This window comes from Callospermophilus lateralis, chromosome 3 (genome assembly GCF_048772815.1).
Source record: "Callospermophilus lateralis isolate mCalLat2 chromosome 3, mCalLat2.hap1, whole genome shotgun sequence".
NCBI classification, from domain to species: domain Eukaryota; kingdom Metazoa; phylum Chordata; class Mammalia; order Rodentia; family Sciuridae; genus Callospermophilus; species Callospermophilus lateralis.
The window spans coordinates 174,090,259-174,148,558 of record NC_135307.1 but is presented as its reverse complement, the minus strand read 5'-3'; the positions used below and the strand labels follow the sequence as shown (position 1 = coordinate 174,148,558).

Sequence of the window (58,300 nt, the reverse complement as noted above, 5' to 3'; positions counted from 1 at the left end):
CATCCCAGCTCCCATCTTGGTCTCTTGCTCTCTATTATATCCCTTGTTGTAGGAGAAATCAGTGCCACATTGAGAGAAGTGCCATGGACAGGCCCATATTGAGGATAACAGAGGTCTCTGGCTAATCAGGTAGTTTGGAACCAAGACCTCCAGCCAACAGCCACTCAAATGTGTCATCTTAGAAGTAGATCCTCCTGCCCCAGTGAAGCCGTTAGATGACCCCTGTCCTGGATGACATTTTTACTATAAGCTCATGAAAGACTTGAGCCAGAGATGCCCAGAAAAGCTGATTCCAGATTCCTCACCCTCAAAAAACTGTATAATAAATATTTGGTGTCTTCGATGCTGAGTTTGGGGTTTATTTATTGGCAACAATAGATAAAAATAATTCACATAATTTAAAGAGATATAGCCAGTTGGGCATGATGGTTCACACCTATAATCCCAGTGACTTGGAAGGCTGAGGCAGGAGGAATGCAAGTTCAAGGCCAGCCTTGGCAATGTAGCAAGACCCTCAACAACTTAGCAAGACCCTATCTCAAAACAAAAAATTAAAAGGGCTGGGGATATTGCTGAGTGGTTAAGTGCCCCTGGGTTCAATCCCTGGTAAGAAAAAAGAAAAAAAGGATATCTAAAGCTCTCTGTCACTCCTACATCTAAACACCTGGTCTCCTATCCTCTCCCAGGTCTTTTACCTCATTATCAGTAAGCTCTGGGGAAATGTGATTATCCTGGGTAGAGAAGCTGACACCCATCCCAAGCCCTTCCCACAGCTCCATGAGAAGCTGTAGCAGTGTGCCACTCCCTTCTGCAAGCTGTCACATCAGGCCCTGATTCCTCATAGATGCCACCCACCTTTCCCTGCCGGGGCCTTAGACACCCACATGAATCCCTACATCCTGTCTCACATCTGCGGGAGGGACTTCCCCTCCTCATTCACTGGTGGAAAACATGATGTGACTTTTTTCTTCAACTCATAGAAATCAGAGATCAACACTCACCTCCCAGCATCTAGTCCCAGTCTCCAATCTCACTGGCTTGTCTCTTGTGGGCACTTGACCATCATCATGACTACCTGAGCCCAGTACCCTTTGCTGGACTTCCCCAAGGGCGAGTCAGATTTTCATCATCATAACAAAGACCTGAGATAAATCGGCTGATAAATAAAACAGGTTTATTTGAGCTCACAGTTTTGGAGTTCCAGCCCATAACTGGCTGAATCCATTGCTTTGGGGCCTGTGGCAAGGCAGTACCGACAGCAGGAGCATGAAGCAGAGCAAAATGTTCACCTCTTGGCCAGGAAATGAAAAAACAGAAAATGGTCTAATGTTCCACCATTCTCTTCAAGAGCACACCCCCCCAATAACTTAAAAGACTTTCCATTAGTCTCTATCTTCTAAAGTTGTGTCCCCCCAAAATTCATATGTGAAGTCCGAGCTCCCAGGTTGACAGTGTTGGAGTAGGCAGTGAGGTTTTGGGGAGATGATCAGACCACAAGGACAGATCCTGCATGAATTGGATTAGTGCTCTTATAAAATGAGATTCCAGAGAGGTACCTCATTCCTTCTACCAGTGTGAACACAATGAGAAGGTGCCATCTATGAATCTGAGAATAAGCCTTCACCAGACACTAAGTCGGTTGGTACTTACATCTTGGATGTCCCAGCCTCTAGAATTATAATAAATACATTTCTGTCATTTATAAACCAATCAGTCCACTGCACTTTGTTACAGCATCCTGAATAGTCTAAGCACACACTCTTCATAATTTCCCCAAACCAGTAGATCTATACAGTGAAACATAGTTTAGAACAAAAAGGAATGAGTCAGGCGTGGTGGCACACATCTATAATCCAAGCAGCTCTGGAGGCTGAGACAGGAGGATCACAAGTTCAAAGCCAGCCTCAGCAATGGCCAGGTGCTAAGCAACTCAGTGAAACCCTGTCTCCAAATAAAATACAAAACAGGGCTGGTGATGTGGCTCAGTGGTCGAGTGCCCTGAGTTCAATTCATGGTATCCCCCACCCCCCCCAAAAAAAAAAAAAAAAACAGGAAAAAGAAAAGGAATGAATTATTAATTCCTGCAGTAACTTAAATGAATCTCAAAGGATTATTGTAAGTGAAAGAGTCAGTTTCAAAAGGTTACATAGTGCTGAGTGTGATAGCACACACCTGTAATTTCAGCAACTTGGAATGAGGCAGGAGGATCACAAATTCAAGGCCAGCCTCAGAAATTTAGCAAGGCCCTAATCAATTTAGTGAGACTGTCTCAAAAAAAGAAAGCTGGAGAGACACCTGGATTCAATCCCTAGTACCAAAAAACACTATATGATTATTTGGGTGACATTCTCTGAAAGTCAAAACTAGAGAAGGATCTGTGGTTGCTCCAGGTTGAGGTGGGAGGAACGTGTCACTACAAAGGGAAATGCAAGGGCTTTTTGAGGGCTGATGGACGGTTCTGGGTCCTGTTTGTGGTGGTGTTATAGAGATGTATGTGTGAGAATTCATAGAACTACACACATGAAAAAAGTATCAGAGGAAGAAGGTAAGTTGTACTAAGTGCTATTTACACAAACAGAAACCTGGGGGTAGCCAGCTTCAAGGAGGGTCCACAATGCTCCTGGCCTTCTGCTAATAGTTTTGTCCTGTGTCCCTTCTCACTTTCAATAGGGCTAGCCTGAGTGACCTGTAAAAATGAAGGAAGTGATAGTTCATGACCTCCAAAGCTGGGTCAAAGACATTGCAGCTTCTGTATTGGCCACTTGAACCACTCATTCTGGGGAAGCCAGCCACGGTGTGGCAAGGACCCTTGAGCGACCCCAAGGAGGGGAGCTGAGGATATCCCACAGTGGCCAGTCCCAACTTGCTAGCCATAGGGGTGACCTACCTTGGAAATGGGGCCTCCAGCCCCAGCCAGGCCTTCAGCTGGCTGTAGACTTGGCCAAGGACTGATCACAACCTCTAAGAGACCCCTCTGCCCCCCACCACCCCGGAGCCAGAACTGCCCAACCAAGTTACCCAGGAGTTTCCCACAGAAACTGTGATATGATTATTGTTGTTTTAAGACACCACATGGAGGGGTTATTACTTATGCAGAAATAGACAGCTGACAGAAAAATTAAGCAAGGCATGGTAGCACACACCTGTAATCCCAGCTATTTGGGAGGTTGAGGCAGGAAGATCACAAGTTACGGGATAGCTTCAACAATGTAGCAAGGCCCTCAACAACTTAGTACCCACCCCCCCAAAAAAAGCCAAGTTAGATATACCATTCCTCTTCCAATGGCCTTAAGGTCACTCACATGAAACCAAAGGTGAGGTCTACCACAATCTAGCCTCTGTTTTTCCCAGGCCTCACCTCCAGTTCCTCCCTGTTCTCCAGATGGCCCCAGGGCTTGCTCACTCATCTTCAAGCCTGCCTAAATGTGACCTGGACACAGAGGCATTCCCTGACAGCCCCAGTCACTCTCTTTCACCTGACTTCACTCTCCTTACTCTTCATGACCACCTAACACATTAGTTTTTTTTGTCTCTCTCTTTTTTTTTTTTTTTTTTTAGTACCAGGGATTGAACTCAGGGACACTCAACCGCTGGGCCACATCCCCAGCCCTATTTTGCATTTTATTTAGAGACAGGGTCTCACTGAGTTGCTTAGCACCTCACTGGTGCTGAGGCTGGCTTTGAATTCCTGATCCTTCTGCCTCAGCCTCCATAGACACTGAGATTACTACGGACGTGCGCCACCACACCTGGCTCTTGTCTTTCTTCCTCACCAGAAAGCAAGCCATTAATTCATAATGGCTCCGTAATTCAATTTGTATTCTCATTTTACAGATGAGAACACCAAGTTCCACCAGTTACACACTGGATTAATGGTTAATGTAGGCCTTACACACAAGTCTTTGGACACCAAGCCTAGTCCCTTTTCAAAAGGTCACCCAGTCCAAAGCCCTCATGTTACAGATGAAGAGACAAGAGTTCAGAGTGGACCAGAATCTGCCACAAATAGGCAGTTCTCCGACTCTCAGAGTCCCCTCCCCTCTGCATTACTGGCCTGAGTTCTTGACTCCCTCTAAGTCCTTCTCCTAAGAAGTCTAATCCTCTGGAGACTGGAGGGGGGTCCATTTACCCAGCAGGCTAAGTGTTCAGGGTTCCTGTTTGCTCCCTGGCAACAGCTGGCAGAAGATGGCCTCACTTTGAGCAAACACAACAATGAAAAGCCAGGGGGAGGTACAAAGCAAGCTTGCAGCAAGCAGCGCCTTGCAGGGCTGCCAGAGCTCTAATAAAGCTTAATCCCCCTCCCTTAGGCCCTCCTTGGGTTTGCAGAGCATTTTCATACACTTTGCAAGCCTCTGGCAGCCCTGTGCCACCAACGTTCACACGGAAGAAACTGAGGCTCAGAAGGCTTTGCAAATTCACAGAGTTACTATGTATCAGAAGCCATGAGGGTATCAGTGCCTCAAATTCTCACAACAACCCTACAAAGAATACAGTCACATCATATGCAGGTTTAACAAATCCGGGCAGATGGTAATAAAAACAAAATTTTATGCTTTAATATGTCAGTTAAAAATAAACATAATTTCAGGTGGGGTGAGGTAGTACAGCCTGCAGTCCCAGCAAGTCAGGAGACTGAAGCAGGAGGATCTCAAGTTCAAGGCCAGCCTTGATAACTTAGTGAGGCTCTAAGCAATTTAGAGAGACCCTGTCTCAAACTAAAAAATAAAAGGGCTGGGGATGTTGCTTAGTGGTTAAGCACCCCCTGGGTTTATTCCTTAGCACCAAAAAGGGAAAAAAAAAAAAAAAAAAAAAAAAGAAAGAAAGAAAACAAACTGAGCAGAAAGAAAATACTTCAATACTTTAGGTCTTGACTTTAAGACATTATCTACCTCTTACAGACACAAAATGCAGAGGTTCAGACATGCTAATGACTTGAGTCACACATCAGCTAGTGGCTGAACTGGGATTTGATCCTCCCAAGCCTCCCAAGATATGGATGGCCAGCACATAGCAGCCCCAGGACAGAAGTCAGGTCAAGACCAGCACCTCCATTCTAAACCACTTGAAAAGCCAGTGAAACCAGATGACATAGGTAATGGGCACTATGCTGGGAAGGACGGAGTGCACAACCTCTCTGGGGAACAATATGGCCAAGTCTGGTCAAATTATAAACTTACACACCATTATGACTCCCCACTTCCAGAAACATATCCTTTGTTCATGGTGTCTAAAAACAGCAAACTTTAAGGCCTCATGGTAAATTAAAGGCATTATAGTTTAATCACATTGTGGAATATTATGTGGCAGATAAAAAGGGAATGGAAAACAATTATATGTGTGTGTATGTGTGTGTATATATATGTACATGTGTACATATGCACACATACACAGATATGTTTTATACACACACATGTATGCCTATGTATGGCAAGAGAAATTTCTGGAAGGCGTTCAGAAAATTGCTAGTACTATGTTTGCCTCCAGGGAGAAGGAATCTAGACATTTTTCAATCTACAGACATTTATAATTTATAAAACCAGGGCCCTGCCTTTTGGCACTGCCCTTGAGGGGTGCTTACAGGGACCTTTTCATTTATCCCTGGCTCAGGTGACCCCTTAGTGAGCCCTGAAAATCCCCTGCTCCCATCTTCACCCCGCTTTGCCCCAGCCCAGAGACAATCTCTGTCTGGCTCCCACTGGGGAGGGTCAGACTTTAGTTTGATGTTCTAGCCCTTTATGAGCTGCTCAAATCTCCTTGTGTCCCCTCCTCTTGGGGCTCCATCTCCCCAAGTCCATGCTCGGGGCCTCCATACCTCAGCTCTTTGCACCTTGATTCCGAGACTCTAATGCCTTTTCTCTTCCCCCAGGTGCAGCTGTTAAAATATGCCTATCATTCCATTCAACTCTACCTTCGCCAAGATGCCAGAAGTCAGATCACCTGCTCAGGTCACTTTCTGCATATTCATTCAACACATAAGTACAGGACCCTTATAAGCCAAGCACTGGTGAAGAGCTGATACAGGGAAACATGTCAGGCACCGTCCTGTTCTTGGGGAAAACCTTCGGTCAGCTGGGAAAACAAGCCTAGTCTTCTGATAAGTGACATAAGAAGCATCATAGTACAGAGGCTAAGGGCACTGACTATGTGTCATGCTTGCAGGTTTTGAGTCCTGGGTCTGTTACTCAAGCTGTGATTCTAGGCTAGTTGCTTTACCTCTCTGTGCCTCCATGCCCTTATCTGTAAAATGGAGATAATAAGAAAAGCAACATCTTAGGGTTGTTCTGTGAATCAGATGAGTTAGTTGATGCGGAGGGCTTAGGACACAGTTTGGCACATAATAAATGACAATAATTATAATATGTCAGTTATTATTACAATTTAAAGGTGCTGTGGAACTCCGAGGGGAAAATTTCATAGGATTACGTTTTTTCTTTTGTCCTTCGGATGGAACCCAGGGGTGATCTACTTTACTATTTTGAGACAGGGCCTCAGTAAGTTTCCTAGGCTGGCCTTAAACTTGGGATCCCCTGCCTCAGACTCCCAAGTTGCTGGGACTACAGGCATATGCCACTGCACCCGACTTGGCATTAGGAAACGTTAGAGGGGATGGTCTAGGCAATCGCAGGCAGTGTGCAGCCAGTGGAGTTTGAGTGGACGGCAGTCTCTCTCACTTCAATGTGCCTCTCCCATCTCTTACTGGGAGGTGTCTTTAGGGCACAAGGATGAGTTCCTGGTAGCACTCAATGGTACAGCGCTTGTCTAATATATGCAAGGCTCTGGGTTTTATCCCCAACACTATAAAATACAATACAATAAAACAAAAATGTGGCTGAGCGAGCTTCTCCCAATCTTACCTTCTTCATTCATTCCACACCTTTTTTTTTTTTTTTTTTGGGTGAAGACTGAACCCAGGGCCTCGTGCATGCTAAGTGGCCCACTGTCACCGAGCTACTCGCCCAAACCTCATAACCATGGTTTATGTAATATTTTTCTCAGAGCCCATTCTACTTTTTAAACTGAAATAAATTTCTTAAAAGCCAACTTTGAACCACATCTGTAAGTGGAAAAAAAAAAAAAAACAAAAAAAAACAGAAAAATCCCAAGTAGCAAAAATTAAATATAACAAAGACAACGTTAGTGACTTGTAGCTGGCTAAGGCCATCTGAGTCGGAGCTCTGCTCTCTCCACAGAACAAGTACTAGAGAGCACAGACAGGAGCTAATGACACTGGCACTGAACTGGGACTTTTTCTCTGGGAATGTTGGCAGGTTGGGAAAACACTGGAAAGCTAGTTCTCTCCTTCTTAGAGTACCCAGTACTTCTGGAACCATCTTGGACACCATCTGACTTGAAAACGCCCCCACACTCCAAGAGAATCAACGTCAATGGCTTGATGTGGTGCCGGTTTTATTTAGAGGCAGACTGTCTGAGGCTGAGGTCCACCCCAGGCTGCCACCCCAGGTGGGTATTGTTCCTCCACTCTGCTGAGTCACGCCCCTGGGAGGGAGGTTTCTGGGAAATGCCTTTTGTCGTCTTCCCCTCACTGTTTACTTGGCATCCTGGGCTGGTGATCAATAAAGGATTAGATGTAAAAACAAAGCAAACCTGCTTGCCAGTTAAATAGTGTCATTTCCAGGGAAAGGTCCCAACCCTGGAATAAACCAGGTTTCAAGTAAGAATCTGAATTAATTCTGACAACATAATCCAGCGTGGGATTTGCCTTCAGGCGAGGAGTTTTTTCCTGTCAACTCCACTAAGGATAGAAAGAGAGCTGGGGAGAGGAAGGAGCTTTATTTTCAAGCCAGTGAAACCTTATTATTATTGCTGTTACTATTATTATGACTAAGTGGGCTTTTTTTTTTTTTTTTTTTTTTTTTTTTTGGTGTTGGGACTTGAACTCAAGGGCACTTAGCCACTGAGCCACATGCCCAGTCCTTTTCTATATTTTCAAACAGGGTCTCGCTAAGCGCTTGGGGACTCACTGAGTTGCCGAGACTTGCCATGCTCTGGCCTCCAGAGCCACTGGGTTACGGTGTGCGCCCGCCAGGCTGCACCAAGCTTCTTTGAGGTGAACAGAAAATGGAAATGAGAGCTCCATTCTTCCTCCCTCCCTCCCTCTGCCCTCTCTCTCCTCTCCTACCCCCTAGAGCAGGACATTGTTTCCCAGCCTTCTCCATTACTGCCTTATCATAACCTATCTCTACTGGTACTTACTTATAAAAATTTTAATTGCCTTTCTTTACTTCTGTAAAGGTTTGGTCTAGTTGCATATTTCCACCCTCATGTATAGGAGAGACATTAGTGGATTCAGTTCCGGCAACTCTTAAGTCACCTCCTTAAGGTGCACTTGGTGGGACCTGGGGGGTGTGCTAGGGTTCTTCAGTACTGTCAGGTGGTTGAGGAGCTGAGATCCTCTACCCACCAATGTTGCTTCTGACCTGCCTCCTTGGAGACTACTTTAGCAGGTCTGGGATTTCATACGTCTTATTTTTCTTTCTTTTTATGGTTCTGGGAATCAAATTCAAAGCTTCATGAACACTGGGCAGAAGCTCTCTCACAGGGCTAACCTATAGCCCCACAGGATTCAGCATGTCTAACAAGTGCCCCCAAATGAGGCCACTTGTGGGTCCTATGACCACAATTTAAGAGGCCCTGAGCCATTGGCATTAAACCCACCTATAAGTGCTTGCCAAAAAAAAAAAAAAAAAAAAAAAAAAAATTGCAGATTCCTGGATACTACCCACCAGTCACTTGGATTCTTCAGGCAAGGGGTGGCTCTTGGAATTTGCCTTATCCAGCAGCACTCCAAGGAAGCTCTGGACACTGCAGTAGCACCTGTAATGTGGAAGTGAGGTCACTCTGCAAGTCAGGGAAGCTCCCTGTGGTTTGGGCCCTAAACTCTCCAGCAGCCAGGGATCCTCTACCTCCTCATCTGCCCTCAGTGTGAGCAAATCCTGCTGGCCTGCCCCTCAAAACACACAGGTCACTTTTAAAAGACTCCAGTAAACAAGCAGATTTGGGAATGGGAGAGTAATGGAACCAGACTGGTAAAATATTGATAATTATTAAAAATGTGAGTTCAGTTTATCACTCACAATGTTTGTGTATGTGAATTTTCCCACAATAAATATTTTTATTTATCTTTGTGTGGGGTACTGGGGATCAACCCCATGGGTTCCATACTACTGAGCTACACCTCCATTGATTTTTTAATTTCAAGACAGGGTCTGAGTTGCTCAAACTGGCCTAGAATTTGAGATCTTCCTGCCTCATCCTCCCAAGTCATAAGATTTTAGGTATATGCCACTATGCCCTGCACCTTAACACATATTTCAAATAAAGAAAAATCTTTATAAATAAAAATATTTTTCAAATTCCAATAGTGAGAAATTGGGAACATATTAAGGTCTCATAATAGGAAAATGGTGAACTTGGGCTGGGATTGTGGCTCAGCAGTAGAGCGCTCACTTAGCACGTGTGAAGCCCTGAGTTTGATCCTCAGGACCACATAAAAATAAACAAACAAAATAAAGATATTGTGTCCAACTACAACTAAAAAATAAAAAAAAAAAAAAAAAAAAAAAAAGGAAATGGTGAACTGTGGAGAACCTCTCAATGGAAGTTGATATAATTAATTTATTCAGGCTATGAACAGGGAAAATATGATATACTATTGAGTAAAAAAAAGACATTAAATTGTATATATTGCATGATTAGAACTATGCAGATTCATATCTTCAAAAACTGAATTATAAAAAAATAATTTTATACATTCAGAATCTGACCATTTCCTACCTCCTTCAATGCAATGGCCTTTGCCTCCTAGGAGAAGAGGGTGCTGGGGTTCCAGTTCAGGGGGGAACAGCCCCTCGCCTCTCCCCTGCACCCAGGACCCAGCCCCACACCAGTCTTTGCTTTCACCCTTCCCCTCCCCATGCCAGTTCCAAGGGTCCTTCAAGAGTGTAGATCAGATCGTATCCTCTTCTGTCTCCAAGCCTGCAGAGGCTCTTATCTCTCCAAATAAAGCCAAGTCCAGGCCAAGGTGCAGACCTCTGGCTATGGGAGAGGCACTGGATTGCTGCAGCCACTCAGCTACACCTGCTGACCTCCTCCTCGTGGCTCTTCAGGAGCCTGTGTCCCTACAGGGCCTTGATACATGCCATTTCCTCTGCTGGGAATATGCTGCCTCCAGGTATCTGGACACCTGTGTGCCTCCCTTCCTTTGTCAGCTATTCTTGTCTAAAACATCTTTCCCACTGCACCCCTAAATCCTTTATTTTTCTTCATAGCACTTACCAATATCTCCCAATATGCTCACTATGTCTTCTACTTTCTTGAATGCAAATTCTTTGAGAAAAAAAGAGTATGTTGGTTTCTTGCTACACCATTGTTCCTAGCACAGGGCCTGGAACATAGTGGGTGCTCAAAAACATATGATGAATGAGAATGTCAAACTAAATAACTATCAGAGGAACCTGTCGACTTCACATGGACTTTGTTTCTTGGGTGACCTGGCAAACCCGCAGCAAGTGCCCATTGGAAATCAAAGAGGCTGATCTTTTCCAGCAGAGGTCTCCACGGCACACACAGGGTAAAGTGCATTTGTGAACCGATGGCAGTGGAACATGGTGGTGGCTAACAGAACTGGCTCTAGGGGTCAAATTTTGGCTTAATGCCACCAGCTGTGCAGCATTGGAGAAATTATGAGAATTCTCTGAGCATTCATTTTTTTCCCTTATCCAGAAAGACAGGGATAGTACTAGTTCTTACTTCCCAGGGCTGGGATGGGAACTAAACAGGAGAATGCCCATAAAGCACTTGGCAAGCATGCTGCCTGGCACGGAGGAGGTGTGCACGAGAAGCAGTCCAAAGCTAATCCAAAGCTACGTGTGCCCCCGCATCTCTCAAGTTCAGTGTCTCTCATGCATATATGCTTTAACTGATCTGAGCCTCTCAACAACCCATTGATTTTACCATTTTTTCACAGGGTAGGAACCTGGGTCAAAGAATAAAGCAAGTGCCCAAAGGCCAGAGCTGAGACGGCCAAGGGCTCCAGCACCTTTGCCTCCAGAGCACCAGTTAGATTACTGCCGACGCCCATCTGCGGATCCGGATGGCCCACTCTAGCTGACTCTAGAGCTGTGCCTGGTGTGAGGCTGTGAACAGCAGATGAGAATGAACAGCAGAGTCAGAAATGGAACTGGCCAGCAAGCCATGGCATCTCAACAACCTGCTGGAGGCCGAGCGTGCACAGGCTCCCTTGTCTGCGCCCTTTCCTCTGGGTGAGGCTTGAGAGCAAGTCTGGAAAGATAAGCCATTTACCAGGGTTTAAAACACTTGACTGTTTTTCAGGAGGGAAAAACTACAAAAGCCTTCTGTAAAGTCAGGCAGCAATTCTACACAGCAAATGCTGACTTGGGTGTTAGAGATCCTCCTGTAATCTCTGACCCCTGACCCAGTGTGCCCAGGACAACAAAGCATTTCCTCCTAAAGGCAATCAGGGGAGAAGCCCCTGCATGGAGCTCTGGGCCACCTATCCAGGATCAGAGGCCACAGGTGTTGCTGTGGCATTTTAGAACTACCAGGTCAAAAAAATCACAGGCTCTCAGGAGTCATGTACTGTGGAAATCACAGCCTCTAGAGACAAAGAACCTCACGACCATAGCCCCTTGCATCTCATGGCTTGGGCAGAGATTACATTCAATGGGAAGGGGCAAAGGTTGCTTCTAAACTGGGAATTCCAATGGTTTCTGGATCCTGGGCACCTTCTATGTGCCAGATGCTCCTTTGTGAAGGCTTTGTGTGAGAGCTCCCAAGCCACAGGGTGGGGGTCAGGGGAAGAACAAGCTTTGGACATCAACCCAAATTCTACCCACAGGCCCTTTGAGAGGGCAACCTTCAGAGGATCCTGTTAGGCCCATGAGCCCTGACCCCAGTGATGCACTGAGGTCCCCATGGTGCCAGGTTTGCAGCAGCCATCAACCATCAATTATGAGAGAAATACCATGATCATCAGGGTTGCTGGTGTGCTCTGAGCCGGGAACATGCTGGGTGAGAGGCAGCAGCCCCCAGAGCACTGCAGAGTGCCTGACTGTTTACTCCCATTTGCAGTGTTTCTGATAGAGGAGCATACACACACCCCAATCCTGGACATGGCCTAGGAGGTAGGGATGACACTGGCTCTGGTTGGGCAGTGGGGATGGGTCTGAGGCCCACTTTGGGGGATACTTGGAAAAGTGGCCAAAAGACCCACCCCAGCCCTGGATCCATCTACTTGCTGTTAAGGTCACTTTAGGTATCTATGCTAATGGATTTCACTGACTTTTAAAAATAAAGGAGAGTCCTAGGGTGGCCATGACCTTGTATCAAAACTATAAAAATCCCCTTCTATAAAAAAATCTCTCAGCTTTCCAGGCTGCTCATCCCAGGGAGAACAAAGGAGAGAGGTTTGACTGCTCTACCTTTGTGAGAAATTCCCAGGAGAATGGGGAAGCACAGAGGTGGGAGTTGCCTCCCTGATACTGTTCTCCAGCTCTGGCAGGCAAGAAGAGGAGCTTGCAGTCCTGAGAGCACCTCTGGTTGCCAGGCCTGGCTGAAAGGATCAGCTGTGACTGGTGACGTTCTCCATCCAGGATCAGAATTCGTCCCGCAGCTGAGGGGGCCTGTCCATGCCGAAGAAGGACGACTGCTTTCCCTGGAGGTCTCGCTCCCGCTTCACAAAGGCAGTGAAGGAGGAGACACAGTTGCCAATAAAGTGGTCAGCTTTGCCGAGGATGTACAGGTCGATCTGGGCCACCTCGGGCTGCAGGCTCACCACCTTCACCTGCAGAAGGAAGGCACAGTGCATCAATTTGGTGGCTGCCAGCCACAGGCTCGACGGCCTTCCCTAGGACTGAGGTTGCAGAGTAAAGGAGGAATAGAGAGGATGAAGACCTGGGGTCGGTGTGAGAGGAGTGCAGCTCAGCTGCCTCCTAGGTGCCTGTGTCCTCCTCCAGGCCCTCCAGCCTTGGCTCGGAATGCCCCACTCCAGGTGCCTCTGCCCGGAACGCCCTTTTCCTCACCAGGGCCGGGAGCTCTGTGGAGTGTGTGCTTAGCATGCCCGAGGCCTGGGCTTCCATCTCCAGCATCAAAAGAGGGAAAAGAAAACCCTGAGCAAACTCTCAAGGCTCAGCTCATATTCTGCCTTCCTCATGAAGTCCTGGCCTGATGGGCTTCCCTCACCAAATCCTGGTTCCAAGAAGACAGTGCCCACCCATTCAGCTCTGCTACGTGGATGCCTCTCTCCACATACTCACTCCAAGTCCCAAGTCCTGTTCAATCTATGCCCAAGATTCTCCCCAAGATGGATCCTTCCTGTGAGGAGCTGCCCCACGCTCAGCCCAGCCATGACCATCCACTGCTTGATCCACTACAACAGCCTCCTCACTGCCCCTCACTGCCTCTCCTGACCTGCTCATCACAGAACAGCTGGAGGAAATTTTTTTTTTTTTTAGGATCATTTTATCTTTTTTATTTTTTTTTCTTTTTCTTTTTTTTTTCACATTTTATTTTATTTTATTTCTTTTTTATTGGTTATTCAAAACATTACAAAGATTGCAGAATCACATCGGTTACACATCCACATTTTTACATAATACCATAATAGTAACTGTTGTATTCTGCTACCTTTCCTATCCTCTACTATCCCCCCTCCCCTCCCCTCCCATCTTCTCTCTCTACCCCATCTACTGTAATTCATTTCTCTCCTTATTTTTTTCCCATTCCCCTCACAACCTCTTATATGTAATTTTGTATAACAATGAGGGTCTCCTTCCATTTCCATGCAATTTCCCTTTTCTCTCCCTTTCCCTCCCACTTCATGACTCTGTTTAATGTTAATCTTTTCCTCTTGCTCTTCCTCCCTGCTCTGTTCTTAGTTGCTCTCATTATATCAAAGAAGACATTTGGCATTTGTTTTTTAGGGATTGGCTAGCTTCACTTAGCATAATCTGCTCTAATGCCATCCATTTCCCTGCAAATTCCATGATTTTGTCATTTCTTAGTGCTGCGTAGTACTCCATTGTGTATAAATGCCACATTTTTTTTTATCCATTCATCTATTGAGGGGCATCAGGGTTGGTTCCACAGTCTAGCTATTGTGAATTGTGCTGCTATGAACATCGATGTGGCAGTATCCCTGTAGTACGCTCTTTTGAGGTCTTCAGGGAATAGTTCGAGAAGGGCAATAGCTGGGTCAAATGGTGGTTCCATTCAGCTGGAGGAAATTTTTAAGATGCCCCTGCCCCTGACCTTCCCCACATAATAGGTGCCCTATTGCCTTTCACAAAGGTGCCCCACATCACTGTACTCAGATCACCTTTCAGACTGTCCCTGACATCCCTTGAAATCTAGCAGCCAGCAGCCGGCCAGGCTCCCTCCCTCTCCTTCTAAGGACCTTTCTCTGTCTGGGGTATACCCTCTTTTTTTCTCTTCTAGTATTAGGAACTGAACTCAGGGATGCTTACCACTGAGTTACCTCCCTTGTCTTTTTTTTTTTTTTTTGGTGATGCTGGGGATTGAGCCCAGGGCCTTGTGCATGCGAGGTAAGCACTCTGCCAACGGAGCTATAGCCCCAGCATCCCCAGTCCTTTTTGAGTCAGGGTCTTGCCAAGTTGCCCAGGCTGGTCTTAATATTTTGATCCTCCTGTCTGAGACACAGCCTCCTGAGAAGCGGGGGTTATAGGCCACTGTGCAAGGTCAGGGTATTAGCTTCTACTTACCCTTTACTTCTCAGCTCAAGTGGCAGCTCCCTGGGGAAGCTCTCCCCATGGGCCAGGGCCATTTACTCTGGGCTCTTACAGAACTCCTTGGCTCTGCTTTGGAGCACACATCTTAGTTTGGGACTTTCATTCCTTAGTGATTCCCTGTCCTGCACCTGACTAGGGCCGGAGCTGTGTCAGCTGGCTTTCCACTGCTGTGCTGGCCAGGCCCAGCCACAGCCTACCTCAGTAAACATCTGTTGAATGGACAAATGATAGAAGGAAATGCCCACCCACCAGCACCCCCCACCCCACATACAGTTCTCTACCTGGGTCTAAATTGTGAGCCCTGGTGGGCAGGAGCACATCTTAACATCAGTATCCCTGCCTGAGCACTGGCCCAGCTTAATGGAGGGCAAAGGTTAAGTCAGAAGCAAGACAGGGATCTGAGCCCATGGAGAAGAGGGCTGAGGAGTGGGGAAGAAATGAGAAGACTGGCACAGGAACCAGAAATAGAAAACAGCAAAAGGCTCAAGGCGCAACAAACGCATCAACTCTGAAGCTCACAAAAAACTCCCTGGGACTCTCCAAATGCTTCAACTTAGTACAGAGGCGAGGGGGTGTGGGCTGAGATGGGCTGAAAGTGCTTTGCTGTTCCACTGAGATTTCTGATGTAACAAAAGCCATCATCTCACTATGTGGATTGTAGCAAAGAAATAATACCAGTTTAATCATGGCCAAAATCCCCCAAACAATTCCACCTACACCTGAAACTTACCCATTCTGTGTCATGGCTGCTATAATTAGCTCTGGGACCTCTTGGGTAAATTCTGTCCCTTCTCAGGACTTGGGTTTCCTCAGCCACAAAACGGAGGGGCAGGGTGAGAGGACGCCTAATGTCTCCCAGCTCTGATCTTCTGTTAAAAGGGGGCTAGGAGAACAAAATGTACTGACCCAGCACTTCCTCCACGCCTGGAACTTCCTGTCTGTGTCATGGTAAAAAAAAAGGAGCCTGCTGAAAGAAAGCCCGTGGATCCCAACATCTGCCTCTTAGGGTCTACCCAGCATTTACTGTTTTCGTTCATTTAACGTCTTTTTTTTTTTTTAATTTATTTTAAAAATACTTTTAATTGTAGATGGACACAATACCTTTATTTTGTTTATTAAATTTTTTTTTTATGTGGCTCTGGGGATCAAACCCAGTACCTCACGTGTGCTAGGCAAGCACTCTACCACTGAGCCGCAACCAGAGCCCCCCAGTTAACGTCTTGTTGAATGTTTACTATAATTCAGTTATTTTACCGATCCATACTTTCCCATGACCAGACTTTTCACTGCTACAGCAGGCTTTTACCAGACACATTGTGCTACTTATGCACATATTTCCTTAAATATACACAGCTTCTTCAACATTCACTAAGCACAAAAGAGCTTTCCTTTATTTATGAACCAACTATTTCTATTATTAATGAGAGCTAACTTTATTATTATTATCATCACTTTTTGGTGGTATCGGGGGTTGAACCCAGGGCTTCATGCAAGTTAGGCAAGTGCTTTACCACTGAGCTACATCCTCAGCCCCTTTTTATTTTTGTTTTATTTTGTGACAGAGTCTCACTAGGTTGCTCAGGCTGGCTTCACACTTGGACTCCTCCTGCTTCCTGAGTAGTGGGGATTCTGATGGTGTGCCACTGCATCTGGCAATAGCCAACTATATTAAGTACTTATTTTGTAGTGGGAAATTTTTTCCTTCTACCTGATCTTTACATTTGTCCTATGAGACAGGTGCTATCAGTCCTATTTTATAGATTCAGAAACAGAAACCCAGAGAGGTCAAATAATGCTTGTGAGGCTGCTCAGTGAGTTAAATCCAATTCTTTGGCTCCAGAGTCTATGCCTTTAACCCCTCTGCTGTCCTGGATCTCTTCCCAGGACCCTCTCTATGTTCTAGATACTAGTGGCAATAAGGCAAGGTCTCAGCCTCCAGAGATCAAAGCACTTGGCTAGATATTGGAGAATACAAGAGTAGGGTTCAGCCCAGCCTTCAAGAAACCCACAATTCCTATAAAGAAATACAACACATTTCCACACTAGTCTCAGACAGTCTAGAAAGTGCCATGAATAATCCCAGCAAGAACCCACAAGCTATAGGAAGAGGGAAAGAATCTACAGAGGAGATGTTCAAGCTGGGGTTGGAGGGAAGGGTAGGAATGGAGAGGAATGAGTGTTTAGGCAAGAGGCTGGTGGGGGGAGAACATGAAGCACAACATGGCAGCAGGGGGACCGGCTGGCACTTTCCCCCATTCCCTCTTGCCACACTCCCTTGGGGCCCATGCATACCTTCTCTTTGAAAAGCTGCTGGATCTCGGGCACATAACTCTCAGAGTCAGTGGCAATGTAGACTGACCGGGCGTTCAGCGCGCTCACCCAGAGCTTCACGGCCCGCCTGATTTCCTTCAGGTCCGGCAGGCACATGGTCATGGTCAGGGGGGCCGCTGTACTGCGGCTGTAGCCCACACACTGTGGAGAGGCCATGAAGTGCGAGCCTGCAGTACCGTCCTTCAGCATGGCGCATGCGTTCTTCTGCAGGAGGGGTGGAGGCAGAGTTAGACAGCAACTGTCCCCAGCAGCAAGAATTGGTAAGTAGAAAAGGACAAGCAGGAGGAGCCCAGCTGCACATTTTTTGGTATGTGGGCTGGGAATGGACTCAGGGCCTTGTGCATGCTGAGCACATGCTGGACCACTAAGCTACACCCCCAGCCCCCCAACTGTTTTTTAAAAGCATGAAGGGAAGAGGGAAATGAATCATGGGAATAATAGTGATTATTTCTGAATGGTGGGATCCTGGTGTTGTAAAAACTTTTTTCTTAGTCTTACGGGACATGGTTGTAAAAACTTTTTTCTTAGTCTTATGGGACATGGGGTAGAATAGTGAAGAGTGGTGTTGATAAGGGACAGGTTTATCTGATTCCTTACTTCAGTGGAAACACTTCTGATAGCTGTCAGGAGGTAACAATGTTTGCTGTGGATTCCAGAGAGATAGTCTTTATCAAGTTAAGGTGGGTCTGTCCATTCTATTCTTGGCTGGTTATGAGTTTTTGTTTTTAATCATGAATGGGTGTTGACTTTCTTTTATCAAATGCTCTATTATCCTCCACTGAGATCATCATGATTTTTCTTCTTTGGGTGTTAAAACCAGCATTTTACTGCTTTTGGTGAGGCTGGCTTTGAATTCACAATCCTCCTGTCTCAGTAATTTCATCACATTCCTGGGATAGATTTTATTTGAATGTTACTTGGCTTTACCTGCAGATATTTTACTTAGAATATGTGCACCTATGTTGATTAGTGAGAATGCCTATAATTTTCCAAGTTGACCTTATCTGAATTTGGTATTAGTGTTACTAGTTTTTTTTTTTTTTTTAAAGCATCTTTTATCTTTTTTATCATTACATTCTAGGAAAGCACAGACAGGAACTGTTCCTTGAATGTTTGGCTGAAACCACTCATAAAATATTCTGGCCCCGGGGCTAGGACTGTGGCTCAGTGGCAGAGCGCTTGCCTGGCATGGGTGAGGCACTGGGTTCTATCCTTAGCACCACATACAAAAATAAGCAAAGAAAATAAAGGCATGCTGACCATCACAACTACAAAAAAAAAAAAAAAAAAAAAAAAAAAAAAAATTCTGGCCTGGCTCCTTTTTCTTGTGGAAGCAGGTCAGGGAGAGAGACTAGGGGTAAATGGGATTATCTCATCAACTGACAAAGAATGAGTTTTATTATAATTCCTACATGTTTTGGTATTTTTCAATTTTCAACAATGAGCACTTCTAACATATCTATATATCGTATCTCCTTATGTAAATTTAAGCAGACTGTCGATATTGGTTCTGTGATTTTCACATGGAGGGTAATTTGATGAGTTTCCGTACATTTAAGCAGCCTCCAAATTCTGGGAGGATGACATCTTCATTTCCTGGGAGCCCCCCCGCACCAAGTCCATAGCTGTTTTTCAACAAGGAGTCTACTAGCTAACCACCCCATGGGGACAGAGGATCCCTAGGTGAGGGCCTCTCAACCTGCTCCTGACCTGGACTCTGGCTTGATACTTCAGTTTATCCATCAACAAAACAAGGATACAAATGGCAGCTGTTAAAATGAGAGCTGGCTCTAGACTGCTCCAGAGTCACACTTCTGATGGGTGCTATAGCGGGATCATGGGACACAATTCCATAGACTTGGTCAAGTGAGCTCTCTCTGCCCTGGCTTGGACTTGGGGTCAATTCCTATAGATATGGCTGCTCAGTCAGGCACATGTCAAGTGAGCCAGGGAAGGGAAGGGGAAGTTACCCAGTCAGAGCCAATGCGCAGATGAATGCCCACATAGGGCCGGATGAGGTGGGCACGGATCTGGGCCTCTCCCATCTTCACCATCTCGTCTGACCACACCACGTACTTCTGGAGTGACCTGTGTTCCTCCAGGACAGGGAACTGGGCTGGGGCCCCTGGCAGGGCAAGCACAGGATGTTCCTTTGCTGAAAATCTAGACGGGATGAGGAAAAGTCAGACAGAAAGTGCACAGAGAGCCTGCCTATCATCCCCACGGAGAAAAAGATGGTATTGCACCATGCCCCAGAGACCCTGCAGAGGCCCCTGTAACAAGCAAGAAGCATAAGAAGTTGTGAAATCCCAACGGGTTGATAAGAAACTTCAGTGGTGGCAACAGGCACAATATGCAATACTGTCCCGCCGCACGGAATTTACAACCCTCTTTGCTTGTTTAACAATTAAAAATTTACAGTAGAGCATTCCAGCCTTTTATATGTCAAGCTGGCTTCCAATCTGTGGTGCAGTAATTCACTCCAGGGTGGGGTGTCTGGACCAAGCCTTTGCCCTTTTACCCACACGGCGGGACCAAGACGTGCAGCTGCTTACAGAGGCAACGGCTGGGTCACACTCACAGGGACTGTGTACACTGGATTAGATCATTCATTCAACACTTTTCAAATACTTATTGATTGCTTACTATGTGTTGGGATCCAGAAAGAGAGGCATGGTCCCTGCCCTCATGGGATGTACAAAAGGTCCCAGATGTCCCCATCACAACCTCCCAGGGCTCTCTTTCCCCATTTACACCATGTGTTTTGCAATTTTTCACATCTGTCTTTTCTGTTGGACCCAGGCCTGTGGAGATAGTGCCTCTGATGCACTTTGCAGAGCACCTGGCAAAGATAAGAGCTTAGTAAGCACGTGCTGACTGACTGAATGAGGAGCAACCTATGTTCCCTCCTCAGCTAAACCCAGACTCCATCCCAGCCACATGAGACAGCTTGCTGTTCCATGAGCTGACAGCACACTTTCAAACTCCAGATCTTTATATACTGCTTCATCTTCCTGGACTACCTGCCTCTGCCAACAAAACCCTTTTCTTAACATTAAGAAATAGGCACAGCCACTCTGGAAAGTAGTTTGGCAGTTGGTTTCTTATAAAACTAGACATGCAATTACCACAGGACCCAGCAATGTCACTCTTTGGCATTTATGCCAAGGAAATAAAAGCTTATTTTCATACACGAACCTCTACACTAATGTTCACAGCAGCTTTATTTGTAACAGTCCCAAACTGGAAACCACCCAGATGTCGATCAACAAGTAAATGGTTCAACAAACTGGCACATCTGTACCATGGAATACTACTGCAATAAAAAGGTGTCAACTATCAACACAGATGACAACTTGGATGGCTCTCCAAGGGAATTATCCCAAGTGAAAAGAGCCAATCCCAAAGGTAACACACTATATGATTTCATTGATATAATAATGAAATGACAAAACAGAGTAGAGAACCAAAACAGAAGAGATTAGCGGTTGCCAGGGGTTAGTGATGGTGTGTGTTTGGGGAGTTAGGTGGGGTTATAAGTTGACAATACAAGGATCCTTGCGGTGATGGAACCAGTCAGTATCTTAACTGTGGTGGTGGATAATATGAACCTACACACGGGATAAAATTGCACAGACCACACACACACAGAGGTGAGTACAAGTAAAAAGGAAATCTAAGTAAGAGAGGTGGATTGTTATCAATGTCAAGTATCCTGTACTCCAGTTTTTTTTTGTTTTTTGTTTTTTTTGGTATCAGGGACTGAAGTCAGGGGCACTCAACCACTGCACCATTTTGTATTTTATTTAGAGACAGGGTCTCACCGAGTTGCTTAATGCCTCGCTTTTGCTGAGGCTGGCTTTGAACTCATAATCTTCCTGTCTCAGCCTCCCAAGCTCCTGGGATTACAGGCGTGCACCACCGTACCTGGCTTGTACCATAATTTTATAAGATGTTATCACTGAGGAAAAGAGTAAAGGGTACATGAGACCTCTATATTATTTCATACAACTGCATGTGAATCTACAATTACCTCAACAAAATCTTCAAATAAAATTTTGAAATATTTCAAACCTTAAAGCAAATACAGAAAATAGCAATCCATATACCTATGACCTATATCAACAGAAACTAAAACTTTGCTTTGCTTCAGATTAAAAAAATACCCACCTAAACAAAAGCCCTATCCTAACATATTTCCCTTTCCCTCCCCTTCCCAGAAGATAATGTGTTATTATGCCTGATTAAACTTATCTATCTATCTACCTACCCATGACTTAGTTTCCTTATCTGTAATAGAGCTGATAACAGTTCCTACTTCATAAGGCTGTCTTTTGTGTGTGTGTGTGGTACTGAGGACTGAACCAAGGGGTTCACTGAGCTACATCACCAGCCCTACTCCCCCCACCCCCTTTATTTTGCAGTCCTGAGATGGAACCCAAGGCTTTGCACATGCTAGGCAAGTGCTCTACCACTGAGCTACATGCCCAACTCCCAGACCTTTTTAGGGCCTTACTGCTTCTTATTAAGTAACAGGCCATGTTCTAATTGCTCATGAATTTCCATAACAGCCCTGTGAGGTAAGTTTTACTATTTTTTCTTTGGCAGATAAGGAAACTGAGGCACAAAGAGGTTATATAACGTGCAAAAGTCAAACATCTAAGAATTGGTGGAGCTGGGATTTGAGTCTAAACAATCTCCTTCAAAACCTATGTTCTTAACTCCTAAGGAGACTTCACTCCCTTCTCCCCACCCAGTCCAATGAGCATCTCAACATTTGAGTTTGTGACTTATTCTTCTGATTCTCAGGCCCTAGCACAGGCCTCAACACACAGTAGGTGCCATAAATACTTTCTGAATGAATGAATGAATGAGAAAGTCAGTGATCTTATTAGAAAGACCAAGTCAGGCTGTCAGGAGTTGGAGGAGAAATATATTAAATACTAGCTAAAGTCCTGGCCCATACTAGGTCCTCAGATTAATATCTGAGGGTCAGGATTTTAGCTAAACTCCTTTCAGATGTCACCATAAAGAATTTTTTTAATATTTATTTTTTAGTTGTAGTTGGACACAATAAGTCTTTGTTTTATTTATTTATTTTAAATGGTGCTGAGGATCGAACCCAGGGCCTCGCACATGTTAGGTGAGCGCTCTACCACTGAGCCACAACCCCAGCACCCACCTCAAAGAACTTTGAAAGGAAAGCAAACATTTTCTAATCTTCCAGGGGACTGGATCATTAGGATAAAATCAGAATTTGAGCTGTCCCCGATCTCTTGGGAAAATCCTGCAACTAACCCTTAAATGTCTGACCCCTCTACCTGGACCAGCACAGAGTTGCCCAAGAGGGACAATATCAGCTCTGACCCAACAAGCAGCAAGAAGCTAAGATTGATTTGATTATTTGCTCTGAGGTCAGACGATGCTGTCAGGAAAGCAAGCAGGAAGTAGGGTCTTGACTAGAAAGAAAATTTGACCGTTCCACATGCCATGCCCCCTGATTATTGGCCCTAGGTCAGCCCTTAGCCTGGTCACTATCCAGCAGAAGGCTCTAGGGCTCACTTCACTACTTCACCATGTTGCTAAGATTCTCCAACAGGTCGGGGTTCATCTCTGCACAGCATCCACTCAGCATACCTTTGTGGCTGGACATCATGCTGAGTGCAGAGGACACAGGGACATTAGAATGTCAGGGCCAAGGGCTGGGGATGTGGCTCAAGCAGTGGCACGCTCGCCTGGCATGCATGCGGCCCGGGTTCGATCCTCAGCACCACATACAGAAAAGGATGTTGTGTCTGCCAAAGACTTAAAAAAAAAAAAAAAAAAAAAAATTGGGGGTTCTCTTTCTCTCTTAAAAAAAAAAAAAAAAAAAAAAAAAAAAAAAAAAAAAGTCAGGGCCTTGCTTTTGGTGTCCCTGCCAGAAAGGACTACCTTCTTTCCAGCTCTTTGCAAAGCTGGCTCCCTCTCATCCTTCAGGTCTCAGTCTGATTTCACCTGTTTATGTCCTCTTGGGGAGGGTGCAGGCTGGGAGAATGACATATTATGTATCTTTATAAGAATGGCTTAACACAGTGGCCCATAGCCTCCCAACAGGAAATGTACAATAAATGCCTGCTGAATTAAAGCTCTGCTGTGGTACTCATAGACTCAGAACCAGCAGAGCTGAAAAGAACCTCAGAAATCACTTGGTGGGAGAGAATTATCTGTCTTTTTTTCCTATAATCCAACTTTCAGCTAGATACTTGGAAGCTCAAAATAAAGACATTTCTCCAAATTTCTTGCCGCGAGGGATGGCTTATGGGTCTTTGCACTAGTCAGTGAGATGTAAACAAAAGAGTTACAATGAATTTTTAGGAAGGCTCCTTAAAAAGGCGAGGCTATCTGGATACAATGGTGCAGGCATGTAGTCCCAGCTACTCAAGAGGCTGAGGCAAGAGGATTGCTTGATCTTAAGAGTTCAAAGCCAGCACAGGTAACACAGTATGCCCTGTTTGGTGGGGTCGGGGGGAGGGCAGGGCTTTGCCTTTCTTCTGCCCCTTATGACCTCCAAGTTGCCTGGAATATGATGTGTGATGGCCAGAGCTTCATCTCTCATCTTGGCCCAGGAGGTCATACTGCGGATAAAAGCTAATAGGACAGGGCTGGGGATTTGGCTCAAACGGTAGCATGCTAGCCTGGCATGCGCAGGGCGCTGGGTTCAATCCTCAGCACCACATAAAAAATAAAATAAAGATGCGTGGGCTGGGGATGTGGCTCAAGCGGTAGCGCGCTCGCCTGGCATGCGTGCGGCCCAGGTTCGATCCTCAGCACCACATACAAACAAAGATGTTGTGTCCGCCGAGAACTAAAAAATAAATATTAAAATTCTCTCTCTCTCTCTCTCTCTTTAAAAAAAAAAAAAAAAAAGATGCGTGTCAACCAAAAACTGAAAAATAAATATTAAAAAAAAAAAAAGCTAGTAGGACAAACGAGTAGAAAGACAGAAGCCTTATTCCTGATGCCACTATGGAAGTGCCACCCTGTCCTGGACTGCACATTCCAATACTTCATTTACTTAAGAACAGTAAACTCTGTTAGTCTGCAGTTATTTTTGGGTTTTCGGTTACATGTACCCTAACTTAAGTTCAATATGCCTTAAATCTGTGGCCCACAAAATACTTTTTCTTTATTTGGAGGCCTGATATACAAGAGAGCTAAGTACTGGTTGAAGGTAGTGGACAGGAGGAACTGAGCCCTTCCAACTTGGTCTCTGGGGGACCCTTCTGGTCCCCACAACGGCTCTGCAGGCAGTTCTCAGGAACTCTGAGGATTGTTTGGAAACCACTGATCTACTTGGTGGGGACTGATCTTGCTCACCCCTTCCTTTTATAGTTGGAGCACTGAGGCCAGAAAAGGGCAACAGCTGCCCAGTCATACAATGAGTCCAGGTATAGATGCACCCTTGGGTTCTACTCTACACTCTACCTTCCATCCCCAAGGACAAATTTTTTTTTTTTTTTTTAACAGCAAACAAGTGTCTGCTTACAAAATAGTTAAAATAAAATACTCTCTCACACTTGTAAAACTGATCATCCACAGGCTCTTAACAGTTTGCTTCACAAAGGCCTATAAAGCACTGTACAGTCTGGCCCCTGTTTTCTTATGTGGCAGTTCATCCATCTATCTGTCTATCTATCTATTTCTTTATCAATTATACAGGGGATTGATCCCAGGAGTACCTTACCGCTGAGCTACACCCCCAGCCCATTTTATTTTTTATTTTGAGACAGGATCTCACTAAGTTGCTGAGGGTTTTACTAAAATGCTTCAGCTGGCCTTGAACTTGAGATTCGCCTGTCTCAGTCTCCTGAGTTGCTGGGATTACAAGCATGTACCACCGTGCCTGGCTCTTGTGTGGCAGAATAAAGATAGCCATCAAAACCAGGCATGGTGGTGTGCAGCTATAGTCCCAGGTACTCAGGAGGCTGAAGTGGGAGGATCACTTGAGCCCAAGAGTCCAAAACCAGTCTGGACAATATAGTGAGATACAAGACACTAAGACACCATCTCAAAACAAATAAAACAAATGAGCTAAATAACATTCAAGAAAAAAATGGCCATCAAAACTTTGAATCTCCTCCCATAGGCGAGTTCTATGTTCCTCACAATTTGACAGCAGTGACACTGTGCAGGTTGCCAGGCCAGGCATTAGGGAGCCAGCAGTTTCTACTTTCTGTCTCTTGGGACACTGCCTGAATGCTCCCTCTCAGAAACTAGTTCTCATGCTGTAAAACCTCAGGCCACAGGAGAGATCGTGTATACACAGGCTGTGGATGGTCCCAGATGATCTCCCTGGTAATACCCAGCATCATCACCAGTCACAAGTGAGATGTGGCCACGTAACTGAATCAAATCTTCAGATGACTTGAGTCATGGCAGCTGACTGCAGCCATAAGAGAACCACATGCAAACACCACCCAGCGAACACAAGAGTCCATCAAGAGATGAATGGAGCCAGGCACCGTGGTGCACACTTGTAATCCCAGAGGCTCAGGAGCCTGAGGCAGGAGGATTGCAAGTTCAAAGGAAGCCTCAGTTGTGGCTCAGCAGTAGAGCACTTGCCTAGCACGTGCAGGGTGCTGGGTTCGATCCTCAGCACTCATTAAAATAAAATTAAGGTACTGTGTCCAACTAAAACAAAATATTTAAGAAAAAAATAGTAGGTCTCAGTAACTTAGCAAGGTACTAGGTAACTTACTGAGACCCTATCTCAAAGTAAAAAAAAAAAGACACTAAGATGTGGCCTAGTGAAGCACCACTGAGTTCGATCCCTGGTTAAAAAAAAAAAGAGAGAGAGAGAGAGAGAGAGAGAAGAATGGACATGCAAAATGTGTTATATACATACAAGCAATACTACCCAGTCTTAAAAAGACTGAGGTTCTGACATGTGCCACAATACTGATGAACCTTGGAGACGTTTTTCTACATGAAATAAACCAGACACAAAAAGACAAATACTGAATGATTCCACCTATAACAGGTTCACAGAATAGGTGATTTTTTTTTATTTGTTTGGTTGGTACCAGGGATTGAACCTAAGGGCACTCACTCACTGAGCTACATCCCCAGCCCAATTTTGTATTTTATTTAAAGACAAAGTCTCACTGAGTTGCTTAGTGCCTCACTGTTGCTGAGCTGGCTTTGAATTTGCTATCCTTCTGTCAGCCTCCTGAACTGCTGGGATTACAGCATGCACCCCACACCTGGCAAATAGGTAAATCTGTAAAGACAGAAAGCAAGTTACCAGGGAGTCTGCTACTTCAACCTTTGTGACCTCAGGCAAGTAACTTCACTCCTCTCTGCTTCCATTTCTTTATGTGTAAAGCACAGATGACAATATATCCTGTATACTCATGGAAAGATTAAACCCAAGTCAATACATTTGAAGACTTAAGAACAGTACCTGGCACATTTTAAGCATGAAATAAATATTAGCTCTTATTATTTCTTTAAGACTTATATACACAGTCAGGCTCAGAGACACATGCCTATAATCCCAGAAACTCAAGAGGCTAAACCAGGAGGATCATTCCAAATTCAAGGCCAGCCTAGGCAATTTAGCAAGACTCTGCTTCAAGCTGGGTGTGGTGGCACTTGCCTGTAATCCCAGCAACTCAGGAGGCTGAGGCAAGAAGATTGCAAGTTCAAGGTCAGCCTCAGCAATGTAGAAAGGATCTAAGCAAATTTGTGAGACCTCTTCTCAAAATAAAAAAGTAATGTTGCTCAGTGGTTAAATACTCCTGGATTCAATCTCAAGCAGCACCCTCAAACTCCTCAAAATAAAAAGGGCTGGGGATGTAGTTCAATGGCAGAGTTCCCCAAGTTCAATCCCCACAATGGGGGAAAATTTTTACATACAGATCCTAGGAGCCTACACAACAGGTCTATGACCTTGAGCACATTATTTAACTTCATCAAGCCAGTTCAGACCTGTAAAATGGAAATTGAGGGCTGGGGATCTGTAGCTCAGTGGCAGTATGTTTGCCTAGCATACGTGAGGTCCTGTGTTCAATCCCTAACACTGAAAATTTTAAAAAGTGGGGGGACTGATAATAGCCATTTTATAAAATCTCATATAAAAAAGGCACGTGAGAGCTAACTTTGGCTGGCCACTTATTATATGCTATGCATTTTTGCTACGCATTTTCTGTGGTAGGAGAAGATACCGTTACTACTCTTTCCACTAACCCCAGGAAGAAATTGGAGCCAGAGAGCTGGAGTGGCTTTTCCAGAGATTCCTGAGAAGGAGGCTGAGCTGTGTCAGAGCTTTGGATTGTCTTACTCCTGAGCCTGTGCTTGTTTTCTACATCTGTCTACCTCTGGCCTACTGAATGCCAAGTGCTAGGACTATGCCTGCATTCATATGTTCCTCTCGTCTCCTAACCAGCCTGACTGCTAAGACCAGGCTCTTTCCTGCCATGCCACAGCATGTACCCTATGTGAGTTATCATCACCAGGACTAGATTACAGCTCCCCAGGGTGGGGGAGAGGGGAGAGGGTTGGGAGTGCTGGATGCCCATGAGCCCCATGTCCCTCCCTGACCCCACCACTGCTGCCCCTTCATTTTTACACATTACCTGTGGCCTCTAAGTACTGACTCACACATGACAAATGCTCTATAAATATTTCACAGCCTCTGCCTGTGCCCTGCTAACCTATTTTTTCTTAATAGGGCCTACTGGCATACAATTAATAAAGCACATCCAGTAATTATCAGGATGACATCACTTCTCAGTCTGCACCTGAAGCTGTTCTCTAAGAGCTGTTTCCAATTTTCACCTTGTAAAGAGGAAGGCACAGGGGAGTGATTCTCACGCCCGGAGGAGGAAATCGAGATGCATGTGACTGCACAATGTTCTTTTTATGACATCCCTTATCAGCCAATAAACTCTTGCTCAACTTGTGGCAGGTCAATGTCCCACCGTGTCAGGCTTTGAGATGGGAACAGATCACACAGAATCACAAGTTCAACAGACAGAGTGCCTACACCTTTCATCTCACACATCAGGGTGGGGTAGAGGGGAGAGGGTTAGGAGTGCTGGATGCCCATGAGCCCCATGTCCCTCTCTGACCCCACCACTGCTGTCCCCTCAAAGTACCTCTGAATCCATTGTTCTTTGTAGGAAGCGCTGAAGGAAATGCCTGTAAAAAGTTCCGACTTATTGAAACTCACATGAAACTGATCCCAGAATGGGCCAAAGGGGTTTCCTTCCTGTAAGAAAAGAGTGATAGAAGACTCACTTGGGAGACGAAGGAAAGACCATCCAGGGATGGGGCTAAGGAACTGTAGGGGAACCCTGGGTGCTCTGACTCAGGATGAAATACCCTCTTAGGATGGCTCCCTGGGCTGAGGGCTGAAAAGAGTTGCTTGGTTTCCATTCCAGTTTTCAGTAGGAAATATTCTCTAGTGTTTGATAGTCTTTCCCATTCACAAGTCAAGTTCTACCACCCCTGAAGAACTGGTGGGCCCAGGGAGGAACAGACCTTGGGATTGGATCCATGGACTAGAGCTTCAGTAGACTTTCAAGACTGGCTAATAGACCACCCTTGTTTTCCAACATGGAATCCAAGGCTCATAGAAAGCAAGACACATGCCCAATATCACACAGCATGTGAGGGCATTGCTGGGAGCTGCAAGCTAGATCTCCTTTCTCAAATTTCATGGTTCTGCTAACCACTCTCCCCAAACTGCAGCATCCATACTGAATGATAGATTTGGGGATTATTTTATTCCCAAAGTGCCAGAAATTTGCAAATTTCTACTAATAAAATATGGCACTTCTCATCTACCTTCTGAGAGGCAGAAAAGTCTTCAAGTTAAGAGGATGGACAAAGAAGCTAAACTATCTGGGGCTGAATCCCAGCACTATCATATCTGCTATGTGACTTTGAGCAAAATTTTGAACCTCTTTGCCATATTCAACATCCTGTCTATGTAATGGGGATATCATTAGTACATTCTTCATGGAGCAGTTTGAGATTAAATGAATTAATATGCACAGAGCTCTTAGTATGGCATCTGACATATGAGGATTAGTTATTATTATTGATGTGGCACCTTACACTTCACAAGCATTCTTACACTTGGCTGTCTTGACATTTTCTGAGAAAGAAGGAACAGAGACTAGCATTTCCATTTTTTTTTTTTTTAAAGTTTCCTCATTTGGCTGTTTTTTTGTTGTTGTCAACGGACCTTTATTTTATTTATTTATATGCAGTGCTGAGAATTGAACCCAGTGCCTCATATGTGCTAATCAAGTGTTCTACCTACCAGTGAGCTACAATCCCATACCTAGCATCTCTATTCTGTAGGTAGAAATTAAGGCTCAAAGAAGCAAATTCTGGACAAGGTGACACTGCTGATAAATGCCAAAAATAAACCTAAATCTCCATCTTCTTTTCTAAGCCCTTCTGGGACCCTTCCCCTACATAATGTGTTACTACACAATCCCAGGAGTCCAGTGGACATAGAACAGGCAGAAAGGGCCCCCAAGGGGCTGGGGCTGGGGCTCAGTGGTGGAGCACTTGCCTAGCATGTGTGAGGCACTGGGTTCAATTCTCAGCACCACATAAAATAAATAAACAAATCAATATATAAAGATATTGTGTCCATCTATAACTTGAAAAAAAAGATAAAGAAAAGAAAGGGCCCCCAGGCTCACAGGACCCACCTTCATGGGGCACGTCTTCTTATCAGGGCTTCGCTGTGCTGCCACCTCAAAGCAGTATGCCACCCGCTTCTCGGGGGGCCAGTGGGTGGGAGCCAGCTTCTCCATGAAGTCCTCCAGGCTGATGACCCGATGGTAAGCCTGGAGGGGCTCCAGCTTGAAGTACTTCTGGTAGGACACATGGAGCTACGGGAAAAGGAGGGGCAAAGGTCCTACCTCAGTGTTCCAGTTTGGAGACATTAACTAAAACCATACACTCCTAATTCCAGACACTGCAGATTACGTGACAATGAAAAACTTTAGTTAAAAGACACCAAAATAGGCTCAAGACATAGCTCAATAGTAGAGTACTTGCTAAGCATGTGTGAGGCCCGGGGTTTGATCCTTAGCACTGAGAAAAAGAACACTAAAGTCAGGACAGAGACAAAATGGGGGATGAAATCTGCAAATTCAAAAGTGAATAGTAGTATCCCTCGTGCTAAAAAATGACAGCTGATCTATATGACAAATAATGGGCAAAGGATAGAGGTGAATAACTCACAGCAAAGGAAACCCAAATAGCCAATACTCTCAACTGATGTGCAACTCACCAATAATTAGGAAAATGCAAATTACAGTTATGAAGAGACATCACTTCTCGCCCAGGAGGCCAGCAAAACATTTAAATGCTAACACTAATTGTAACAAAGGATGTGGGAGTTAGGCACTCTCACACATGGCTGGCCTGTATATTTTGGACAAACCACTTTGGGATGCAAGCTGTCAGCATTTTAATTCAATACAATTAAAATGTTCCTTCTACTGTTAGGTATTTGCGCTGGAAAAGTTCTTGCACTTTTCACTGGAGTTGAGTACAAGGATCCTCAATGATACAGTGGAAGAATAGGGAAAAGCACAGAAATTACACCCAATACACTGAATCTATGGAGTGGCTGCCTCTGGGGGTGGGGAGAGGGACTGGGATTCGCACAGAGGCCAAGAGAAGTTGTCCTACACCAACTTTATCTGCAATACTTCATTCTTTTATTAACAAAAAGAAAAAGTGAAGCAAAAAGGAGACAGTTTTAATGATCACTTTTAGCAGTGATATATGAGTGATGGCTGTATTCATCTTTGTATTCTTTTTAGATTAAAAAAAAAATTAAACACCATGGAATAAAACTTGAACTTCATCCTATTGGTCAGGGTTTCCTAAACATGTTGCACTAGTTCAGATGGATAAAAGGTTCTGCATAAAGGAGCTCCAGAGCTAACGAAGCCAAGGAAATGCTATCTTAAGTTGCTTCTTTATTGCAGCAGGTCTTTTTAGGGCCTTAAACACACTAATGTGCACTGTGAATCTGAAAATTTGGGGGGATAAGGAATTAAGAATATTTCCCAAACTGATTCAACTATGGCACCCTTCTAAGACTGGAAATTGGAGTTCCAATGAATAGATTTCAGACACCTTAGCTATTAGCAATGATAGTATAGCTAAAGGATTTTTTTAATATTCATTTTTTAGTTATAGGCAGACACAATACCTTTATTTTATTTTTATGTGGTGCTGAGGATCGAACTCGATGTGCCTCATGCATGCTAGGTGAGCGCTCTACCTCTGAGCCACAACCCCAGACCCAAGCTGAAGGATTTTTTTAGCACAAAAAATATTGAAAGATCATTCTGGTGGCAGAGGAGAGAGGAATTAGGAGGTTACTGTAATGGTCTTTTTCTTTGTTCAAGTATCATTCAGCATGCACTCACTGGGCAGCTTCCACACATTTAAGTGAGAGATGGAGCAGCTCAGACAGGTCAAGATGCAAAGGAAGGTGAAACAGGGGTTGTATGTATGTACGTAAGGAGAGGCACAAAGGGGAACCTTTAGGTTCCTGGCTTGGCATCCAGGTGAATGGCGTGGCATAAAATAAGGCTGGGATTACAGACAGTGACAAGTTTGTGGGGAAAGATGCCAAGTTCAGTTTGGGCTGTGATCTGAGATATCTGAAGGACATCCAAGTAGACTCAAGAGTCTAGGAGTCAGAAATTCATGCTTGTGATCAAAGAGTGTTAGCCATACATAAATTGGATAGGTACATGGAAAACAGTGAAAGCCATAAGAGTCAACAGAAATTTATAGCAAAGCAAATAATGATAATAATAGCAACTACTACTTATTGAGTGTTGATTTAGTGTCAGGTATTATACTCATCACTTTACAAGGATTTATTCATCAATTCTACCACCTCCAGTATACTTATAAAGAAACCTGGGCATACAGAACCTAGGTGACTCATCTGAGCCCACAGAGCTCGAAAATAGAAAGAGGACACACACCAACAACTAAACAGTGGATGGAGAGAGAGGTGCTCCCAGCACAACACAAAGAGGGAAATGCTGACAGGTCAGGGCTGTGGCAGGAATCAGTGGTGTCCTGGAAGCCAAGGGAATAAGAAAGTTCAGGAAGGAGAGAGACTCACAGGAAGTCAGGTGAGATGAAGACTGAGAAATAAACCCTGGATTTGGCAATTCTGAGGTCCCTGGTGACCTCAGTGAGAACAGTCACAGCAGAGAAGGAAAGCCCAATTGGGGCAGGTTGAGTAACCCACAGAAATAAAGGAAGTGGAGACTCACAAATGGCCAAGACCATAAGGAGAGAGCATGCAAGTTAGAGGGAGGTGGATGGGCAACATCTAAAGGTAAGAGTGAGAAGAAAAAAAAAAAAAAAAAAAAAAAAACTGAGAACGCTGACAGGTCCCAGAACTGAGAACTTCTTGTGTCCTAGGTTCTTTGCATTGAGGAGCTCAGGTGACTCTAAGAAGGAGGCAGATGACAACATCCCAGGCATGGTACCATCAATAACCCATTCAGTTCTTACACGGGATATAGGGACAGTTATTACCAAGCTATTTTAAAGAAGAGGAAACTGGTTGGGCTGTGATGCATGCCTGTAATCCCAGCAACTCGGAAGGTTGAGGAAGGAGGATTGTAAGTTCAAAACAACCTCAGCAATTTAGTGAGGCCCTAAGTATCTTAGTGAGACCCTATCTCAAAATTAAAAAAAAATTATAATAAAAAGGGCTGGGGATGTGGCTCAGTGGTTAAGCACCCTGAGTTGAATCCCTGGTACTTAAAAAAAAAAAAAAAAAGATGAGGAAACTGAGGTACCTTGCCCAGGTCACACAATTAGTTAAGTGGATAAGCTAAGCTCTGGTCTCAGATACTCTGGCTTTTAATTTCAATCCCTCCAGGGCTTGGCTATAGCACCATGGTAGGATGCTTGCCTAACATTCACAAAGCTCTGGGTGTGATTCCCCATCATTTGTAAGAGGGGTGGAAAAGGACTGGAAATGGAAACTCAAATTCCTATATGAAAAATGGAAAATAAAACCTGTGGGACTCAGGAGGCTGAAGCAAGAGGATCACAAGTTCAAAGCCAGCCTCAGTAACTTAGCAAGACCCTAAGTAACTTAGTGAGATCTTGTCTCAAAATAAAAAATAAAATACAAAGGGCTGGCTCAGTGGTTTAGTGCTCCTGGTTTCAATTCCTGGTATAAAAAAAACAAAAGACCAATCTATGCAGAGAAAAGGCTTTATGAATAAAACGTAGTGTTTTGTATATACTTAGTGTTATTTCTTACGTCTATTAAAGTTTTTGGTCAATTCATTAAATACTAATTAAGTTCCTACTGTCAGGCCCATGGGATATGGTGTGAACATAGGCAGACATGGGGTCATTAAGACACAAAGATAAGCCAGGAATCAGAGGATGCTAAGCAGACCATGCTGAGGGAGTCCCCTGATGGGATAAGAGGCAGCACTGCAACCAGAATACTTGGGGTTGTGGTCTTGGCCTCAGTTTCTTTCTTCTTCTTCTGCCTTTTTTATTTTTGTACTAGGGATTTAACCCAGGGATATTTAACCACTAAGCCATATCCCCAGCCCTTTTTTATTTTTTAAGACAGGGCATTGTTAAGTTGCTGACACTGGCTTTGAATTTGCAATCCTCCTGCCTCAGCTTGAGAAGCTGCTGGGATTACAGGCATGCACCACTGAACTCAGCAACCTCAGTTTCTTCTTCAAAACTGATAATCATATCCATCTTTTTTTCTTTCCCCCAGTATTAGGGATTGAACCCAGGGGTACTCAACCATTGAGTCACATCTCCAGCCTCTTTCATTTTTTATTTTGAGACAGGGTCTGGCTAAATTGCTGAGGTTGGCCTTGAATTTACCATTCTCCTATCTCAGACTAGGATTATAGGCATACACTATTGTGCCCTGCACCCATCACCTACTAATGGGAATGCACAGATGGTGGAATCAATCAGGACTAGAAATGGAAACTTTAGGTCTCAAACTCTGAAGTCAGACAGACATGGGTTTAAATTCTAGGTCTACTACTCCTATAAGCTGTGTGACCTTGGGCAAGTTACCTAACCTCTCTAAACCCCAGTTTCCTCATGAGGATGAGAGGTGGGAGGAATGAGCTAATCCTCATGCAGTGCTCAGAATAGAGTCAGCACATAGCAGGTACTGGAAAAATGTTAGCCATTGTTATTCCAGGGAAAAAGAGTTCTGAGTAGAGAGTAAGACAAACTCAGAGGAGTAGGAGGTAAAGCCCAGAGGACTTGGAGGTCAAGCAGAAATCAGCAAGACTGAGGAAGCGTGGACAAGGGCCAAGGTCAGTGGGAAGTACTCACATTGATGAAGGGAGGTTTGTGATGCTGGTACTCAATCCACGGAGGTACAGCCAAGGTGCGGTTCAACAACTTTGCAAATGCCAGGGAGCCCAAGAAGTGATCAGCCTGGTTCCCAAAGCGCCCTGGAAATGGTATGTTGTGGCTAAGGTGAGGCCTCGGGCATGAAGGACATTGGGCACTGAGGGGTGGGGAGAGCCAGGATATCAAGGAGAGCTAGGAGAGCAAGTCAGACTCCTGAGTCTGGCATTCAAGGCCCTATAGGTTCTGCTCCTTAAGCCTCAGCAACTCCAGATTTCCTGCTATTTCCCCAACATAACTCTACAATTCTCACACTACCCCTATCCCTAAGATCCATTCACAAACCCCCATCCAGTTGCACTCTCCCAACTTGAATGTGAGTTTCTTTCTTTCTTTTTTTAATATTTATTTTTTAGTTGTAGATGGACACAATATCTTATTGTATTTTATTTTTTTTATGTGGTGCTGAGGATCGAACCCAGGGCCTCACACATGCTAGGCGAGCTCTCTACCGCTGAGCCACAATCCCAGCCCTTGGATTTGAGTTTCTTCAATTCTTTTCCTCAAATGTCTTTTCTCATTTCCTGGCTTTTCGTACTGGCTGTTTTCTCAGCCTGTGAATGCCTCAGGTGGAAGGATTGTATCTGATTCCTTTTGCTATCCCCAGCATGATCTCCATGCTAGGATACAGGAGCAAGCATGGATAAGATCTCTCCCCTCAAGGCACTCAGTGCCGATGGGGAGATACTACACACATAAACAAATACATAATGATGACCTTTTTAAAATTTCAAGAAAGAAAGGAAAAGGTTTGATGATGGAAACTAGTAAGGAGATTACTTGGGTAGAAATCAGTCAAGTCCTCTTTGGTGACATTTATGCTGAGACCTGGAGGATAGGAAGGAGCTGGTAGGGCAAAAGTGAACCGGAGGGCATTCCTCACACACCTGGGTGTGAGGAAAAGAAACGCTGCAGCTGGAGGGTTAGGAGAGAAGGGAGTTGTGGAGGTGAACAGCAGTCTACCAATTAATGCAGCGGCCCAAAGGCCATGGTTAGGAGCCTGGAGGCCATTGGAGGATTCTAAGAAGGAATTACTTTTACAATGATACTTCATTCCACTGAAACTGCACTCTTCGTTGGCCCTTAGATTCTTCCTTACCCTGATCTCTTTTATTTTACTATAGTTTTCATTATCTTTGAAAAAATCATGTACTTATTTTTCACGTTTATCTTCTACTGTCTATTTTCCCCATTTAAAACACAGCTCTAAAAGGGGCTGGGGTTTATTTGTCTCATCACATCCGTACTCTCAGAACAGAGAACACAGCCTGGCACAGAAAAGGTATCCCATAAATATTTGTTGAATGAATGAAAAAAAATCGCTTGGAGCTAGCATGGATCAGTGACATCAGATCCTGCCCCACTAACTCCATTTACTGAACTCCAGGCTGGCTTAGACCTCGAGTAAATCACATAACCTCTCCCAGCCTCAGTTTTCTCATCCATCAAATGGAAAGGTGGATACCGTGGCCCTCTGTGCCCTCGCAAATAGGGCAGAGGGGAGAAGCGCAGACCCTGCAACGCTCTGAGGATCTCTCCTGGACCTGTCAAGGAATCTGAGCGCCTCAGAGGAGTGGCTGCTCTCCCGGTCTCAGTTTCTCCATTTGAGCAGAGAGTTCGGGAGGCCTTACCCATGCAGGGGCAGTAGAGCAGGTAACCGGCCGGGTCCCAGGAGCCCGTGGGCAGCCCGGGGAGAGGCAGAAGCAGTAGCAGCAGAGACGCACGCAGTGCCAGAGGCCGCAGCGCCCGCGCGGCGGCGCCCATGTCGGCTCCAGAGCCGGCGCGCGCCAGGGAGAAGAGGAGGGGAGGAAAGGAGGGGCGCGAGCGTCCGCCCCGCTCCCGGCGGTCCCCGCGCGCCGCCCGCGCGCCGCCCCGGCCGCTCTAGCCCGCCGGCGGGCGGGACCATAGAGAGCCCGCGGCACCGCCCCTCCACGGCCCGAGCGCCCGCTCGCGCGGCTCCCACAATGCACCGCACAATGGCCGGACCGCCGCCACTACCGGGGCCTGAGCGGGCCTGGCGGAGCCCGAGCGCGGCCCGGCCCGCAGCGCGGGGCTCCGAGCGCGGTGAGTGCGGCGAGGGCTCCAGGGGACGGCGGGGAGCGGGGTGGGAGGTCGTCTCGCTGCGCCCGCACGCCGGCACTCGGGGCGGCGGCGCCCCTCATTTTGGGCCCCTTAGCGCCGTCGTCCACACCCCCGACTGGGGGCCCCTTCTGCGCCAGCCCGGCCCGAGATAGGCCCCAGGATGCCGAAAACTTTCCCCGGACCTCATACCTATGCCTGGGGGACCCGAAGAAGCCCCGCCGGCCCCCTTCCTTCTTAGATCTAGAGGCTCAGCCCTGAGGGTCCTCCTGTCCCGACCCCCAGGCTCCCTGGAGACCCAGATAACGCGCTGCCGACCTTACCAAGGACCCCGGTCTGGGGGACGCAGATAAGCTGCACCTGCTCCCTCCCTCAGACACGCCTACCCCGACCCACATAACCCCCTCTTTCCTGCTCCAAACAGTCCGCTTTTTATCCTCTGTTTCATTTGCGAGGTTTACATAACCCCCTTTGAGGCTTCCATCAGATACCTGGGTCTGGAGAACCCAAATAAGCCCTACCTGTAGTTCCCTTCCTAGTGACTGCTCTCACGAACTTTAGACATTTTCCATCGGGGGTACCCATTTTGAGATTCTCTTGAAATTCAGAGAATTTAGAACATCTTCAATTCCCAGAGCCCTCCTCCAACCCTTAGAATCCCCATCTCTCTCTCTTTTGGGGGTCCCTTGGAAACGCACAAAACTCGCTCTCATGATTCTTTACCATGTTTGACCTTCCTTCCCATCCCTGAGATCCTGAGTTTCTGTTTCCTCCCCATGTGTCCACTCCCATCTCCCAGTCTTGGGGAATTTAACATTTCCCACCTTACATGGGGTGGTCTAGAAACTAATCTGGGTGGGCAGGCTTTTTCCTGCAAAACCAGCCCCATGCTGTGGCCCAGTTTGGTGGCCTCCTGTAAGGTGGAAGATAAGGGCCAACAGTGTGGGGGAGTTGGTGCTTTTCACCTGTAAGTGTAGCCTGTCTTCTGCCTTATGTGTTTTTCCACCTGTGAGCTTGGGACTGTGATAGTTCGGCCTTGGGTTTCTAATCCTCCCCTAGTGTCCAAGGTGAGGCCACAAGATTGGGGGGTGGGGTGTCTCATGGAGTTTCCTCACGGTGAAAATGAGGCTTTAGTGAGTTGCAGCCATTTGCTCAAGGCCTCCCCAGGAGTGGGAGGCTGCAGGAATCTGAGGAAGTAGGGAATCAAAGGAACTCCAAAGAGGGCCCATCTACACTGACAGAAGAACTAGCAGCACAAGAGTAAATCCAACCCCCTGTTAATCCTGTTTGATGTTTCTTGGAATGATGCAAGTCATTGAGACTCTCCAGCCTCCCTGTAATTTAATTCTCCCACCACTCTGAAGTGTTGTATGTGTGAGTTGGAGTGAGCACGACAACTATTCCCATTTCCCTTTGCTTCTCACTGTTTTCCAGCCAACCAGTATGCTTTTTGGGTATCCCAAGTCAGGACCTATTCTATATATAATTTCCTAGTTGCTATTTTGACTTTTGCTTTAAGGGAAGATTCAGTCCACCCCAAGGAACGTTCCTGGGTGTGTTCTTCCTCGGCAGGTGTTGAATTGAGTTCTTCAGATCCCCAAGTAGCTCTTGGGCAGGAGGGATAAAAGCTATTTTAGGGTAGTCACTGAAGTGGAGCTGTTAATCCTCTGTGGGTCTCTTTAGTTAAGAACTCTCAGAGATTAACCCTTTCCTTGCAGGGATAGGGAACTAGCTCAACAGGATTTTGGGGGGCAGTTGGGAGAATTGGAGTGTGGTAATAGAAAGTGGGAACATGTAATTTAATACAAAGACAGAGGTAATAGCTCTCTTTTGTTGGGCACTTATAGCAGACCAAACCCAATGCTGAGCTCTTTGCATACCTGCCTAAAATAATCCTTACAACAAGCCTGTGAAGTAAGTATTTTTAGCTTACAGATGAGGAAACTGGCTAATAATGGAGAAAGAACGCAGTTTCTATAGAGGTGATGTAACACCATAAAAACTATAGTTTCATCAGAGGGCAGCAGGCATCATGGCATACAGCAGAGGACAGACAGGAGCAGTATGTCTCCGTTTCAGCTTTCAGAGGCCAATCACAATTTTGAGCAAACATTCCTATTTGGAGTATGGAGACTTAATAATAGAAGAGGATACAATAAAAGCATAATAAAGTGGCTATCCAGGCAAGAGAAAAGTCTGGCCCAGGAGTTGTGCTAGAGGAAGGTGAAGGAACTGGTTAGAATGGATGTGCTGAGGGTTAGTTGTGAGGGAAAAGCGGAAGGCTACATTCTGGGGACATGTCAGGAAGGGAAGGAAACTCACTCTTAGGCTTGAGAAAATACTGAAGGGAAAAAAAGAAGTACTAGTCAGGTGCGGTGCAGAAAAGAGGCAGATGCAACTTGGACCTCAGAGAGGACATTGCATGTATTCAGCATGTTTCATGTCACTTCTAAGAGAATTATTTCACTTAATCCTCTAGGAGAATTTTATAAGTAAGGAGAATAATCTCTATTTTAGAAATTAAGGAAAGCGCTTCAGAGAAATAAAGTAACTTGCCTATGACTTCACAACCAGTTAAGTGGCAGTTCTTCTGATAGCAAGTCCAAGGTTCTTTCCATACTACCTCCCCCTTCAGATCAGATGCCAGAAAGGATCCTAGGCTGAAAATATACTGAGTTATACCAGTCTGGGAGGGATTGTGTTTGTTTTATGGGAACAGGTTCTGTCAGCTTTCTGTAGTTGTTACAGTTAGAGCGTGAGACCAGAAGAGCAGCTTTGAAAGAGAAGCAGAATTCTTTTACAGTTTCGTGGAGGAAGGAGAAGTCTGAAGGAACAGGCCTGATTATGTGAAACAAATCCAGAAATCTTCTGGATCATAGGAGTTTTCAAACAAAGGACAGAGAACTAGATTCCCAAAGAGTTCCTAGGTAACACTAGCAATTTTGATTATCCAACAGCTTGTTGGTGACATAGGTAAGGTCTTTACTGTGCCATTGTGTGTGTGTGTATGTGTGTGTGTGCACGCGCGCGCGCACGCATTGGGAATTAAACCCAGGGGTGCTTAACCACTGAGCTACATTCCCAGCCCTTTTTTTATTTTTCATTTTGAGACAAGGTCTCACAAAGTTGCCTAGGTTCTCTCTCAGTTGCCGAGGATGACCTCAAACTTGGGGTCCTCTTCCTGCCTCAAGCTTCCTGGGTCACCGGGATTACAGGGCTGCACCACCATTCCCAGTTTACTGTGCCTTTAAAAAGGCCTATAGGGGACTAGCATCTGGGTGGTGACTCTTTTCTTTTAACCTCATTAAGTGCAGATCAAGGCAAGCACATGGTTCCCGCCTTCTTCCTTGGTTCTATCAGTACAACCTCATGAGCTCTTCTGAGCCATTACCAACCTCTTTCCTAGAAGCCCATTACTCACTCTTTCAGTAGCTGCATGCTAAACTGCTATGTCTTGTTTGTGCATGTTTGAGAGAATAGATGAGGTGGACGTGTGGGAGGTGGGGCTGTACCGTTCTCTTTCTGAGTTCGAACGGAATTTCCAGGGTTTGGCTCCCCTCTCATATCAGCCAGAGTAGTGTGCTTGCTTTCCTCTGGCTGCCATTCCCAACTTTTCAGAGGCTGAAGTGCATGATTTCAGATATGAAGGGAGAACAGAATTTGACTTTGAAGGTAGGGGAAATTCCCTCCAAACAAGACACGCACACTCAAGCTCACCGTCTTCCCAGTTCCAAGGTGCATAGTAAGCACTGGTATTATAAACAGGTAATTCCACCCTTGCGAAGGAGGAGGGGACTTAGACAATGAAAGGCAGAGAACAGAGGCCTTTGAGGTTTTTAGTGAAGCAGGCAAGTATGCCATAATGACTTGAAGGCTCAAGTGGGTCTAGTTTTTAGTGCTGCCTACCCCCTCCCAGCACATGATTCACATAAAACATGGCCACCTGTGTGCAGCTCTGTCTAGGCACATCTCCACTCATGATGGGGAAATGTTTATTGCATTACATTGCAACGTTTTTTCAACAAGAGGGAATGGTTCCTGAACAGGATGTAGCTCATGTTAATGATGAGCAAAGCTCTCTGGGGCATGAACCCGCTGATACTATCATCTCGTTCATGGCCAGTCTGTTGGATGAATGGTCACTGTAAGCAGCAGGTGCTAATGAGCTGAGCAAGCATTCTGTAGCCCACAGCTAGTTTGTACAGTTGGAGCCCTCCCCAGATTCTTGTGGACAGTCCCCAGATACCCCCTTTGCTCTCTTCACATGGAAAAGCCATATGACCACATTTGACATGATCTCTTCAAAGGGAATCTCCCTGTTGTAACAGAGTGCGTTGTAGTTGGTAATATGTGGTGTGCTAATGAGTGTGAATGTAGGTCTGTTGTCCGCCTTTTGAGTGTCAGTATGGAAACTCCCATCCCTTTCTTCTGAGGTGGTGTCAGGAAAGGAGATGTTTCACCACTGTTACTGTCCTCCTCCCTTCCTGGTACCACTTCTGCCAATAATAGAATGGGTCAGATTTCAAGTTGACATTCCTTTTCCAGATATTAGATGTATGGTGATACCTAGACCCATCAAGAGAGATGATAGGTGCCCTCAGAATCAGAGTTGGGTGGAGAAATCTAAATTCTCGTGCAAGTGTGTTACTTGCTGCTAATGGAGAAGTGCATATATGCCCTGAGAGTCTGTAATAGGGGCTACCCAGCACCTTGGGATGTTGGACAGGCTTTGCCACAGAGGTATGAACTGGACCTGGAGGCCAAGAGAACCAGAGAGGTGGTAGAGGTCAGGATGGGACTGGTATTGGTTCTGCTATTGCCTCCTCAAACAGAACTTCCTGGTGTCAGTGTGCCACTAAGAAGCATATCTGGCACAGGGCTGGCTCTTGGGGTGTAAATTTCCTAAGTAAAAGCTTCTTCCTTCTCTGTTGCCTTTTGGACATTTTATTGCTCCTTAGCACCTCTGTGAAGGGAATTGCAGAAAGTAGTGGATAAGTGGGGAGGGTAAACAGGAGGAGGAGGAAGAATTGCTGTCTCTGGGTTCAGTAGAAAGGATGTAAAAGTGAAGTCAGAAGAGAAAGCTTAGAGTTTTAGAGCTTTTAGTTACTTCTATCTTCCTGTTTCTTATTAGCTTAGGTAGTACCAGTTATAATATTTACCACTAAGCACTTATGGTGCCTCACCTTCTGCTGAGTGTTTTATATTTATGATCTCATTATTCCTCAAAACACTGAAAATTTTTGTGATGGTTATGCCCATTTTATAATTGAGGAAACAGCTCAGAAAGGTAAGTAATTGAAAATCACACAGCTTCTAAGTGGAAGGGCTGGGATTGTAATGGGATCTGTCTTCCTCCAGAGCCCATATTCTCATGGTATTGGGCTTCCTAACACCAGGTGTTCTTATATTTCAGGTGAAGAGATTGTTTTCTGAAGGCTGCGGTGTTGAAGGCTGTGACAGAGCGGAGAGCCGGTGTGGAGCTGATGGGGAGGCTTTCTGAATAACATGGCCCTACGCCATTAGCCTTGCCATGACCACATTTTTCACCAGCGTCCCTCCCTGGATTCAAGATGCAAAGCAGGAGGAGGAAGTGGGCTGGAAACTAGTTCCCAGGCCTCGGGGCCGGGAGGCAGAGAGTCAAGTGAAGTGCCAATGTGAAATCTCGGGGACACCCTTCTCAAATGGGGAGAAGCTGAGGCCTCACAGCCTCCCCCATCCAGAGCAGAGACCATATAGCTGTCCACAGCTGCACTGTGGCAAGGCTTTTGCTTCCAAATACAAGCTGTATAGGTAAGTCACATTCCCATTCCTCTTCCTGCCAGAGATTCGCAGAAGTCAGAGCTAGAGAGATGCCACCAAGCGTGGGGCTTTATCTGCAACAGAAGAGTGGAAGTTAATTTGTCCAAAAGTATACTCTGAACTCTTAACAGTTTGAAGTCACTCATTAAAAAGTAAAAGTCTTTTTGAATAAGAAACTAGATTCTGGTATGTACAGTATCAGTGGGGAACAAACTAGACTGAATATTGTTTTTAATACTACTTTCTCCACTCCCGTCAGGTAAATTATCAGAATCTTAGCCAGAAATTAGAAATCAGTCTTAGTACTTTAGAAGAAAAGATTTTCTGGTTCACTCTATAAATTTTTTTTAAAAAATATTTTTTTAGTTATAGGTGGACACAGTACCTTTATTTTATTTGTTTATTTTTATATGGTGCCAGGGATGGAACCCAATGCCTCTCACATGCTAGGCAAGCGCTCTACTACTAAGCCAAAACCCCAGCCCTAAATTTTAAAGTGGAGGTTCAGAACAAGGATGTAACTTATCCAAGATCATATAGCTTCTTAGTGCTGCTTTTACTGAATCAGCTTGACTCAGATGGCTGCTTCTCTGTTTCTGTAGAGTCCCTGGTGCCCTCTGGGTCAGCAGCTTTTCCTGAAACTTATAAGCCCAAGAAACCCTACTTAAAGTGAAATGGAATGTGAAAGCTTTTTTAGGGCCTATATGGCAGAGCAGCCATGATGGGGAGGGGCCTGGTGAAAACGATTTTCACTTTACCCTTGCCTTTCTATCAGAGGAACCATGAATTTGCACATCAGATGAGGTGGCTCAGCCTGATGCACAGTTGTCTAACCATTCATTCACTATTATTTTGATCCCCTGCTATATGTAGTATTCATTGCTTAGGGACAGAATAGTGAGTAAGATAGATGGGGATACAGGCCCTTCTTGAGTTTACTTTCTTTAAATTGGAGGTAGATGGTAAACAAGTGAATATATCAACAAAGGACCATAAAAAGCCTCAGTTCCTCATCTGGAAAACAGTTGATAGGAAGGAACTAAAATAGGCAACAGGGTAGTGTGGAAGTCAGGATTGTCCTCAGGGCATTCTTTGGTTCTCAGGCATGTTTTGATTCTCTGTGTATTTCTATATCTTAGGGGGATTCAAGTTAGAGCCATCCTCTTAGTCTTTCTTAGAGGTGGTCTGGGTGCCTGGGAGGCTGCAGAAGTTCTGGTCCAGGAGGCAGGATCCCTGACGTAATTCTCTTGTGATTTTATGTGAGTTATTAAATATCTTTGGGGATTAATTTCCCCATCTGCAAAATGAAGAAAATAGATTGGATCACTCAGCACCTCCCTGTCTTGCTCAGTTGATTCTGAACGTACATGGAGCTGTGGATTACAATTCCTGTATTTTGAGCTGCTTTCCAACCAGATGGGAGCAGGTAAACTAAGGGCACACCGAGGTGCCTTACCACTAAAATATTTCTTCTGTATTACTGATTTACTGGTAAGCAGTTCAAATGCTATAAATGGGTATGCAATGAAAGATGAGTTGTATACACACTTGAAGCCAGTGTTCCTCTCCCAAAGGCAGCCAGTGGGATTTGTTTCTTGTGTGTGTTTCCTGAAACAGTCAAATATGTATTCCTTCCTTTTTTATTTTCAAAAAGAATCATATTACATGTTCTGTATTGAACTTCCTTTTTTAAATTAGCTCCATATATCTTGGGAACTTGTTCCAGATCAGGAAGTTAGGTATTTTTCATTTTCCCTTTATTGTGTCCTTTAAAAAAAATTTTTTTAAGTACTTTTTTTTTTTTTTTTGCACTGCTGGGGATTGCATGCTCTACCACTGAGCTACATCCCCGGTGCACAGTTTTTTTGAAGTGAGAATGGGAATACAAATTCTCCATCATACCCGTCTCTGAGTTGTCCAATTCTTTGCCCACAGTCTACCAATGATGTCAAGTTTTTTCTTTCTTTCTTTTTTTTAAAAAATTTTTTATATTTTTTATGTGTGAGTATGTGTGTGTTGCTGGAGATTGAAACCAAAGCCTTGTGCATGTGAGGCAATCACTCTGCCAAGTGAGCTATATCCTCAGCCCCTCAAGTTTCTTATATCTCCTTTCAGAAATATTTTCAGCAATGCAAATAAATGTACATATATTTTCACGTTTTTTCAAACACAGAATACCATTCTCTGCACTTTTGTACCTCTTTTTTTCATTTTATAGATTTAGCATATTTTATGTAACCTGTTCCCTGTTGATAGATTGGATGTTCAGATTCTTTCTGGTTTTGTTTGCTACTACAACCAATGCTGTGAAGAATAACAGTAATTTTGCAGGGACGTGTATAGATTATAGTTGGCATGGTATTCCATTGCATGGCTTTACCATAGTTTTTATATGTAGTTTCCTGTTAGTAGACACATTGGTTGTTCAGTCAGCCCTTGTGATCCCCCTCTTTCTGCTTTCTCCCCTGTCCTCCATCCTTACCCCCAGGCACATGGCCACCCACTCGGCCCAGAAACCCCACCAGTGCATGTACTGTGATAAGATGTTTCATCGTAAGGACCATCTGCGGAACCACTTGCAGACCCACGACCCCAATAAAGAGGCCCTTCACTGTTCTGAGTGTGGTAAGAATTATAATACGAAGCTGGGATACCGTCGCCACCTGGCCATGCATGCTGCCAGCAGTGGTGACCTCAGCTGCAAGGTGTGCCTGCAGACCTTTGAGAGTACCCAGGCACTGCTAGAGCACCTGAAGGCCCACTCACGTCGGGTAGCAGGTGGTGCCAAGGAGAAGAAGCACCCCTGTGACCACTGTGACCGGCGGTTTTATACTCGTAAGGATGTTCGGCGGCACCTAGTGGTGCACACAGGCCGTAAGGACTTCCTGTGCCAGTACTGTGCCCAGAGGTTTGGCCGTAAGGACCACCTGACCCGTCATGTTAAGAAGAGCCACTCACAGGAGCTGCTCAAGATCAAGACAGAGCCAGTGGACATGTTAGGCCTACTCAGCTGCAACTCCACAGTCAGTGTGAAGGAAGAACTGAGCCCTGTGCTGTGCATGGCCTCTCGGGACGTGATGGGGGCCAAGGCCTTCCCTGGCATGTTGCCCATGGGCATGTATGGTGCCCACATCCCTACCATGCCCAGCGCAGGCGTACCACACTCCCTGGTGCACAATACGCTGCCCATGGGTATGAGCTACCCTCTGGAATCCTCACCTATCTCTTCCCCTGCTCAGCTCCCTCCAAAATACCAGCTTGGATCTACCTCATACTTGCCCGACAAATTGCCCAAAGTGGAGGTGGATAGTTTTCTGGCGGAGCTTCCTGGAAGCCTCTCTCTCTCATCCGCCGAACCCCAGCCCGCCTCACCTCAGCCGGCGGCAGCTGCGGCCCTCCTAGATGAAGCACTGCTCACCAAGAGCCCCGCCAACCTCTCTGAGGCCCTCTGCGCTGCTAATGTGGACTTCTCTCACCTACTGGGCTTTCTTCCACTAAACCTGCCCCCATGTAACCCGCCTGGGACCACAGGAGGCCTAGTCATGGGCTACTCCCAGGCTGAGGCACAGCCCCTGCTCACCACTTTGCAAGCTCAGCCTCAAGATTCCCCAGGAACTGGGGGACCACTGAACTTTGGGCCTCTGCACTCCTTGCCTCCTGTCTTCACCTCTGGCCTGAGTACCACCACCCTGCCTCGATTCCACCAAGCATTCCAATAGCCCCCAAGGAGGCCCTTGGCTCAGTCTCTGGCTCTGTCAGGGAGCCTCAGTACCCACCTCGTCTGCAAAGGCAGCTGAGCTTTCAGAGCTGGGTTCAAAAAAGCAAAAATTCCAGTGTCTGTATGGAGCACTTGGTTTGGGGGTTCAGGTTCTAGGATCATTTCCAGGAGGAGCTTTGAGCCCCCAGCACCGTGAAAATATCTCCTACCATAGGACTTTCAGGTATTTTTACTTTTATTTTTATTTTTTTAATCTGAATTGGGAGCCACACTTAGCCCTCTCCCTCTCCAAAGCATCAGAACCACCTCCTCTTTGAAGAGGAAGGCTTCTTGGAGACACAGAGGGCTTCACCTTGGATGACCTCAAGAGAAATAGTTCAAGAGGCCTGCTTCTGGTCCCAGCCTGCAGACCCCACAGCAGTTAGTTGGTCAGGCCCTGCTGTGGAAGGTCACTTGGCTCCATCACCTGCTTCCAGCCAGCGGGCAGAAGGCCTCTGTTTTTCCCATCATCCCCATCCCCACTGTACCACCAGCTCTGTTTTCAGTCAGTGTTGTCCAGCAACGGTACCGTTTACACACTTGCCTCAGACACACCATTTCACCTCCCTTACCACGCTGTTAGCCTTAGAATGATTGCAGTGAACACTGTTTACACACCATAAATCCATTCCCACCAGTCCATTTCAGTTGGCACCAGCCTGAACCACTTGGTACCTGGTGTTAACTGGAGCCCTGTTTACAAGGCGGAGTCGGGTCTTGCTGACTTCTCTTCACTTGAGGTCACATTTTTCCCCTGTGGGGAAATAAACTGACTTTGGACTGCTTCAGTCTCTGCCATCTTCCATGACTGCGTCTGTTCCTGCCTTCCTCGGCAGTGTCCACAGGAGACAGGCAAGAAGATTGGAGCAGCTTTCTCACAGGTCTACAATTCTGTTTTTCTCCAAATACATCATGACCCCCTCATCCTCCTTTTGAACTGGAGAGGGGAAGAAATGAAAGGCATGCCCACATCCATCACCTCCCCATCCCCTAACCGCCACCTGCAACATCATGAGCTGTTGTTTTGTTTTTTGAATTTTTTTTTTTTGTCTTGGAAGGAGGGACTCTGGGTTCCAGGTTGGTGTGAATTGCAAAGGAGAAGGAATGAGCCCTTTATTTGTTTCCCTCCTGCCTGTCCCTTTTCCAGGAAGTTGTGGAATTGTTGGAAGAAGAGTTTTCAGAATGTTAGGACTGGGCAGATAGTTGAGTCCTATCTAATCATTGTTGCCTCTCATACCCAAATTTTTCTTATCCACAGTTTCCCTTCTGTCTCTTCCACTTCGCAGTCCCCATGGACTCATGGCTACTGTGCATAGGCTTCTCTGCTCTCCATCGAGAACTTCCCATGGTTCAGTACCCCTCAGTTTTTCCCCTAGTATCCAACAAGGCTTCTTGAGAAAAGTGATTTAGTTCTTCTGATTTGTGGGGCTCCCTGCAACAGACAGCACAACCCATTCCCAGAACCCCACCAGACCCCAAACCCTGCTTCATCTCAATTCTGCATGGGCTCTCCCCATGCGTGGAAGGGAGGCAGCTCAGGGGCCACCATTGTGGGGTCCTCCTTAGACCTTCCTTTCTGACTCAGAAACACACTTCTACCTCTCTACTGTTAACTCCTACAGATGCAGCCAGCCGTTTCTGGGCACTTCTGTCAATGGGTGCCTCATGCTGGCTTCTCCACTAGGGTTTCAGGACAAACTACCTAGGAACTGCCTCACCCTCCTACTCGGCCTCCTGTCCCCCTTCTGTCTAGATTCACTTCAGGAATTGAGTCATCAGGAACTGCCCAGGTCCAGTACCCAGGCTTCTGCTTCAGCCCAGGCCAGTACTCCTTGTTTTGTTTTAGGTGAAAGCCTTAAAATTTTAGCTCCCTGACCCTTGACTGAAAGCAATATGGAGTGAATAATAAGCGTGTTTTGATTTAGGCAGGGTAGCTTGGGATACCTTTAAAATATATATATAAATATGATCAACAAGTTTAGCATCAGACTAGATGATTTGCTTCTAGAAATTTGTTTCCGTGAGTCCCAGGGACTAATTAAAATATATTTTTAAAAACATCTACCCTGGTACGCAGCCACCTCCTGCATGCAGTGCGTGTTATTTGGACTGGTGTTACAGGAAATGATCTGTGAGAGTCCAGGGACTCATTGCTGCCATTCTCCTTGTGTCTGGTCTTCCCCAGACCCAGCAGCCCTCTTTGCCTTGCCTGCCACCTTCCCTGCACCCTCAGATTCTGCAGGGTTCCCCAACCGTACAAGATGAAGTCCTGGACTGTTAGGGAGTCTTGCCCCGTTTGCCCTTTCCTGACTCTCCCCTCCATTTGTGATACCGAGAAGCTCATAGGACAGGCAGCGCAACTATTTAAAATCTTATAACTAGGGCCTGGCCACCACCTTTTTTTTTTTCCTTTGCCCTCGCCTATTCCCATCTCTCTTCCTGTCTCTCCTCAGTACCCTTACCACCACAAGGAATTTTCCTGTCACTGTGAACTTTGCTAGTGCAGAGGAACATTATCTGCCTACATCTTTGGACCATATCCCTGCTGTTTCTTAGCTTCTTCCCATCCACTGCCCAGAAAAGCCCTTTTGGCCTCACTGTTCAAAGGATTTTTAATCTGTGCTCACTTCAGTACCCCTACTGAGGCCATGGGATCCTGAAGGGCATGTGCCCAGGTCAGGAGCCATGGCATGTGGCACACACCAGTCAGGGACCAGAAAAAAGGAGTGATGTTCTCTTTCTCTGCCACCTCTTCCATCCTGTCAGCAGTAAGCTGACCTGTACAGGAGGACAGACAACTCCCACCCTGCCCAGTAGGTGGCCAGAGCTGATATAGTACTGGGGGCCCAGTGCTGGCACACCCAGGTGTCAGCCCAAAGGGTTCCTGTACCATCTTAGTGAGCTAGGAGGCAGGGAAAGATACACCAGTGAGTGTCGGCCCCCAACACCCCCTGCGCCCCCCCCCACCCCGACCTTTTATAAGTGGCATTTTGTTAATGGAAATCCGGGAAGCAGGTGTGATTACTTTTTTGCTCGTAGATATTGTCTTAAGTTGAAATTCTCCCAGTACCCTAAACTTTCCATAGTAGCCCCTTTAAATTCCCTCCTCCCCTTTGGTAGCTGTTTTCTCTACCACCCCTCTCCACCTCCCCTCTTATCTAGGAGCTGTTTTTAAGCACGATTTTTTTTAACAGGTTATATTGTACAGGATCAATATTTTGCTTTTTAACAAGGATATTTATGTAATAAGAAACTTTGCCTTAGGCAGGTGTTGGCCAGAAAAGTCCAGATTCCTCTGGAACCCCACCCTGGCCTCTCCTGGAGCTCTGATCCTGCTGTGGAAGGAATTGGCTGTGACCTTCACCACCAGAGAGTAGGGTCTAGCAAGGGAAAGAGGTGTTCACCGTCATAATCTAGTGCCTCCATGGAGGGTGTGGAAGTGTTCCAGTCCAGTGGCTTCTGGTGTCGGCTGACTTCCTGCGCTGATTCTGCCCCCACACCTCTCCATCTCTGCATATCCGGCACTAGAACTCCTGAACATCTCTTCTCACGCTCTCCCCTCCTTCCCTGTGGTCGAGGCTTCGGAGCCACCCTTTCGTAATGCCAGATTATTTAAAGAGAGAAAAATACAAGACAAAAACCTTCTAGCACTTTGTAAACACAGTGAATAACCTCTTGGAGTATTTTTGGCTTTATATAAAACAAGGTTTTTAATTGTAAAATATAAGTGCCATTAGAAAATGCACAGGGCATATCTTTGTTAAAGTAGATTTTTTTCAATGTTTTACAGAATTACATTTTCAAAAAAAGTTTTTATAATGAAGTTGTTTATTAAAAACTTCTGAATGATGTGTTTGGCAGTTGTGAACCTAATTGGGAAAGGGTTGGAGAAAGCCTGGAATTGGGAAAAACTGGAATCTCCAGACATCTTTGGCATCCAGGGTGAGGATGGTGAGTGTAGGGCAGATAGCAGTAGCCTTTCGCATTAAAGATGGAGTTTGAAATGGAAGCTCTTAATTGGGTATCTTTGAGGTAAGTGGTATCATTCTATCAGATAATCTTGGGTGCAAGGATCAGAAAACACAAATCAAGTTGACTTCAAACAGCAACATCTCAGGTAACTGAAACGCCAGCAGCAGCAGCACAGTCTTTGGGTCAGGCCTGACTCAGAGGTTGGAACATGCCTGGCCTCAGCGTTGCTGTGTGTCCGCCCTGACTCGTAGTGCTGTGACTTCATCCTCAGGCTCTACAAAGTATGTTCTTCCTTTGTGTGAGATCAGAATTCTGCCACGATTCTTGACTTGTCACTCACAGGACTGACCAGCAGAGGATGTTCAGGCTTTTGGAAGGAGTCCTTTTGTTCACAGACACCCCAGTAAGCATCCTATTCCATTGGCTTCCGTGATGTTCTCCCCCATCAACTAAAGCAGACCCTATCAGTGACTTTGAGACTGAAACCAAGGAGGAATGGTTTCTCACAGTAAACATGGGCAACTGTTAGGATGAGAAACTGGTTGTCCAAAAAATATACATGTCTACCACAGTCACCTATACTGCCCAAGGTGCACCTATGCCTGTGCCCAACAACTTTTGAGAGGCTGACATGCTTTCAGCTGACATTGCTTGGCCAGTCCTAACAAATGTCATCACCATCCTGGGCGCCACCCCTTGTGCTGAGATCCTTCCATCAAGGGCAAGGGTTACACCCTTATAAGAACGTATCTCCAGTCACCTATTTCTCCCAGCTAGCCCCAACTTACAGCTTCCCCCACCTCCCCGATAGTCCATTCAATTGTGAACCTATCAATGGATTAACCCATTGATGAGATTGGAATCACGATCCAATCACTTCCAAAAAGCCCCACCTTTGAATATTGCTGCATTGGGGACCAAGTCTCCAACATAGGAAGGAGCCTTTGGCAGACCAAAGGCTCCAGATCCAAACCATGAGCCCAGTAGCCCATGAGGGCACTAGCAAGTGTGAGTGTGTGCTTGAACAAAGGCAGCGAGCTGACCCTTCATCATTCTACTTACATGTTCACTGGCCACCCCAATGAGTTGGGGCCTCAGGAGAATCCACCTTGCCTTCTTTTTTTTTTTTTTTTTTTTTTTTAAGAGAGAGAGAGGGAGAGAGAATTTTAATGTTTATTTTTTTTCTTAGTTTTCGGCGGACACAACATCTTTGTTTGTATGTGGTGCTGAGGATCGAACCCAGGCCGAACGCATGCCAGGCGAGCGCGCTACCGCTTGAGCCACATCCCCAGCCCCACCTTGCCTTCTTAAATTGTGTATACCTTAGGATAGCCCCGGTGGCTCAGATGAGGGAGCTGTCATGTCCATTGGGCAGGAAAGAGGCTCAAGGCTTTCTGGAGTGAGTGGCAGGGACTTGGCAGAAATGGCATTAGGTCTACTGAACTCCATATGCCACAAGTTTAAGAACTGAGACCACAGGAATGTGGATGTATTTGCCGGTCCTGGACTGCAGGGGCTGGTGTACCCAGGAACAGATCACTTCAGACTTAAGTCCGGCTTTGTGAAATGAGTGGTACTGAGCAAAAGGTAACTAACCCCTTTGGCCTGGCATAAAATGAAGCAAAGTCCGCCTGGTCTCAGCCAGCCAGCCCAGGAGGAACATGGGGACCAGGCTGATGCTCTCGCTCCCTGCTCTGCAGTGGTTTGAGGCCTTTCCTTGCTTGGGATCTTTCTACTCATTAATAACTATTTTCTTCCCTTTCTCCACAAGAGGAGCACCTTGGGTGCCACAGTTACTGTTATCTTCAGCTCCAGGTTCAAGTGTGGTCAGCCTCTGCAAGGAACACCCCTTGGCCCCTTGGCTGTGCCTGTGAAAATGTATCCTGTGTGAAAGTGCAAGTGTCCACAGTGGCCCCGAGAGAGCCCAGCAAGGGGAACGAATGCCAGCCGTGGTGGCTGTGATGGGCTGCCCCCCGCCCAAGCTGCCCCTGCTTGGTCCACCCCTGCACTTTCCCCCACCTCCACCGCCTCTGAGCCAGTTCTGTTTAGCGCTGGGAGCCGCGTCCCCACCGGGCAGCCCCCACATACACACCAGAACTCCAGGTCCCTTGTCTCCCCCGCGCGGGAGGACCCTAACGAGTCACATCCGGAAGAGGGGTGCGAGGGGCGGAGCGCGCCCCGGAGGAGGAGACAGCACCTCCCCGCCGCCTGTCCGCGACCTGCCACTGCCGCCGCCCCTGTCGCAGAGCCCGCAGTCTCGCCTGAGCCCCACCAGCCAAGAGGCTGCCAGCAGGTGATGGCGGACGAGGGGGCGGGTGCCCTGGAAGCTGCCGCTAGCCCACCGTCTGGGCCCGCGCAGGAGGGGTGCGAGCGCCTGGCCCCCGCGGCCTGGGTCCCGGGAGCTGGGGGACGCGGGGACCCCCACCCTGCAGCCGGCCCCGGGACCGCTCCACCTGCCCCAGGGCTCCGGGAAGTGGCCTCGGTGGCGACTGACCCAAGCCTGGAAAGCGGCCCCCACAGGGATGAGACCCTAGAAACGTGTGGCGCAGAAGAGTGGGGGGCTCGGGCGGGGGCCGGTGGGAAGGCCGAGGAAGTGACGACTGAGGAGGGCGCCATCTTCATGGAGGAGGCGGCGGAGGAGGTGGAGAAGCAGCAGGTGGGGGAGGAGAGGCTGGAGGTGGGCGCGGAGGCACAGGAGGCCCCGAGGCCCCTAAACCTTGATGGTCTCATTGTGGACCCATTGGAGGCCATCCAGTGGGAGCTGGAAGTCCTGAGTGGCCAGGCCGACAGGGCCTACCTCTGGCTTGAGCGCAGTTTTGGGAGGATGCGCCGGTTGCACCTAGCCCGGAGAAGCTTCATCATCCAGAATATTCCCGGGTTTTGGGTCACCACCTTCCTGAACCACCCGCAGCTGTCAACCATGATCAGCCCCCGAGATGAAGACATGCTCTGCTACCTGATGAATCTGGAGGTGAGGGAACTCAGGCATGCCAGGTCAGGTTGCAAGTTCAAGTTCCGCTTTTGGAGCAACCCCTACTTTGAAAACAAGGTGATAGTGAAGGAGTACGAGTGTAGGTCTTCAGGCCGGGTGGTGTCCATTGCAACTCGGATCCGATGGCATCGAGGTCAGGAACCCCCAGCCCTGGTTCACAGGAACAGAGACACAGTGCGAAGTTTCTTCAGCTGGTTTTCACAGCACAGCCTCCCAGAGGCTGACAGGGTTGCCCAGATCATCAAAGATGACCTGTGGCCTAACCCCCTGCAGTACTATTTGCTGGGGGATAGGCCCCTCAGAGGCAGGCGAGGCCTAGCAAGGTGGCCCACAGAGGCCCCACCTCGGGCCTCCAGGTTCCAGTCTGGCTGAGTCCTACAGAGACTCCTTTCCACCTCCTGTGGACCTGGGCTTAGGCCCACAGTGGGTGCCCTGCTGTCTGCCTTCTCTTTTGCACCCTTTGGCTCCTCTGATGTTCAGTGGACTCAGCTCCGTGGCCTTCGTGGCCAATCTCTGCGGTTTCCATGTGACCTTCATGCTGTTCTCTGTCAACATCACATGACTGAAACATGCCACTGCATTTACTCCAGCACGTCCAGTGCTGTGCATGTATCCGCCACCATCTTCCTGGCCTGGCCCTGTCTGGGATCTGGCCTTCCCACCCGGTTTTGATGCTGGCCCTCACAAGGCATCACCAGGAAGACCCGTGCCTCTCTGTCGCCTAGTGCTTCAAAGCCGCAGCTGGATGGGCTTTGAGTTTGTGCTGGCTGTGCTCATGACGGCTCCCCACACTGGCTGTGGCTGAGACTCAAGATGGTTGGGGCCTGGACATTCCAAGGCCCCAGGACCACAGGCCAGGTTACCACCAAATGGACTGTTGGGCATGGGCAGAGCAGGCCTGGGGGAGGTCTGGAGCAGGGAGCAGCGGGCAACACACTCTGTGATTCCCCTGCTCTTCCTCTTGAAGGCCTGCGCTATGCCCCATGAACGCCTGGCTCTCACATTTCTTATAAGTTCTGCCCAGGCAGCCATCAGCCCTTGGCCTACTTCCAGGTCTATAAGAATCTCAAAAACTGTCTGTGAACCCTGCTGGGCCACCTGCCAATGCACAGGAGATCTCACAATCGCCCGGAAGCTCTGCCAGGTTGGTGTATCTGGGCACATGGTCAAGGTGGCGGCAATGATGAGATCCTCCAGGAGCCCACTTTCCCGAACCCTATTTCTGGACCCACAAAGAATCCATACCCTTCACTGGCTCCCCTGCCCACATGTTCTTAGCTGCCAAGTTGTGGATGCTGGGAATTGTGTCTACATTGGCCTAGATCTCACCATTTTTCCTTAAAGTCACAGCCCAGAAACGAAAACTGAAGAAGCAAAGTGTTTGCAAATAGCTAAGAAGACAGACTTTCTTGAATTCATCTTTGTCTCCAGAAAGGGAAAGCTTGTCCTGTAAACTGCCAGGGCTCTCTTTGCCCCCTCTGCTCACTTGCCTCACCCCATTTAGCAAGGCCTAGAATCTTCAAAAGGTGGGCAGGGCTGCTCAGCAGACCAGGAAGTCCTCAGGAGCAGGGAGAGTTAATCATTTCATTTTACAAGATGTTCTTTTAGAGGAACTTTACTCTCAACTCTTCTCCCTCCTCTAGACCCAGCCCCCTCTGTGCCCCCCACCATGGGTTGCAGGTTTCTGTAGGTACAAGGGCTGAGCTACTCCTCTCCTCCAAGTGCCCTCTGGGACTGTGGGCTGTCTCTGTTTTATTTAAGGGAGGTGGTGGCCCCTGCCCACGTAAGGCCTGTCTTTTGCTCCTAGGACCTAGGAACACAAAATAGTGGGGAGGGCAGTGCAGCAAGCTGGAGCCGGTAGGAAAGGTGGGGTGGCAGGGGGCCTGTGAGGTAGAGGGAGCAGTCCCCTGATTTTTACTAACTTCCTGGATTCACCAATATGTTTTGTAAATTGTGGGAATGAGAGAGCACTACAACTTTAGAGTCTTTCCCTCCTAGTCAGGTATGCCCTTGTGTGTGTAAAGTTAACGCTATAGGGTTTTTGCTGCTTTTAAGAACCGAAGCATCCCCTTCTCTGTTTCCAGCCCACTGGAAAATGGAGCTGTTTAGGCCTGTTTGTTGCTTTTAGTTGAGAACATTTGTAAAACTGTCAATGTAATTGTTCTGTGTCACTCGGAAACTTATGTGACTCTTCCTGATTCTTATCAAGTTGTGGCCTGATACTATACCTGTTCTTAGAAGTAGTTTGAAGAAGGTGGTTTTTTAGGACTTACCACGGAAGTTGTTACCATGTTTTGTGAGAATAATCTCCAGAATGGTCTTGACGAATCTGTGCCCTGGAGTCGTATTGTAATTGACATCACTATAACTGATATCGCTACTTCTTAACAAATATGCCCAGACTGACTTTGTCCAATCCAAAGAGGATTTGTGGCACTTTTGCCTTCTATATGCATGATGGAAAAATAAAAACTTTTTGGTCTGGGGAAAAAATAGCTTGTTTCTTGTTACTCCCCCATACAAATGCCCCAGTTCCTACTGCCACTGCAAACCTTGCCTTTCCTGGTTCTTACCAGCATCTCTCATGCATCTCCCTTTGATCTCTCTACACTGGCCCCTACACACAGCCCCTGCTGCTCCTTAAATACAGCAAGCTCATTCTGGCCTCAGGGTGTTTGCATTTGCTTTTCCCTCAGCAATTTTCTCCCTTCAGGTATCACATCTCCACTCCCTCAACTTGTTCAGGCCTCAAGCGCCATTTCTTCAGAGGCTTTCCTGTCCAGCCCTTCACAGTTTTCTGCTTATCACTTGTGATTCCAAAAAGACCTTGATCTCTTTATCTTCTCTTCCCTCTCACAGGAGTCAGGGGAACAGGTACTGGTCTGTCTGCCACTCAGCCTCACATGGTTCAGTGTCCAGCACCCCACAATCACCCTTGTGAGGGAGTGACCTTATCAAAAGGAGGTGCTGTGCTGGGGAGGCTTGACAAGATAAAGAATGAGCAGGGTTTCTCCTGAAGTTTCTGTTGGGTGGGGAAGGGTGGGGTGGTGACGGCTGATTTCACAACTTCATCCACTGAAGCACATCTTGAGGTGGAAGGAGTCAGTATTAATAATTACACCAGGAAAAGAGGCATAATGGTCGTCCAAGCAGGCAGAATCCTACAAAGTCCAGCTTGGCAAAGAGTTGACCACAACTGTAGACGGAGGAGGCTACGGGTACAGACTTCTCTGGTCAGGATACTGGAGATGGCTCTTGAGGATTGGGCAGTAATTTGAAAAGCGGGACTAAAGAAGGGAACTTCTGGCAGAGCAACCAGCATGAGCAAAGGCACTGGCGTCTGCAGATGCCGGGATGTTCACACACGATGAGTGGCTGCCTGAGAGGCAAAGCTGGATAGGTAGGCCGAGGCCACTTCTGAAAGCCAAGCCAAGGCTTTATCCTGCAGAGAGGAAGGAGTGAAATCAGGTGTGGTTCAGAGGTGAGAGTGTCACAGGGCAGCTGGAGGAAAGAGGAGGAGAGTGCAACTCCAGATCTCTCCAATATGAATGTTATCCATCCCTCCAAGTTGTACCTCTTCCAGGAAGCCCTCCATGATTGCCTTGGCCCACATTACTCTCTGACACTTCCCAAATTTAGGATTTACAGCCTAAATCCCAAATTTTGGGTACAGAGGCCAGACCTGGCTGCACTTGTTGGGGTTCTCTTTTACCAAACACCTTTTCCTGACACTCCAAGAGGAATCAGGATGAGCCTCTAAGATCCTGGTGATTTTAAAAGCTGATGCCCCATGCGGTTTGCCTGGTGATTGGCAGGTGTACTTTGGCTCCTGCAGCCCAGGTTTGGACCCAGGTGTATCATGTGATCTCTTAGCTCCAGACAATGGTACTTAAGTAAAATAGGTTTTTATCTCCTGTACATTCAGTGACATGCTTCCGTCACTCTGAGTAACTCTGAAGCTACCACAGTTCCCTCCACTCTTCTGGGGCATAAATTTCGTGCTGAGAAACCTCCCTCCAACCCTTTTTTTTTGTACTGAAAACTGAATCCAGAACACTTTTGCAGCAGTATCCCCATCCATATTTATTTATTTTGTTACCAGGGATTGAACCCAGGGATGCTTAACCACTGAGCCACAACCCCCGTCCTTTTTATTTTTAGAGACAGGGTCTTGCTGAGTCGTTGAGGTTGGCTCCAAAGCTGTGATCCTTCTTCCTCAGTCTTCTGAGTCTTTGGGATTACAGGCATGTGCCACTGCACCACACCCGGCTTTATCTTTTGTTTATAGACAGAGTCTCAATAAACTGCTGAGTCTGGCCTGGAACTTGCCATCCTCCTGGCTCAGCCTCCTGAGTAGCTGGGATTACAGGTGTGCCCCACCACACCTGATGAGAGCCCGCTAGGTCACTCACTCGTATTCACACATCTCAGCACCCCTCTTAGGGCATGAGATGATTCTGTTCCTGCCTTTGGAGCTTAAGGTCTAGTAGCCAGGATAAAAAAACAGTGATATTGACCACCAATGCATATTGTGCACCTATTACATGCCAGGGGCTTACATGGAAATAGCAGTGTAGGTCTCTAAACTGATTTGAGCTGTGCCCCTCTGTTCCAAACCCTCCAATGACTCCAATCTCACACAGGAAAAGCCAATTAGCTCAGCACAGCCTGCAAGACCCTCATGATCTGACCTCTGCTCACCTCCCCGGATTTCCTTCCATCTATACCAGCCTCTTGCTAGTCTTGCTTCCTATTCCCTTGGCCTAGAACCTTCTCCAGATTATTTATAGTCTGGCTCTTTTTTACTTCATTAAGGCTTCTCAGCTCAAATGTTGTACCTCATAACATTTGAAAAAGAGAATTTCACCCCTGTTGGGAAGTCTTCCCCAATCACTGTTAGAACTACCCACTCTTCCCATCTTCCCTTTTTTTTTTTTTTGGTACTGGGGATTGAACTCAGGGGCACTGAGCCACATCCCCAGCCTTATTTTGTATTTTATTTAGAGACAGGGTCTCACTGAGTTGCTTAGTGCCTTGCTGTTGCTGAGGCTGGCTTTGAACTCCTGATCCTCCTGCTTCAGCCTCCCCAAGAAGCTGGGATTATAGGCGTGTGCTACCATG

The 58,300-nt window shown here is 46.5% G+C and overlaps 3 protein-coding genes across 3 annotated transcripts; 2 read left to right on the top strand and 1 right to left on the bottom strand.

The window, feature by feature from the left end:
• Positions 1 to 9,440: 9,440 nt before the first annotated feature.
• On the bottom strand, positions 9,441 to 36,389 carry Pofut1 (protein O-fucosyltransferase 1). The gene is made up of 7 exons (XM_076849036.2): positions 36,212 to 36,389; positions 34,503 to 34,624; positions 29,828 to 30,010; positions 28,256 to 28,368; positions 19,088 to 19,280; positions 17,079 to 17,321; positions 9,441 to 12,823 (listed from the first exon to the last, which is right to left on the bottom strand). The coding sequence occupies exons 1-7, from the start codon at positions 36,342 to 36,344 to the stop codon at positions 12,635 to 12,637; spliced, it is 1,176 nt and encodes a 391-aa protein (XP_076705151.1). The 5' UTR covers positions 36,345 to 36,389; the 3' UTR covers positions 9,441 to 12,634.
• A 169-nt stretch (positions 36,390 to 36,558) lies between these two features.
• Positions 36,559 to 49,963, top strand: Plagl2 (PLAG1 like zinc finger 2). The gene is made up of 3 exons (XM_076851682.1): positions 36,559 to 36,644; positions 42,073 to 42,449; positions 44,947 to 49,963. Exons 2-3 carry the CDS (start codon positions 42,190 to 42,192, stop codon positions 46,175 to 46,177), a joined length of 1,491 nt encoding a protein of 496 aa, XP_076707797.1. The 5' UTR covers positions 36,559 to 36,644; positions 42,073 to 42,189; the 3' UTR covers positions 46,178 to 49,963.
• A 2,520-nt stretch (positions 49,964 to 52,483) lies between these two features.
• On the top strand, positions 52,484 to 55,571 carry LOC143394398 (putative testis-specific Y-encoded-like protein 3). The gene has a single exon (XM_076849034.1). The coding sequence runs from the start codon at positions 52,484 to 52,486 to the stop codon at positions 53,549 to 53,551; it is 1,068 nt and encodes a 355-aa protein (XP_076705149.1). The 3' UTR covers positions 53,552 to 55,571.
• The last annotated feature ends 2,729 nt before the right edge of the window (positions 55,572 to 58,300 follow it).

What these genes read in the sequence shown, in the direction of transcription:
- Pofut1 (XM_076849036.2), bottom strand. Translation starts at nt 36,344, where the DNA reads ATGGGCGCCGCCGCGCGGGCGCTGCGGCCTCTGGCACTGCGTGCGTCT. An exon ending in GCTCTACTGCCCCTGCATGG is followed by an intron (nt 34,625 to 36,211) that starts GTAAGGCCTCCC and finishes TACCATTTCCAG; the next exon opens with GGCGCTTTGGGAACCAGGCT. An exon ending in AGAAGACGTGCCCCATGAAG is followed by an intron (nt 28,369 to 29,827) that starts GTGGGTCCTGTG and finishes CTTTTCTTACAG; the next exon opens with GAAGGAAACCCCTTTGGCCC.
- Plagl2 (XM_076851682.1), top strand. Translation starts at nt 42,190, where the DNA reads ATGACCACATTTTTCACCAGCGTCCCTCCCTGGATTCAAGATGCAAAG. An exon ending in TCCAAATACAAGCTGTATAG is followed by an intron (nt 42,450 to 44,946) that starts GTAAGTCACATT and finishes CCTTACCCCCAG; the next exon opens with GCACATGGCCACCCACTCGG.
- LOC143394398 (XM_076849034.1), top strand. Translation starts at nt 52,484, where the DNA reads ATGGCGGACGAGGGGGCGGGTGCCCTGGAAGCTGCCGCTAGCCCACCG.